This window comes from Salarias fasciatus, chromosome 11 (assembly GCF_902148845.1).
Source record: "Salarias fasciatus chromosome 11, fSalaFa1.1, whole genome shotgun sequence".
Lineage (NCBI taxonomy): Eukaryota > Metazoa > Chordata > Actinopteri > Blenniiformes > Blenniidae > Salarias > Salarias fasciatus.
Genome location: NC_043755.1, coordinates 28,900,266 through 28,972,354, shown reverse-complemented (window position 1 = coordinate 28,972,354; position 72,089 = coordinate 28,900,266). Strand labels below are relative to the sequence as shown.

Genomic DNA, 72,089 nt, shown 5'->3' with positions numbered 1-72,089 from the left:
AATCCACCTAAAAACTTGAAATTTGGAATCACAAGTGAGCCTCAAGTCCTACTTTTTGAGTTGATTTTTTTTGTTCTAGAAGTCTGTCATGACTCTGATTGGTAATCAACACACACATTGATGCTTTCTTCCAAGTCACAACCAGTTGGATCATTATATAGATTATTTATATTGTGTATTCATTGTGGAGATCAACAGTAATGTTGTTGTATTGTGAACAATGTCATGACAATAAAAGTGTTTGTCTTTTGGCGACTGGGAACATTATTTGCATATTCTTAGCTGTAAGGCCCAAAAGCTGTAATTTAAATATGAAAATAAGAAGTGACATGAGCCAGTCTAATTTTGAATAATTTTCTTAATGGGGTCATGACCTAGAAAAATATTCAAAGACTATTGCCTTTTCAATATTTACTACTTAAAGAAACCATGCTTATGAAAGTCCTGCTCACTTCATTTATTTGGTCTTTCCAGAATGAACCAAGACAAAGCGCTTCTGTCATGTCCCACACATCAGCATCCTCTTAGGAATGCTGTGTGTCCGTTAGAGTAGCGCTTGTCTGTTCCGCATTTTTGTGCCCACATTAGCCTTCATTATATCTGTTTTTAGTCTGAAGACCCGCTGAGCTCGCCGTCCCGACCTGTCGCTTCCTGCTTTTCCAGCCACCCGTCTGCCCCAGACTGACAGCCGGTTCTGATCCTGGACTGCTTTCGAGCCTCGCCTCAGACTACCTGTGTTCTGCGACCCTCTCAATCTGCCCGCCAAGACTCTCTGACTCCCGGACCTTTAATAAACCTGCTCTGATCTCCTCCATCTGTCTTCTCGTTCTGCCTGCATTTGAGCCTCCGTACCGCATCCTAACAGCTCCGACACAGAGACAATCAAAGTTACATTATGATCACGCTCAAATAACATGAAACAATTTGAACCACCAGAATTTACACAAAATCCACTGCAAAATAAACTGTGGGACAAAGTTTCACCTGAGGCTCTTCATGAAAGAGAAACTTTCTGGCTACAGATACAACACAGAAAGGCCAGCATTTCTGCAGAAACCATCAACATCAGTGGGCTTTCTTTGTTGTTGCCCTTCTTCTGAACAGTATATTGTGAAATTGACAAGCTCTGAAAATTCAGTTTTGATATTAATTCACAGGAAGAATGCAGCTGAAACATTTTAATGTTCTACTATCTCATTTCTTGTTTACGTGCAACTGATTGCTATTCGTAACATGCAAATATTTTGTTTCTTTGTACTTCTTTACTTTCAGAAACATCACATCAAGAGGATTTGTGTCAAGATTGGTATGTTTTTCTTTCTGTAAGATATTACATTTAGTGAACTCAATGTGCAGGATGGGATTGTCAGTTTGTGCATCTCAGCTCCGGCATGCCAAGTCGCCAGTGTTGGCATCAGCCAGTTTGTGGAATCCTGGAATGCCCACAGAGTGCCTGCTACTTTCATTTTGATGCTCCTTGTTTTAGTTTGTCTACATTCTTGACATTTTGAGGAAAATATGAGTGATTAGGTACTGCAAATCATGACTATGATATATTGTCAAAGGCTGTTTCAGTTGCTCGTGTGTGACTCTTGTTTCTTGTGCCCTTTTTGTAAGCCAATGCAGGAAGAGGGATCCCCAGTGTTCTTGACCTTAGGTGGCTGTCCAGTCAAAGTTCCTGAGAATCTGCTGCCTTGTGCCTCTGTTGTAGCTGAGTGGTAGGATGCAGAGAGAAGCTCTTCCCTGACCAGGTTCTCAGGTTTTGGACTCCACATTTTCATGACAGAAGGCTGGAAGACGATTTTCTGAGGCTTTTGGTGACAACACTCCTGTGTTTGGTGGCATCACCAAGGACAACCCTACGGCCTTTCTGGATGCTCTGCAGCACTTCATCTGTGTCAGCAGTGAATGGAAGGAGGACAGAAAAATAAGTACAGCATGTGATTTTAAGAAATTATTGATTTGTGATCAATTTATTCTGAGAAAGTATGTAAGTGAAATTTGTTACATAGTGCTTTTGCAGAACAACAGTCACAAAGTGCTTCACAGTAATGGAGAGTCATATAAAGATCAGAAGTACACAGGTAAGATAAAAGATCATATAAACAGTGAATAGTCCATAATACGTAAGATCAGAGATATAGGGGTGGATAAAAGGTCCCACTGTTACGGCTCGGCTCGGAGGCTCAGGGGCAGACGACACAGGAGATCAGATGGCGGGAGACAAAAATGATTTATTCCAGAAAAAAACAGAAAACGAGTCCAGGGGGTGAGTCGTGGACCAAGCTGGATCCGAGGCGGCTCTGGGGCAAAGTTCCAAAAGAAGAAGAGGATCCGAGTCAGAAGTCAGTTTGGAGCCGGCCGAGAGGCAGGAGCGACAGGAGGCGAGGCGTGTGGCAGGCAGAGCGGGATCCCAAACTGTGAGCAAGAGGAGAAAGAGAGTAAGTGCGAGTTTCACCGGAGCAGAACGAGGTGAGCACATCTGACACACTGTAGTTGGTGTTAAGATCCAGCGCCGAATTCCAGCCAGGACGCCGCTTAAATCGTAGCGGGGGAGAACAGCTGAAAACCATCCCGCTGATGAGCTGGAACCACGCCTCTGGCGTAAAGGTGTAATTAAAGGTGTAATTTAAATATGAAAATAAGAAGAGACATGTGCTAGCCCAACTTTAAATAATCTTTCCCATTTCTGTTCTCTGAAAAGTCCATCAGAACTGACGTTATAAAACATCAGATTGTCTTAAAGGGCACAAAACCTGTGGTGTGAAGTTGTTCACATTTCCAGAGAGGATTGTTGATCCCCCAAAAGAAGGAGGTCCAGATGATGCTGGACATGGGAGTGATTGAGCCTTTCAGAAGTGATCAAAACTAATCTCATAGTTTTGGGTCCTATAAAGGACTCTCCTCCATCACGGTTCTGCCCAGCCATGAGAATATTTCTGTTTTGATTCTTGATTCATAGAAATCAAATCTGATCTCGTTGTATTGTGTACAATGTAATGACAATAAAGCATTCATCCTTTGACCTCTGGGAACACATTTGCATCTTCTTAGCTGCAAATGTATTTAAAGAAATAATTTAAATATGAAAATAAGAAGTGACATGAGTCAATCTAACTTTAAATAATGGTCTCCAACATGAGAAGAATTTTGAACATAATTAATGAAAGACTCGAGTCTAAGGATACTGCAATGTTTTCTTTGGATGCCCGTCAAGCTTTTGATAGAATTGAATGACCATTCTTATTCAGTGTTCTTCCACGGTCTCGAGTTGGAACTAATTTTCTCAAATGGTTTAAGATTTTGTATACAAATATCATTGCTAGTATTGTTACAAACAATATTTCTTGAAAATCAATTGTTTTGGAACGATCTACACGACAGGGCTGTCCCCTTTCTCTAATGCTGTTTATATTAGCCTTAGAACCACTGGTTATGTCGATTTGCATGGATACGGACTTGGCTGGCATTCAAATCGGGGATCAAGACCAGAGAATTTCTCTTTATGCAGATGACATCATTCTTTTTTTGGAGTTGTCCACAAGTGTCCCACATTTACTGAAACACATTAAAATGTTTGGTAAGCTTTCTGGTTATGATAATAATGATGCAAAATCATTTTTGAATTTCAAAGAAAGACTTAATCCTGTAGATCACACTCCATTCTTAAACACAAAAGAGAGTTTCACCTATCTGGGAGTGAGGATTGCTCCTAATGTTGAGGATATGGTTTGAATGAACAGTGATTCTTTAATAGCTGAGGTGCGGCAATCACTTGACAGATGGATGACAATGCCAATTTCAATGATGGGGCGTATAAATATAGTTAAAAATGAGCATTTTGCCAAAATTCCTGTATTTTTTTCAAATCTCTTCCATTACCATTTTTTTTTTTTTTTTTTTTTTTTTGGGGACTCAATGAGTCAATCCTGAACTTTATTTGGAACAATAAGAAAGCCAGATTAAGATTGAAGGGTTAATTGCATCAATGGACCCATGACATCCCAGACACCTGTGGTAAATGCTCTCATGATAAGAGTACTCTGTTTCATTGTTGATGGATCTGTTGGTAAATTAAGAACGATTGAAAATCTGCTGTTCAAATTATGTCCACAATAGTCGGAATTGCTATTCATCTTTGAGCAATACTGTGCATTTTCGGGATTTACCTGAAAGACTGTGGTTAATGAAAGGACAGCCACCCTCATTGACTTTGGTCTCCTGCAGGCCAGGAGAACCATTGCACTATTCTGGAGAAGCGTGGACACCAGGGGCGGACTTACCATTAGGCGAAACTAGGCAGTTGCCTAGGGCCCCAAGTTCCTGGGGGCCCCATAAAACTCCTCATACACTTACGGTTAATACAGTTATTACTTATTTGTACACATTAATTATGTTTTGATTGAAATCCTGTCGCTAAAATGCCAGCAGAATGCTTATTGTATTATGTGTGTCTCGGGGTCCCCCCTTCATTCTCCACGACATTGGATCAGTCCATCTTACTGCACATGTGCAGAGAGGATCCAGGAAGACAGCAGCAAAACATACGAAAACAAACGGCGTGAAGACAAGAGAAGAGCAGAGAAAAGAACAGAAAAGAAAAAGACGATGAAAAAAAGCTACCACAGCGGTGCTGAAAAAAGAAGGAAAAAGGAGGAAAGCAGAAAGCTGCTCTCAAAATGCCCCAAAGTGACGACATACTTCACCGCGGCAGCGGCTCCAGCAGCAACCCACCACGGCCCCAATCCAAGTTGTCCCTGACCTCGCCGGCCCCAATCCAAGTCGGCCCCCGATCAACTCGGCCCCGGCCAACTCGGTCCCAAGTAACTGTTCCAATGGAACAGAGCACATTTAACGCAGTCGCACGTTGTTTTTATTTTTTTAATTCTCGTGAACGTCTGTGCATCTCTGCAATCAGAGGATGGTGCGTTCAGGAGCGTCGGAATGTTAATTACTACTGAAAATAACCGGGGTTACAATGGCTACACATGAAGGATTTGTCTGAGGTGGAGAAAAAAATGCCCCTGTCAACAAGTGGCTGGGGGACACGTCCCCCCCATCCCCCCCTAAACTGACGCCTATGTGCAGATGGTTTTAATGAGACAGATGTTGCAACTGAGGCTTGACTGTTCATGGTATTTATCAAGTTCAAACTTAGTATGAATCAAAATAAAATACAATATCCAGAACAACCAGCAAGTGTAATGGCGACGTCAACACCTGTTTGGGAGGGTCAGTTGTCAACGTGTGGAGATGAGCAACTAGTGAGTATCAAAATGGCGTGTGTGTTGTCTTCTCATTTGAGAGGGCCCCATTCCTGCCTTTGCCTTGGGCCCCAAATTTGTTAAATCCGCCACTGGTGGACACACCTCCCATAAAAGTATGGATGTTGGAAATGATATCTTATCTTGCACTTAAAAGACTCACATATGTGACAAGAAAAAATGTTGAGGTTTTTGAGGAAATATGGAGGCTCTTATTAGAATTTTTGAAGAAGTAACTTGTGTTGTACTTGGTGAATTTTGTGTTCTTTTGGAATTCACAATTGGTATTTTTTTTCCTAATTTTTTTTTTCTTTAGCAATATGTGTGTTTGTTTTTGTAAAATTGTATAAAAATCTAATAAATACATTGTTAAAAAAATGTTCTCCATCACTGTTGTCATGTCCTCCGCCTCAGCCATCACGTAGGAGCAGCACTGCTCTGTTTCTCCTCCTTCCCCCTCCCTTTCTGTTCCTCAGGTGGGCGTGTGTCTTGGTGTGTGTGGGCAGGAGCGGTTGGGCCAGTGCAATCAGCTGATGAGCCTCACCTGTGGCAGAGTGGCCTGATCACCTACACCTGGTCTTCCCCCTATTTAACCTGGCGGGTGGTGCCACTCGATGCCGGACTGTCTTTTCGCCACATCTCAGCCAGCCTCTCCAGACTGCTTCCAAGACCCTCTCTGACCGCCCACCGCTCTGCTCGACGCCTTGTGGGGACCTTCCTCCCTTCTGCTGCTCCACTGCAAACTCTGAAGCTCCTCAGTTGGATTACTCCTGTTGGAGTGGAACTGCTACTCTCAAGATCTGTCAATAAACGTCATCCTAACCTGCAACCTGCCTCTGCTTGCTTTCCCGCACTTGAGCCTCAGATCCCTGCCCCGTAACAGTACAGTCCGGCCACGATGAGCTCAGCGGATCGCAAGCCCAGCCCTGATGACGTCCCTCCGATCCAGCAGGCCATCGTTAACCAGGAGGCCAGGTTGGAACAACACGAAAAACTCCTCCAGAACCTGATTGAGAGTAACCGGGCAATTTTTGACCAGGTTTCTAAGTTAACTTCCCAGGTCACCAGCCTCTCCCCTCAGCAACCTGGAGCTGCCCCCATTCCTGACCAAGCTCCACCCAGCGGTCATGCTAATGTTCCTCTGGCCATGGCAATCCGAGAACCCCACTGCCTGGAGCGACTTTTTGCCATGGGTTGAGTATGCCCACAACTCCCTTCTCAACTCATCCTCTGGATTGTCTCCCTTCCAGTGTTCCCTGGGGTACCAACCCCCGCTATTCCCGTCCCAGGAACTGGAGTTGGCGGTACCTTCAGTTCAGCGCTTCATCGGGAGATGCAAGCGGATCTGGAGACGGGCTCGGGCTGCGCTTCACCGGTCTTCATGCAGGATGCAGAGGCAGGCCAATGTGAGACGCTCGGTGGCTCCCAGCTATGTGCCCGGACAGAAGGTTTGGCTTAAGGCTAGGGACCTTCCCCTGAAGGTGGAATCACGGAAGCTCGCGCCTCGTTTTGTTGGACCCTTCGAGATTGAACGCATCATCAACCCCAGTGCTGTGCGTCTCAAACTGCCTGCCTCAATGCGGATTCATCCTACTTTTCATGTGTCGCAGCTGAAGCCTGTACGGGAGTGTGGACTGGCCCCCCCCGCCCGCCCCCCTCCGCCGCCCAGGATGGTGGATGGTGGCTTGGTCTACACTGTTCGACGCTTGATGGACGTACGTCGCCGTGGGCGGGGTCTCCAGTATCTGGTTGACTGGGAGGGCTATGGCCCTGAGGAGCGCTCTTGGGTTCCCCGCAGTCGCATTATGGATCCTGCCCTGATCCGTGACTTCCACCGCCAGAACCCGGGTTGCCTGGGTCGTGCGCCAGGTGGCGCACGTAGAGGAGGAGGTGCTGTCATGTCCTCCGCCTCAGCCATCACATAGGAGCAGCACTGCTCTGTTTCTCCTCCTTCCCCCTCCCTTTCTGTTCCTCAGGTGGGCGTGTGTCTTGGTGTGTGTGGGCAGGAGCGGTTGGGCCAGTGCAATCAGCTGATGAGCCTCACCTGTGGCAGAGTGGCCTGATCACCTACACCTGGTCTTCCCCCTATTTAACCTGGCGGGTGGTGCCACTCGATGCCGGACTGTCTTTTCGCCACATCTCAGCCAGCCTCTCCAGACTGCTTCCAAGACCCTCTCTGACCGCCCACCGCTCTGCTCGACGCCTTGTGGGGACCTTCCTCCCTTCTGCTGCTCCACTGCAAACTCTGAAGCTCCTCAGTTGGATTACTCCTGTTGGAGTGGAACTGCTACTCTCAAGATCTGTCAATAAACGTCATCCTAACCTGCAACCTGCCTCTGCTTGCTTTCCCGCACTTGAGCCTCAGATCCGTGCCCCGTAACAACTGTTCCCTGAAGTCTAATAGACCTGTTGTAAAACCTAAGATCACCTTATGTTAAAGACCAAAGCCTGTGGTGTAAAGCCCCCCTGACTCATGGTGGTTTCACAAGAAATTATTTTCAACTTTTACTGAATATTACAAAATTACAGCATCATTTTTTTTCTTACTTTTCAAAAAACGGACACACACACACACACACACTTATCCATCAATGAGGGAAGTCATTCACCAAACTGTGACCTTTGTTGGATTCCTTATTTGTTTATGCATGGATAAACAGCTGCCTCCACCAGTGTGTGTGTGAATGGGTGAATGTGATAATGCAGTGTAAAGTGCTTTGGGCTTTGTCAATGCAGTGCAAAAGCGCTATATAAGTGTGGTCCATTTACCATTTATGTAAACATTGTGTGGCTCTTCTCAAGGGCGTCAGTTTGTTTTGAAAAGTGGGGGGGACAACTAGCTACTGGCAAAAAGTGACTTTGGAGCTGTGTGTGCACGTGTGTGAGCGTGCGTGTGTGTGCGCGCACATATAAAAAGACTTACAATATATGCGTTCACTCACCAAAGCTGAGGACTCGCTTTAAAAGAAAGGCGCACCGTGGTTCTTCTTCTGGACAAACTTTTCAAGGACTTTCATTCATTTTGATTTTCGATTGTTAGCTTTAGCTTTAGCAGCGCCGAACTGTCACGTCTCCCTGTCAGTCTCTAATCAGGACCCGCCCACATCGGCAGCAGCCAATCAATAATAAATAAAAATTGCTCGGTCTCATTGAACGCAGCACAGATATTTCAGATCGTCTTAAAGAATTTATAACATTTTACCTGCAGTCCTTTATGTTGACTCCTGGTGGCGCTGTGCTCCACCTGCCTCTAATGACCAGTCACCACTGCTTTTGAGTAGTGCTTGAGATAGTGACTTTAACTGACTTTATTTTGGTATGGCTGCTGAGAATTATTTCACATTGTAGGCAATTGTCATGTTTTGAAAAAAAAGCCTCTGGCCTGAAACTTTAACCCAACTATGTTGAACTTCATGTTGAAATCAGCTCCATGTCAGATACATCAGCTACATGTCAACTGGATTTACAGCTCAGAGAGAACACAGAAACAAACCACTGAACTCTATCATCACTAATAGGAACAAGGTTAAAGCATTTCCAGAATAAAAGAATAAACCTCGGCTCACTGGAGGATAGCGGGAGTTACATTAGACCACAGGCTGTTACCAGAACATATGATATCTGTGACTGGATGAATTTTGACTTCAAGCCTCACCATCCATTCCCACTCAAATAGAACATTTTACTCAGAGTAAATGGAAAATTTACAAAAACAGTCAGGCAGCCACAACAGAAACACCACAATGATCAGTCTGATGACTCTTTGTCAACTTTGCCACAAAAACCTGGTGAATCAGCAGAAGATGAACAGCAACATGAAGTCTTACTGTCTTACCTTTGTTTTTGAGAGGTTGGAAACATTTATTGTCATTATTATTAGCTTTAATTATTGGAGCAAAACTCTGATGTAACCTCTTCCTCTCCTGCTCTCTGGTGTTTCATGGAAGGTTTGATTCTGCTGTGCTGCGTTCACTGCCTCCTGTACAACCTGCGTACGGCCAGTCACTCTGTTTCCTTCTCTCATTAATAAAATCTGAGGAAAGATCTGATCACAAATCAACATGTCAGAAAGAAAAAAGCAGCCGACATCAAAGGAGACAGTCTGTTAATCCACAGAATCACCATCAGACGTCCTCAGATAGCTTCAGACTGATCAAGCGAATGAACCAACTCTACACACACTGACATGTCTTCGTCCTGGTAAAGATGCTCCAGAACCATTAAAGAAATATATCAAAATATTAACTGAACCATCGACACAAGAACAAACACTACTGAACATCCAAGGTGTGTCAGACACAGAGAACCATCAGTCTCAGGAGGGTTTTCCATTATTTTATTTGTCCAGGAGCAGAGATCAACAGAAATAAACACAGAGCTGCAGAACAGGTGACTGAAGAGGCGACGTCTGTACAAAGAAAGAATAAAATCACAGTTAGTGAGGTTATCTCCCAGGTTACAGATTACTAGTTACAACGGAAGTGCAGTGTGTATTTATCTGACCAGGAGACCCTGGTTCTTGCTGGAGGTCCCAGTGCAGACCCTGGTCCGACCCTGGTCTGGCTCTAGCTGGTGGTCCAGTGTTCTCTTGTGAAGCAGAGAGACGCCTCAGGCTCTGCGGCGTCTGAAGACGAGGCTGTGCTCCACGAAGTCCCAGGAGAGGCTCAGCAGTGTGGCTGCCTGCCACGTCCACAGAGACAAGCTGGGAGGACGGACAAGGAGGACAGATGTCATGTCTTCATTAGTGCTTCAGAACGGCAGGACAATGTTTTTGGGCACTTTTAAAAATGCAGATGTTACCTTGTAGCCTAGAACTCTGGACCTGTAGGACCTGTACGACCTCCAGTCCTCACAGCTGCAGTTCTGTTGGGGACAAAAGACAGTGTCTGAGTCTGTTTAGCTCTGTTTTCTATGTTCAATATGAAATGTCCAGCGAGCTGTGAACCAAGGGGCAGTCATCTCTAAATATTAAAAAAAAAAAGTCTTCACTAAAGTGTGCACATTTAAACCTATCTTAAAATAACTTGTTTCCTTAATTAATTAAAGCATCTTCGATGCATTCTTCTTCATTACAGTTCAATATAAAAATATAAAATTCATCCCTATTCAAATCTTTCAATAAAACTCGCATTTCTTTTTAATCAAAAGCAGCAGGTTCTACAGGGACGATCAGTATATTCCTGATGATGAACACCAGCTGAGGTTCTATCAGAATGAGTCCAAACAGTCTCAAAATGTTGCTGTTAGCATGTTGAGAGTAAAGTTCTTCAGGACATATCCACTTTTCAAAACAAACTACCGCCTCTTGCGTTTCTAACCTGGGATAATCACAGGGTTAAACGAACAACCAAGTATTCAAACTCACCACAGGTGCTGCAGAAGAAAGAGCTGCTCTGGGTCGGAGCTTCCACTGGAACAGACGCACATTTAGAGCAGCGGCACTTTTTTTTTAATCGCCGTGAGTCTCTGCTGCCACCGGATGGTGCGTTCAGGAGCGTCGGAATGTTCTAAACTACTGAAAATAACCGGGGTTACAATGGCTACACGTGAAGGATTTGTGTGTGGTGGAGAAAAAAAATACCCCTGGCAAAAAGTTGGGGGGGACACGTCCCCCCCGCCCCCCCCTAAACTGACGCCTATGGCTCTTCTTCATCTGTACCAGCGATCTCATTTGCACTCATAAATTTCAGAGGAGATTTTCTGAATCAGTATAAACCAAACCATGTGTAAATATTTTTTGCCAAATTAATAAGTTCTAGTTAACTTTATCATGCGAAAAGTTTTTTCTTGAGTTCTGAACACCAGAGTCAGTCAGTCATGTGCAGGTTGCATTCATAAATGCATCAAGTTGTGTGCAAAATAAGAAAACTATTTCAACTGCAATTTCAGAGAGTGTATATTTAAAAGATCCATATTTTTATTGAAAAAGAATAAACTGGTTTTGTGATGAGGCTTTGGAGTTTGAGTTGATTGACTTTTGCAGAATTCATATGAGATCTGGGATATTTAATCTGCTCTCTGCTGAGATTGACAGGAATTACTGATTGCTTTGTCAAAGAACAAGGTTTTTTGTGAATTACTGCTAAAAGTGGGTTTGAGTTTGTAGGAGCTCAGACCATTACTATTGCAACAATACATCATCAGTAGAGTAAAACTAACCTGTCTCACGACGGTCTAATCCCAGGACAGCAGGTTGGAAAGAGGTTGTGTGCTGGTGGAGCTGCAGGGACACTGATTCCCATATGATAACATATATGGCAGTAGGTAGCAGCTCTGTCTGTCCAGGGGGCACCCATCAACACCGAACAGGTGTTTCCTTTCCCAGAAAGCATCAAAATTGTTAAAAAGTGTTATGAGACACGGTGTCAGGTGTTGAAAAGCCAAGTGTTGAAAAGTCAGCTAAAATGACAGATTCCTCTGCCAGTTGTGGGGGTGTGGCCAGAGATAAAACATTTGCATGGGAGTGCTTAAGTAAATTAAAAAGGTAGATGAAATCCCATTTGAGAAGTTCAGATTGCTGTCCAGCAGGGAGTAGCAGGATTACACAAAATTTCATGAGAAATTTTATAGTTATACAGATTCCACTTAACTAACTATGGAGCTCCACAGGGTTCTGTGAGAGGGCCCATACCTTTTACATTATGCCTGCTACCTCTCTGGAATATTACTCACAAATTCTACATGAAGTTTTGCCACGTAGATTATAAAACTATTAAAACTTCTTCATTCAGATCTAACAAGTTATAGTACTAAACCACAAACATCTGAGAGAGATTTTTGACCAGGACTTGCCCCCTGACTACAAAACTGAACAACTGTGTGGGACGGCTTTCTGTCACATGTATAATGTTTCTAAATGTGATGCATCATAGATTGAGTATACACACACATAACCAGATTCAAGCTCAAAGTAATGTTTATTTAGGATGATGGCTGCCAGAAAAGTACAGAGATCCAAAATATGGTAATATAACAGACAATCAAACATACTGGGTCACACTGATAGTGGGAAAAAATACTCTAGATAGAAAGCACAGCTGATGTTACTTGATCTTCATCAGAACTTAGAAACATGTTTCTGAATTACAAAATCCATGAGCTGTCATGTCTACATTTCAAATGCTCATTAATTATAGGCTTGACAGAAACGAATGACTTTTAGCTTTTCAAAAGATATTCTGGTATGAGTAACTGATGACACACTTTAATTCAACATTCTTTAAGTAAGCTGAGTTTATTCTAAGAAACTGGAGTCTGAACTCTTTATTGCCCTCCACCAATATCATAAACTATGTATGAATAAATAGATAAATAATTAAAACTTCTAAGTAATGTACCTTTTTGGCATACTGTATGTGAGAAATTTCATCTGATCATTTACTTCTCTTTGATATATATGTACAATGGTAGGAGGTGGACAGATGAGTAGGTTTTACTGTTTTTGTTTTCAACCAGTAAAGCATTAAAAATGTATATTTAAAACAAAAGTTTGATTTGACAGTCATTGCAGGAAATGTTCAACTCTCCATGTCCAGAATGGAAATGAACCGCTGATACCTTGATTGCTGACAATCAAAGGAGGCTTTGTCGTGCTGGGCATATAATAGTATTTTAAACTCATTTGTGTCCCTCTCATATAAATGCTCACTCCCAGAGCTTGCAATCTAATTCCATGGAAAAGGTCAATGATATGTGAATGTGAGAACATCACTCAACAATTTTTGACCAAAAAAGCCAATTTCAAAGAAGCTAGTTTCTGCTTGTTTCTGAGAAATAAGCAACACTGAGCCATATTGTAAATCTTCAGATCTCATATCATGTTCAGTGTCATATTGATTTTCAGTTTTTTCCCTGAAAGTCCGGACTATGCATGGGTGGCTGCTAAGTCTTTTGAGCTTTTGCATTACGTAACCAAAGTCACCGAGCTACATATACTATGTATGCATATGTGGCTTAATAAGCCATGTCAAGTTCAAATCAGTCGATGATATCTCGTTCCTCAGATGAGCCTCAATCTGTAAGAGAAAAAAGAGTAAGACACTCCATACACCTAGTTCAGACTTTATCATCTATCAAAACATCCTCATGTTACTTTCAAAATTAAACCTAAAGACGAGCACACATTAAAACTTTTATCTGGTCTGTACATTGAATATGGCAGGTTTCAAAATGATTTTCTTTGATTTCTAAAAAATACTTGACAGTGATGCAGCAGGCAACTTGACGAAAATACAAATAGTTTATGAACCTGACAGATCTTCTTCTTCCTCACTGCTTGTTCTGAAATTCAGTACAAAAACTATTGAGGAATCTTCTTTCTGTCACTTATAGCCAGTTCACACCTGGTATTAAAGTGTTTGAGGTGATCAGATCATATGTGACAAGTCTCAGGCCCTGTTGACACTTGACATTAACTTGCTTCTCAGGTGAAGTATTGAGTACTGAAGACAGGTGAGAGCAGGCACCAATGCGTCTTCACTCAGATCACTTGGCGAGGTGGTCTGGCATGCAAGTACTCTTGTGTGTTTAGTGGCGTGAACTATACACGTCTTGAAATGGTTCTGGATGGTGGGGCAGCGGAAAAATACATCACACACTTTAGAGCTGGTGGTAAGTTTCTCAATTCATCGTTCTTTAATTTCAGCTAATATTCTGAATGTTAACTTACAGTGTGTTAATAAACCAGACAGGGACAGATGGTAAACTTCTCCCCAAGCAGCAGCCATTAACCGAGCTGGCTGGTTTAATTTTATCTCATTCAGAATGTCAATCAGTGATTGCCTGAATCGCTTTTAAAACCCGCCTCCCTGGAGCAAGTTTTTTTGGTGCTTCAGGCTGTTTTTCTGCTCTTTCGTTGCAAATTATTTGCAGAAATTGAAGCACATGCATTTTTAGTTTAATATCATTTAGTATTAAAATTTAGTTATATATTTGTTTTGTTTCTGAGTCATGTGGGTGGGGGCGGAGCCAAGCATCACTTCACCCACCACTTCCTCTGTGCTGGGAAGTGACACTGTATTCACATCTAAACCAGCTCGCAGGCATTGCGTCTTGGCCCCCACCTGTGCTCATATTACCCCAGATAAAAGTTAATACCAAGTATGGACAAGGTCTAATAATGATGTGGTGATGAAGTGACGGAAGGAGTTCACGGCTCTGGTGGGAAACTGAGGTTGTTCTGTTTGTTGAAACAACAGAGTCTGGGTAGGGTGATCATTAAGATGCATCTGGATTGATTCCAAGGATGGATCAAAAATTTCCAGATAACGATTTGGAGTCAGGAACGAGGTCAACCCATGATGAAGGCAGCTGATGTTGGTTGAACACAGAGGGATGGACACAAAAAATATGCATGAAGATGTGACTTTGCAAAGGATATTTAAACTGCCCTCTGGAAATTTTACAGGACAAGTCAGGAGACAAAGTCCCCATGTAGTCTCCATCTCCATGTAGTCACGATTGCATGATAGCACATTAAATGTAAACTTTGATTTTTAATTGGTTCCTGTGTGTTTTCCATCCAAATAATTAAGTTCGGGGTAATATTTGAGGTTTCAGCTGAGACGTTCTAACAATATTTGACTGTAAATGTCCATTGCTTTGTCTCCGTGTCACTTGTCAGCTCAGTTTTGCAGTTTTAAACATTATAGATCAACTGAAATAGCCCAATGTGGACAGGGTGAAAGAGCACATTCTGATACTTCACGGTCACATGATTATTATTACAAGGATAATGGTTAACTTGCCTGTGTTGCTCCTGTTAATGTACCAACAGTTTTACTGGACGATCATCAGAGTCAATATCTAAGTCAATAAGTGTTGTTTTTCTGTACTAATGTCTGTACAATCCTAAAGTCTGAATCTTGTTCAGTAAATCCTCACTGCTTCAGTATGATGAGTATAGTTTGGTGGTGCCATGGGACTGTATGATCCTTTTGATTGAGAGAAAAGTGAAAGAGGTTTTTACCTGCTGCAGGAGCTGGACATGGGCTTTTGGATCTGAAAGCGTAGCCAACGTCTGAATTGTTAACTTCACAACAATTTTCTGCTTCCCTTTTGGAGCTGCTCAGCCAAACAAACAAATGAACACAATCCAGGAACAGACACAGAGGAATTTTTAACATATCCAAAGTCATTATCCTTTAATCCAGTTAAACTACACATCAACAATCAGAAAGATTTCTTAGAGAATTCAAGTTTGTTTTACCTCCCTGGCAGATAAAATGACCCTGCACGCTGCAGTCTTGATCATCCCATCTGTGGTCTGGATGATCCGTTACACAGTGCTGACGATTGTACTGATTGTCCAGTGCCCAGCTTATCCAATTCCTGAAGAAGCTGTTGCTCCCATCAGACCACATCCATGGTCCTCGGTACAAACCGATCCACGCTTCATGTCCCCTTCTCACTGTTGTCACATTTCTGTTTTCCTCTTCATTCTCAATCATGGCCAGGTCTTTGTGATTCGCTCTGCAGTAAGACTGTGCATCCTCCCATGTACGGTTTTGTTCAATTAAATAGTATTGTTTCTGGTCGTTGATGGCTGCAAGAAATAAATGAACACGTGTTAGCTGTGAGGAAAAGGAGGTCAGTGGTATGACTAAAAGTAAACATTTTGGAAAAGATTGACTTCATAAAGATGTCTTCATAGAATCTAAATGAGTGTCCCTGATGTTGTTGTTTGATTTGTAAATTGGTTTACTAATGTAACACTACTCTGGCAGAAAAAAAAATCTAACAGGAAAAAAATGTTTCCTTACCAGTGTAACAAATGAAATAATATATGTTACTGCAACCTGCATCTAGCCATTGTCCAGAAATGTCTGTGAACACACAGGTTTCTCTTGCAAACCGAAAATCCGTTACCAAGTTGTGGTAACCCGTTGTGCTTGTTGATCCAGTTGCCGACCATCTCCAGGAGTTTGAATCACTACCCATGACTCCCTTCCAGGATTTGGGATCATCCCACAGTCCGATCCATGCCCATTCCTCAATGAAACTTGGTCTATTTAACTGGTCGATGTCATCCATGCTTTCAAATGTTGCCAAGTCATTGTAAAACGTTCTGCAGTACCACTGAGCCTCAGTCCAGTTCCTTTTGTGGTTGGTATAGTGGTACTTTTGATGATAAATGTAGGAGCAGCTGATGAACCCAAATCCTGTTAAATGCAGATAAAGTTCATTTTTAGATGGGCACTTACAGCAAACCTAAAAACAAAATTCTGCTTCACAAGTGTGATTTCAATCAACCAACATTCAAGGAGTTGCACATTTTTGCCGCTATGACTGTGAAATAGGTTGTGAAATGGGCATTAAATTCTGTTCTAAATAGCCTTAAAAAGGTCTTAAAAAGTCTTAAAAGGATACTTCAACATTTTGGCAAATTGGCCCATTTAGCGCAATTCCTTCGTCATTTCGAACAGCATACCTACTTTTTTTGTGAGGGCGAGCTGTTGTTTATTCAGAGGTGAGTCTGGGAAGGGTTTCAGGACGGACACAATGGAAGTGGATGGTATTTTTGTTCCTCCTCGTCAAACTCATCAAATACACAATCCAACAACCCTAAAAGACTTTGGTGGACATGTTATAATCTCCACATTCACTACGCTGTGGAACACCAACAAATAATATTGTAGCATTACGACACTGAAGCAAATACTGGGAACTACTTTTTCTTTTGAAATCACTACGCCCTGATGCCATGTTTAGTAAGTAGTTCCATCTTAGCAATCTTCGGATAAACAACTCAACCTCGTAATTTTACATTAATATTTCACAGCGTAGGGAATGTGCGGATTAAAACGTGTACACCAAATTGTTTTGGGGTTGTTGGATTGTGTATTTGATGAGTTTGACGAGAGGGAACAAAAATACCGTTCACTTCCATTGTGTCCGTCCCGAAAACCTTCCCCGACTCACCTCTGAATAAACAACAGCTCGCCCTCACAAAAAAGTAAGTATGCTGTTCGAAATGACTAAGGAATTGCGCTAAATGGGCCAATTTGCCAAAATGTTGAAGTATCGCTTTAAATTTCACTCGTAGGAACCGTTGGAACCCTGCATGCAGGGACTTGGTTTTCAGGTTGGTTGAGAAGAATGTGTCATTTAGGATGCACAACGCTTCAACTGAAAATTCATAGTTTAGCATTGTCATTTCAGAGAAGTATTGGTTTTTCCACAATGTTGGATCATTTTGAAAATGTCTGTTTAGATGGAAGTGGCAGAAACACTGAAAATGATGTGGTTAGCATGCCAGGTCACAAGTTGGTGATGCTGGATGTTTTTCTGGTGAAACCCACAAGTGTGCAGAGAACAATATGCTCTAGACATTAACAATGGTGAGTACACTGACATTCATAGAGACAGACAGACAAGTTAGATCACGATTATGGGTGATTCTGATCGATGAAACTACCAAGAAAATATGGACTGGGAGTAATGCCACTCTGGAAGGTGTCACTGCTGTTATTGTACGTCTTCTGAGCATGTGCAGGTGAAAGATTTATGATGGCCACGGTGTACATGCACAATATAGCAGAACCTCAGAAAAATAACCCTGACTTTCAGGGAGATGCAGTAGCAGGGTCAATTGACCACGCATGCGACCCAGGTTCTAAAAGGCTCGACTCCGATCAGCTTCAGTGGGAAAAGGCAGACCCGGGTCGACACGGTAATTTACGTGATGACTTTGACGAAGTGTGCCTGCGTTAGCATGCTTGATGTTTTTGGACAAAGCGTGAGATATCCTTCATCAAAATGAACCAGCATTATCAAGACAGCGAGATCAGTGAGTTTTCCTTAATCCATGGGAAGGAGATTCGTCGACTCGTCTCCAATGTTTACTTCGCTGTGCTCCGTTGCGCTGATGTCATCAATGTAGGACATCATCAGCACAGGAAAATGCAACCATGCAGCTCGCCTGCAGGTAATTAGACCCGGGTCTGCAAGCAGTGGGAAAGGGGTCAATTGCCGACTTTTAGCGGGTCTGTTTAAAAAACACGGGTCGACCTGCTAGTTTCAGTGGGAAAGTAGTATAGGTGTGCCCAATCACAAGCTGAGCGTCGAAAATTTGCTCAGCTGCACGACACCTGCAGTCAGTGCCACAGCTGCATTTCATCGCTCTCTCGTCCAGTTGAGGCGGACTCTCTGGCAGGAGCGGCTTGTGGCTGGAGCCCCAGCAGTCCGATTCTCTGTTTCTGTTGTGGTCTGTAGTGCATTCTTCTGCCAATAAACCTTTTTACTTATCATCACTTTGTGGCAGTCTCCGTGTTTAGTTACAAGCTTCGGAATCTGAGCTTTGGAAGAAGCTTTGTTGCAACGGTGGTTGTTTTAAAGTGCTTTACAAATAACGTGTGTGTGTGTGTGTGTGTGTGTGTGTGTGTGTGTGTGTGTGTGTGTGTGTGTGTGTGTGTGTGTGTGTGTGTGCGCGCTAGCTTTTTGATCTCCAACTGTAAGTATGTTTTTGTTGTCGCTGCTGCAACGATGCTGTAGGGTGTAATCAACACTTCTGTCTCATAGACATTTGTGGGTTCCAACCCAGATCATAACCTGGATTAAAAACATAGTCTTTAATCAGGTGTCAGATTTATGCTCTATTATTTAAGAAACAAGAAAAAAAATGGCTCTCACCCAAAAGGATTGACACAGCTAACACTTTGAGATCCATGTATGAGTTTACTGAAACACAAAAGAACATTTAACTGCAAGTATCCAATTGACAAAAGGTTAGCTCACAACCATACAAAAGCATATTATTATTCTAGACTCCGTGTTTTCATGATTATCAGTGTTTGTGACTGAGACATAAAATAATAACATATGTTATGTCAAAACGTATTAAGAGAACAATAATATATTTAGCCAAACAAGTCACAAGCTTTAATCTCGTTTCTATTTTTGTCAGCAAATAATAGTTTAATCAATCAGTATATTCAAAGAGGTAAAACTAATTAATTGGCTTTAGTGAATTATTTTCCAGTTGCCAAGAGCATCAGAAATTGCACGGATGCTTTCTGTATGTATTCGAAATACTTCAAAAATAAAGCAAAGCATCTTATTCTTTACAAAGCAGTTATGTTGATTTAAAAAGCAAATGTACTCACAGGATGTCATCCAGATGTCAGAGTAATCAGAGATTATGTTTTACTATTGAGTGAAAAAATGCTTCGTTAGCTGAGATCCACAGGTAAATGTCTATAGACTCCAGGTAAATGTCTACAGGCATTTATCGATAGACAAATATCTATACGTCGTGCCTTTGGGTGTGGTGTTGAGGCTTTATATTTACATATTCAAATTACAGCTTTTACAAACGTTGGCGTGATGGGGATCAGTTTTCCTCTGATTAATGATCAGATCTTTATTGTGGTCAGGATAATTTCTTCATCTCGAGGACCCCTGGAGTGTCGACTGGAATATTAATACTCCTAGTAGAGCCAGGAATACTGAAACGGCACAGGGTAGAGGCCAGCTGAAGGGTGATCCAGTGGCCCTCCAGGTTGGGGATTGGGCAGTGTGGCTACCCCCCCCCCCCCCCCTCCTCCCACCACCACCAAAAAAAAAAAAAAAAAAAAAAAAAAAAAAAAAACACAAAAAACACAGTATTGAACTGAACTTAGTGTTTTAGCTTACACTGAGTTCGGCTGTGGGGAAGCAGAGGTCCACAACATAGGGCTGGAGTGCTAATGAAAGACATTCCATTAGCAATGAAGAGGAAAAAGTCAGAAGGCTTAATGAGGGATGTTAGCAATTAGTATCCAGATCGATCACAGTGAAACATAGTGAGCGATATTTGAGAGCGCATTGCGCATTGTGGGTTGAACAAAAATTAAACATATCCCCAAATCCATCCAGGAACCTGAAATGTGGAATCCCAAATGAGCCTCAAGTGCTACTTTTTGAGTTGCTTTTTCTTTTCTAGAAGTCTGTCATGACTGATTGGTGATCAACACACACTGATAGATTGATGCTTTCTTCCAAGTCAGAACCAGTTGGATTATTATTTGGATTATTTATATTGTGTATTCAATGTGGAGATCAACAGTAATCTTGTTGTATTGTGAACAATGTCATGACAATAAAAGTGTTTGTCTTTTGGCTACTGGGAACAGATTTGCATATTCTGTAATGCCCAAAAGCTGTAATTTAAATATGAAAATAAGAAGTGACATGAGCCAGTCTAATTTTGAATAATTTTCTTCATGGGGTCATGACCTAGAACAATATTTAAAGACCATTTGCCTTTTCAATATTTACTACTTAAAGAAACCATGCTTATGCAAGTCCTGCTCACTTCATTTATTTGGTCTTTCCAGAATGAACTAAGACAAAGCGCCCCTGTCACGTTCCGCACATCAGCATCCTCTTAGGAATGCTGTGCGGCTGCTTGTTTTGTCTTTTAGGTAGGCGGTGCTGGGAAGGCTGTTTTCAGAAGTGTGGGACCGGCTCATTACTGGGATGGGTTTCAGCTGCTTTTCTTCGTGGCCACTCTATGACTGGTGTCCTGGCTGGATGTTGGCCCTGGATTGTCCCTGGATTGTCCAGAGTGCATTTTTGTGCTCACAGTAACCTTCACTATCTCTGTTCTTAGTCTGGAGACCCGCTGAGCTCACTGTCCCGACCTGCCGCTTCCTGCCTTTCCAGCCGCCTGCCTGTGCCAGACTGACATCCGGTTCTGATCCTGGACTGCTTCCGAGCCTCGCCTCAACTACCTCTGTTCTGCGACCCTCTCGATCTGCCCACCAAGACTGTCTGACTCCCGGATCTTTAATAAACCTTCAATGATCTCTTCGATCTGTCTTCTCATTCTGCCTGCATTTGAGCCTCCGTACCGCATCCTAACAGCTCCGACACAGAGACAATCAAAGTTACATTATGATCACGCTCAAATAACATGAAAAAATTTGAACCACCAGAATTTACACAAAATCCACTGCAAAATAAACTGTGGGACAAAGTTTCACCTGAGGCTCTTCATGAAAGAGTAACTTTCTGGCTATAGATACAACACAGAAAGGTCACATTTCTGCAGAAACCATCAACATCAGTGGGCTTTCTTTGTTGTTGCCATTCTTATGAACAGTATATTGTGAAGTTGACAAGCTCTGATAATTCAGTTTTGATATTAATTCACAGGAAGAATGCAGCTGAAACATTTTAATGTTCTACTATCTCATTTCTTTTTTTTTTTTTCCCTTGTCCTGTTCGGCAGCTGGGGCGTGCAATGTTGTATGATTGTCGCCTTTTACGATCCGAACAGATTTTAATGTTAGCAGCAGGACGAGACTGAGTCTCATAGGCACAACCTATGTACAAAGTCACAATACAAAACAGTGTTGACGCACCACACGCAACCAAGAACAATCCCAAATCCCCAATCTAGACAACACCAAAACAGAGCCGACAACCAACACAGAAAATTACAGAACCTTACATACTTTTTTTTTTTTTCGAACCACATTAGTGAACAGACCAGGCCACAAAAATAAAAGGAGGTGTAGGGGAGGAAGGAAATGCAAGGACACCACAAACCCTTTTTTTTTTTTTTTTTTTTTTAATATAGCTAGTCGTAACTAGTAGTAAACTCGGGGCGTGCATCAAGAGAGGTCCACTACAGATCACCATTAGTCTAACCACCACAAGAAGACAAGGTAACCGAGTATGTGAAGAGTGATTAAAGATCAACGTGATCATGTGAATATGATGGTGATAGCAGTGGTGGGCCGTCAGGGCCTGCAAAGCCTTCTCTGCTGGCCTAAAAATTATCTGAATTACAGACTGATGTAAATTATATTTTGTCCATAAATAATTAATAAATGATTCCAAACGGTATGCTCCAGTTCCTTTCATAGTTTTCCCGTGGTTGCGCTTCTTCCAGACATGTTTTTTTCATATTAAATAATTTAACCAATCAGATTTCAGGCATCATCTGTTGCTAGGGTCAAAGAAATCTGCCCGAGGCCTTCGCTATCCATTCCCGATGGCGCAGTGAAGTAAAGTGAAGCGTCAAACAGACAGCTGCTTCAACCAATCAGACAGTTGCTTCAACCAATCAACAGTTGCTTCAACCAATCAGATTTCGAGTTGGTGACTCAGCGCCTTCTAGCTTCTAACAACCGCATATCCAGGCCCTCTGATTTACATTCACCAAGAGATACAGTAGGGGGCGGTATGCACCTAAGTTGTTGGTGCCTACCGCAATTATTCCAAAGAAGAAGAAGAAGAAGAAGCCCTGAAGAGAAATAAAACTCATGCCAGAAATACCACAGGGCAAGCTGGACTTTCAGCCCTGGCTTTATGGAACTGAAACGCACAGATAATCTATATGACAGAACAATTGAACTCTTTTTGAGGAAGGAAAGGAGGATGTATTTTGTTTTCAAATAATCGGGATTTTGGTGAGTAAAATGTTCCTCTTTTCCTAAATAATATTGCTGTTTTATTAAGTTGTTGATGCTCATTGTATGTGCACAGATGTAGTAGGAGACTAGTGCACTTCAGCAAAGGCATTTATTCTGGCTGCACAAGTATCTATCTGCTGTGCAACAACTCTTTATGTGCATATCTGCATAATAAGATTTTTTTTGTAGACAAAATAGTTATTGATAGGTGGATTGGTTCAGGCGGATCTGTTCTGAAGGCCTTAGTGTGAAATGCACGGTCCGCCACTGGGTGACAGTGATGGTGATAGTGATCATGCATATATGACCTCTGACCTCTGAGAAGGCCAGAAGCAGGCCAGAGAGGCCCTCAGAGCTTAGACAGCCGGCGGTCATCACAGAGCCCAGATCCAAGCCGCTCCCCCAGGCAGACGCCCACGCTCCGGTCCAGAAGCGGGGTAGAGGAAAGCCCCGGCCGGGGACACTGGCAGCCCCGGGGCCCGGGCCCCGCAGAGCCACGACCGGCAGGAGCCAGTCCACCCTGGGCGCCGGACGCCCGGGGCGGGCAGGGCCGAGAGCCCAAGGCCCAAGAGCCCAGAAGCCAACCCCCCACCCAGGCGGAGGGCCATGACCCACCCGGGAGAACCAGCCCACACGGGTGGCTACCCACCCCAGGCCAGTACACCCCCCAGCGCTCCGGCCACGCACCCCGAGATCCAGGGCATCACCCCCCCCCCACGACCCCCACCCGGCCCACCCCTCCCACCCCCTGTCCTCTCCCGCCTCACTCCCCCCGCCCCAATCCAACACTCATACCCACTCACTCATACTGACACACACACATGCACACACGCACACACACAACCACTCATCCCTAAACCAAACGCACACACACACTCACATTCCAACACACTCACACACTCTCACGCACACGCTAACAAGCACGTGCGCGCACACACAAACACAAACACACACACACACACACACAGTCAACCCTAACCCAAACACACTCACATTCCCGCGTCATCCAACTGTCATATCCTGTGGGAGACACCCCCGGAAGGCAAGGGAACACTGAACCCCATATCCAGGACCCCCCGCAACCCACAACTGCCGCCCCCACCCCCCCACCCCACCTCCGCAGCCAGGTATGCACCCCCCAGAGCCAGCAGCCCCCCAAACCACAGCCGCTCCAAACCCCAGGCCTGTGGGGAAAACAACAGCCCCCCCCGCCCCACCCCCCACCAGAAGGAATCCGGAAACAGGGGCGCAGAAGACCCCATTGCCCCCCCCCCCCCCCCCCCCCCGTCTCTTGAGTGTTGATGGAGTATATGTTGTTTGCGATTAAAATTTGAGGGGCAGTAACCACACCGTGCCGCGAGTGAGGCCAAACGAGCAGTCTCATCCACCTGAACAGCCCCACCCCCGACACAGCGCGCCAAGACCCCCCGACGTGTGTGTTTGTATGTATTTGGTCGTGTTAGATGACTAAGTGCAATTAAGACTGAGAGGCGAGCCACCGAAGCGTGCAGTGATTGGGGCCACTTAGATGGCCCCCTCCACCACTCCCAACTTGATAAGCCCACCTCCCAAAGCCCTACGTGTGTGTGCATGAGAGCGGGGGGAGAGAGGGGTCCGGGGATGCCGCAGCACCCCCGTCACCCAGGAGCCTCCCGATGAAGGACAGGGCCAGGAGCGCCACCCCCCCCCCCCCCCCAAGGACCAGGGCGGACAGCGACCATGGCCAGAGAGCCACCGACCCAAGAAGCACACACCCATCATGCATCAGGAGGAGTGAAGGTGAGGACAGACAGGGGGCAGCAGAAGGACCCAGACCCAGGGCCCACCGCCCCCAGGCCCACCGGGGCCACCCCCCACAGGACACCGCACTCTCTCATACATAGCTCCAATCGCCCACACATATACACCCATGCGTACAGACATACATACATACTTACAGATACACACCCACACACACATACATACACGCTCACAGATACATACCCACACACACATACACACTTACACATACATAGTCACACACATACACATACATATCCAGATACACACCCACACACTCACATACACATACATAAATACCCACACATACAAAAACATACATGCATACTCACACATACACACCCACACACATATACACATACACGTACACGCACCTTCCCCAACCCCCTAACCCCCACAGCCCACCACCCCCCTATCTACCCCCCCATCCACCCCGCCCCGTCCCCCGTCCCCCGACGACTGCTTTTTGTTGTCAAAGATGAAATTGGAGCGGCAGCGGAAAGGTTAGACAGGCATACAGGCGGGGGAGGGAAAATCGAAGTTCTATCTTTCCGGCACAGTTACACACGGTCATGGCGACTTTTCTGAACAGTGAAAATCTCGGGTGCAGCGTTGTATTCAAGCCAAAGGAGAGTATTTTGAAGGTGACAGTTTCAAATAATTGCGAAGATTAAAAAATAAAAAGTTATAACTACAGTCCGGGAACTTTTGGGTCCACCCTCGTATTTACCCAAGCCCTGTTAAACTTGAAAATATTAAATAAAAATGTATTAATAGAGTTGCAGTAGCTAACTAGCTGGTAAGTTAGGTGCTAAATGAAAGCTATTTTTCATTTCATTGACCATTTAAGAGGCTAGCTAATTACGGTGGTAACTACCTCAAATTTGATGCTGTTTCTTCTGCAGATTGGGTGGGGGAGGGGGTGAGTGTTTATTCAACATTCATGTTTTGGTTGTTCATTAAAGTAATTGTTCATACAAGAATAAAAACTAAAGTTCCACTGAAATAAATCTGTTGAAATGTCATGTTTTTGTATTATTATTATGCATGGATGTCTGCTTACGACAAAAAATATTTACATTTATGTTTGGATATGATACAGTTTGTTTAAATTACCCCCAATTTCCAGTTAATTCCCATAAATTCCCAATAATTCCCATAAATTCCTATAATTCCCATAATTCCCATGGAAAGTTTCTAATTTGGAATATTTCCAAAATTCCCCAGCTACTTCCCACGGAAAGTTTCTGGAAATTTACTGGAAATTTTCTGCCCCTTTGCAACCCTATTCGCGATCAATTTATTTGAGAAAGTATCCATCAATTCATCCATTTTTCACCGCTTATCAGGGACCGGGTCGCGGGGCAGCAGTCTAAGCAGAGATGCCCAGACTTCTGTCCCCAGACACTTCCTCCAGCTCTTCCGCGGGATCCCAAGGCTTTCCCAGGCCAGCCGAGAGTCTCTCCAGTGTGTCCTGGGCAGGGCCGGCCCGGGCTTCAGAGGCGCCCTCGGCGAACCCAAGACGAGCCATGAGGAGCGATGCCGAACAATACCGATCAGTGCCGGGCAGCGCCGAGGACAAGGATCGCGGTGAGTCGGACCGCTGCACAGCGGGGCACACGGAACACAGAGCGTCGTGGCGCCCCTTGTACGACCGCGGCGCCCCCCTCGGGACGTGGCGCCCGAGGCGGCCGCCTAGTTCGCCTATGCCTTGAGCCGGCCCTGGTCCTAGGTCTTCCCCGGGGTCTCCTCCCGGTGGGACATGCCTGTATTGCTAAACAGCCAGGATCGGTACCAACAAGGCGAAGGAAGAGAACAGCAGGAGTAGATCGGACTCACTGCAAGAGTTGACCAGCCCCGGTGCTACATCAAGCTACCAGTCCATCAGCACAAAAGTGGGAGCAACGCTGCCATTGCAGTCATGCTAATGAGCCAAGTGCTCCAGGGGAGAGAGTCCACCCAACATGTTCATAAAAGAACAGAATGAAAGACTCAATAACCTTAGGGATGAAGTAGGGATGAATTCGAAGTAATTTTTTAGAATCAGTTGTCTGAGTAACAGAATATTTGAGGAACATTTTGCACTGTGAACATGTATAGCAGCAAAATCCAAAGCGAGATAGTGTCATTTCCAACACCACCACCTGAACAAAAGCCAGAGAGTGCTGCCATGAAAACTTTTACTGTACATGACATGTTAAGTCGCCAGACCATTCAAGATTAAACAATCAAATATTACAGAAAAAAAAAAAATGTAATGATGAAGATACAATCGAGACATCAGCAAACACCAACCGAAAAGAAACATTCATTGAAATAAATTTGCGTTGCGGCTGATTTTAAAAAAAATTAGCAGATTGATTCCGTATTTTGTAATCATTTACAGTCCCGATTAATCACATTTTAGACATGCAGTAGTGACCAAAGAAAAAAAAAATTATGGTTGTCATAATCATTTTCTCTTTTTTTTTTTTTAATTGAAATGACATTTTATTGATAACTGATGGACACAGGCATGAATAATCTTAATTTAAGGTCTTTTAATGTCTAGAAAATTGCATTTCAATTGAAAGTGGATGAAAAAAAAGGAATGACTTTAATTGATCCAAAAAAATATTGCTCACTCACCAGCAGTTGACAAAAATGTATTTTCTTTTAAACTGCAAAATATACAATGCCACACCCCCCACCCCAAACCCCACCCCCGTGAATTAACTGAGTGGCCCCCTACCGAGAGTTACCTGTGAATGGTTCCACCACCCGATGAATGGAACCAAGTATGTTGAGGAAACGATCACAACACCTTTTCTAATTTCTGTATTTGTGTATTCAAATAAAAACCGAGCACATTTCACAATGGCTTTATTTGCCTGAGGAAGTAAGGACATTCACCTGCAGTTCTCTGGTAAATCTTTCAGGAAACCACTGCTTTTTTCACTTGAGAATAAATAATGTAATTGTTGACTATGCTTTGAATATCCATCACCAAGCTTCTCAATATCTGGATGAAAACCTGTGAGTACAGAGTTTTATTTTAAATTACTTTAACTAGTCGCTACAGAAAATCAAAATGAAAAAACTGAAAAACACAGAAGGCATCAATGGAAAAATTGTAGCTCGAGCCCACTTGAATATTCCATTTAAAAAATTGTTTGCTTCTTTTCTTGAGGAAAATTAATCTGAATAGCAACACTCGTGCACTTAACAATTTTTCACAAAGAGTGATTTGCACTTTCCCCATATTGGTGTTGAGAATTCCAAATAACCCAAAAATATGATATCCTTTGTTCAAATAACCGCTCCAGTCACCATGTTCCAGGTATCTTTGAAAACAACAGACCGAATAATACATTTCTGCATGAATGGAAGAAGCACTTCACTGAATCACTTCAAAAAATATTCTGAGGCTAATTTCAAGGAACATTTTTCAAAATGAGCTCATTTGAAAGCCTGTGCAAATCATAATGCTTGAAGTTCTGAGTTGAAGGAAATGAGTGTGTCAGCAGTTCTCACTTCTTCAGGAGACCTCAGAAGTCTGAATGTTTCATATTCGAAAAGTAATTCTGAGATGTATTTAGGGCAAACATCATTCAAAGCTTTTTAGAGCAGAAGTAAGATTTTGAAGTCCATCCTTTGACATACAAGCAGCCAGAGCAGAGAAGGAAGCTCAGGTGTAATGTGCTCCACTCTCTTTGTGTTGCTGAGGACTCCGGCTGCAGCGTTCTGGATGAGCTGCAGCTGTCTGACAGATTTTTACTTAGACCTATCAACGCACCATTACAATAATTCATCCTGCTGAAAATAAATACATGAATAAGGTTTTCTGAATCTGGTTCAGCCAGAAATCCTGTAATTCTTGATTTTTTCTAGATGACAGTAGGCTGATTTTGTTATTGTCTTAAATGTGGTTGTTAAATTTCAGGTCAAAGTCCATAGGTACACCCTGAAATCTTCCTTGATTTGATGTTCTGAATGACATGGACTCTTAAGATAACCACATTGAATTATAAGCTGTTGGAGGCAAATGTTTCACTTGTTTGGGTGAAAATATCATTGGTGATCTGACAGGTCACAAAGTTCCTCGTTCATGATATAGTCTAAAAACTTGACCACAAGAGACAAAAAGTGATGCTTACAGTTAATTTAAACACATACAGTCTGTTGATTCCTTTCTGAATTATTATCTTTTTCTGTCTAGTATAAGTCAATCTTTTATTGGATAAGTGCAGTTGAAATGTGTTTTTCTTTGTGTTTCAGTAAAGGAACACATGGATTTCAAAGTGCTGACTGTTCTTATGGTTTATGGTGAGAGCCAATTATTTTTCCTTTTTCCTTTTGTGGTGTTAACAATGATGAAGTTGTGGATTTGTTTGACTCTCGTACCTCACAGTGTGAGTTTAGCGCCACTTTGGGAGTCGAACGTTGGTGCAGGTACTTGGTACTGTCTCAGGGTGGGGAAAAAAATTGTTGAGCCATGATGTGCACGTGGTCATAATTTGGGACATGATTAAATGAACTTTGAGGTCATTTTTTGTCTTTTTTTTTCTTTTCATTTTTTCATGTTTTGTTCATTTTGAGCCGTTGTCTCCTGAACCATTTGATTTGTAAACTGTATGTATTTGTTGTTGTAACTGCCAGCTGCTGCCTTGTCAGCAAGGCAAGCTTCTCAATGAGGCTTTACCTAGTTAAATAGAGGACATAGTAACACACAAAGCACAAAGTACAGTTGTGTCAATCAAAAGACATTGTCCATAAACAGTGTTATTTGCTTCATTTTAACATTTAGAAAGTTTGTGTAAATCTATGCTTAATTTTTCTTTCACTTCAATGCTTTTCTGTCTTTTAACTCTGATATTTTTTTTGTAATTGATATTGTGCTTTTAGGAATTTCTCTTCAAAAATTAACTTTGTCTGGATTCAATAGGATTTGGGCTCATCAGCTGCTCTGACATATATCGACAGTACCACTATGTCAACCACAAGAAGACATGGACTGCTGCTCAGCGGTATTGCAGAGAGTTTTACAATGATTTAGCAACATTTGAAAGCATGGATGACATAAACCAGCTAAACAGACCAAGTTTCATTGAGGAATGGGCATGGATCGGGCTGTGGGATGATCCCACATCCTGGAAGGGAGCCATGAGCCATGAGCCAAACTCCTGGAGATGGTCGGCAACTGGATCAACAAGCACAACTGGTTACCACAACATGTCACCTCGAATTAATTTTCATGCAGGAAGACAAACCTGCGTGATAATGAAGAGTGATGGCAATTGGGATGATGAGTCATGCAGTTTGGACTTTCACTTCATTTGTTACACTGGTAAGAGAACATATTTGATTATAAATGTTTTGTTTTTTGGTTTTTTGTTTATTCCTGTCAGAATAAACAGACCAATTTACAGATGAAATAACTGTGCCACATAATACAGTAAACTGATTTAGACACTCTGAGCACACGCATCGTTTCAAAGTAAATCTTTTCATTCTAAGTCATACTTCTGGTCTCCTCTACTCAACGCTTTTGTTTTCTTTTGCAGCCATCAATGACCACAAACAATACATTCTGATTGAACAAAACAGCACATGGGAGGATGCACGGTCTTACTGCAGGGTGAATCACACAGACCTGGCTGTGATTGAGAAAGATGAGGAAAACAGAAACGTGACATCAGTGACAAGAGGACATACAGTGTGGATCGGTTTGTACCGAGAACCATGGATGTGGTCTGATGGGAGCAACAGCTCCTTCAGAAGATGGCAAACAGCTGAACCGAGCAACTCGTTTGGGATTGAGCACTGTGCAGTGAATAATTTAGACCACCAATGGGGTGACAGAGATTGTGGCGTTTTGCTTCCTTTTATCTGCCAGGGAGGTAAAAGAAACTCTCCAAGACATTTTTCTGCACGTTGATGTGTCGTCTAACTGGATTAAAGGAAAATTACCCTGTTTAGGTGTATTAATAATTGTCTTCTGTTTCTGTGCCTGGGTTGTGTCCATGTGTTTGTTGGACTGAGCAGCTCCAAACGGGAAGCAGAGGATTGTTGTGAAGTTAACAATTAAGACGTTTGCTGACCTTTCAGACCCAGCAACTCACGCCCAGTTCCTGCAGCAGGTAAAAATAAAAAAAATCTTTCACTTTTCTCTCATTAAAAAAAGACTATATGGCACCATGTACATCAAGCTGTATTTATCACACTGAAACAAGAGGTTTGTTAACCGGCTTGTTAACCGACTGAGGATCTAATATTGACTCTGATAATCATCTGTCAGGTAAAACTATCTCTGCATGTACATGCACAGCTTCGTCAAGCAAACTGTTGTCCTTGGACAATCATGTGCTTTTCAGTTGATCTTCAATAGGAAACGCCACAATAATTGTCTATAGGGAGCTCACAAGTAACACAGAGACAAGACAATGCATAATATTTAGTTAGTTGGTTTCTTCAGTTTTAACTCATGTTAACTTTTTCAAATACTGGTGAACTCCTGGATCAGGATGCCTTTAGAATGTCCCCCAGTCAGTGGAGGAGGTGGAAACTGATGGTTTGAACAATGGCCTCAACACAGAAGGTGTACAACACATAGGGTTTTGGGAGGCGTGCTTGTCTAGTTGGATGTGGTGGAGGGCGCCATCTAAAGCCCAAATTCCACTGCATGCGTATTTGGTCCATCTCTGCTCCGTTGCGGCAGCAGAGCCGATCTGTTTCAATTATAAGCAATGTGTGTACTTCCACCAGCTGCGGCACGGCTCCGGCACGGCTGTGTATCTGCTTCGCCGGCCTCCGGCAGATGGAGCAGATACGCAGAGTTTTTTATTTTTGCCGGATGCCGGACCACGGCGCAGCAATTTAGCACACAGAATATCGCGTGGGACAGGAAGTTGAGCACAAACACAAAAGAAAACATCCGTAGATGTTTCAAAATAAAATAAACCGTCTCAACAACGGAAAAGTACTGTACCTGGAAAACATCATTTTGGGCGGAATAATTTAGTCAGTCAATAACCCAACATACTGACTTGGTTCATCTTATATTATTTTATACAGTAGCCTATGTCACAAAAGTAAGTAGAACCATCACATTTTTCCAACTGTTTTATTAAAACTTTTAAGGGGTGAGATATTTTCAGAGGACAGAAAAGATATAACAAAATATTTTTAAAAAATGTGAAGTGTGTGCTCTCTTTTATGAGAAAGTGTATTAAACAATTTCTGAGATAAAGCTGTACTATATTTGACATTATATTATTTCACCACCACCACAACCCAAACAAAAAGATAGCACATTCATATAATTTCAAAGGCTTTTGTAAAAACAAAAACATGATTTAAATGAACAAGCTGGCCTAAATAATTAACAAAGTTGTACCTACCCATGCTTGAAGCTGAATTACAATTATCTCCAGTGCAGGGAAGATCAACAGGTCAGCACCAGGTCTTTGTTTGCTACTACTAAATATTTGAATGGATGTAGTTATCTATGAATAGTGAACTTCCGCGTCTGTATATCGGGCAAATATACATTAAATCGCAAGAGCTCGTTGACCTGCTGCAAGACGGAGCCGTACTGCAGATGGATCCAGTGGTAGTTGACGCTCGTCAGATGACGGAGCAGAGCGGCAAATGACCGGATATGCATCCAGTGGAATCCCGGCGTAAGTGGCCTCAATCACTACACCAGGGGTTTCAAACTGAATCCTTAAAGGGCCAGCACCCTGCATGTTTTTGCTCTCTTCCTACTGCAGTGCGCCTGAATCTCATGTTGATGTCGTCCTCAGGCTTGTAGAAAAGCCCAGTCACTGCAATCAGCTGTGTTACAACTCGGAGAGATCTAAAACATGTAGGGTCACCGGCCCCCGAGGACTGGAGTTTGACACGTGTGCACTCCACCCTTCGGTGGCTCACCTCTCAGTCTTAACTGCACTTAGTCATTTAACATGACCAAATACAACACACACATCTGGGGGACTTGGCGCGCTGTGTCGGGGGTGGGGCTGCTCGGGTAGGCTGGACTGCTTGTTTGGCCTTGCTCACGGCACGGTGTGGTTACTGCCCCTCAATTTTGATTGCAAACAACATATACTTTGTGAACACTCATGAGCTGGGGAGGAGCGTGCAATGGGGCCTTCTACAACCCTGTTTCCGGGTCCCTTCTGGTGAGGGGGAAAGGGGGCTGTTGTTTCCCCATGGGCCTGGGGTCTGGACCGCCTGTGGTTTGGGGAGCAGCTGGGGCTACATACCTGTCTGCAGCGGGGTGGGGAGGTGTGTGTGTGTGTGTGTGTGTTGGCGGGGGGGGGGGGGGGGGGGGGGGGGGGGGGTGTTGGAGATACCCTAGATCTCGGGGTACGTGGCTGGAGCACTTGGGGGGCACTGGCCTGGGGTGGGTAGCTGCTTGTGTGGGCTGGTTCTCTTGGGTATGGTCATGGCCCTCTGTCTGAGTGGGGGAGGGGGTGCTGGCCCTTTGGCTCTTGGGCTCTTGGGCTCTTGGGCCCTGGGCCCTGGGCTCTCGGCTCTGCCCGCCCCAGGCATCTGGTGCCCGTGGGTACCCCCGGGGCCACTGGGGGTCCTGGCCGGGGCTTTCCTCTGCCCTCTTCTGGACCGGCGCGTGGGTGTCTGCCTGGGGGAGTGGCTCGGATCTGGGCTCTGGGGTGGTCACAGGTAATCTGGGCCCTGAAGGCCTCTCTGACGTGCTTCTGGTCTTCTCAGGGGTCAGGGGTCATATTTGCATGATCACACTGATCTTAATAACTCTTCACATTCTACCTGTGGACTCAGTTACCTCGTTTTCTTTTGGTAGGTTAGACAAATGGTGATCTGTAGTAGGCCTCTCTTGATGCTCCGGTGTAATTTCATACTTGAATCCTCAGTTTGCATGCCCCAATTCACTACCAGTTATATTTTACAACAAAACGTCCGTAAGATGCCCTCTGTCATATCTTTATGTAGGTGCAATAGCCAATTGTCTGGAGTAAAAAAAAAAAAAAAAGATTATCTGTCCCCACAATCCCCATTGTCACACCCCACAACACTACCCAGGGTAAAGCAGTATGATATATAGATGGATGTATTGGAAATCAATATGAAACCTAACATGTGTTAATAGGTGTTCTCCCTTTGGTCACATTTTTAAATGTTGTAATGGATGATGAAACCACCTGAATGGAGATTCTTCTTTTCCTTTATTTTCTTACAGATGGAGGCACATGTGAGGAACAAGATGTCACTGACTGACCTTAAGTTGAGATGGCATGTTCGTCCACATGTCGAAGAAAGACAGAAGGGGCTCCATGATAAATGTGGCTCCATGCTTTCATAACATAAAGCAAAAGCTCATGGTGGTGCAGTGATGAGCACTCTTGCCTCTCAGCAAGAAAGTCCTCAGTTCAAATACTGGCCGGGGTCTGAGGCCTTTTTGTGTGGAGTTTGCATGTTCTGCCTGTGTGTGCATAGGTTCCCTCCTGGTACTCTAGCTTCCTTCCACGGTCCAGAGACATGCATGTCAGGTTAATTGGTGACTTTAAATTGCTCCCAGGGGTGAATGGTTGTCTGTCTATATGTGTTTTGGCCTTGCGACAGTGATTGATGTGTTTGTTTCATAATAGTTCATACATATTTTCGGGGGTAGTTTAGCACATTTAGATATTCGGGTGCATGTACCCATAGCAATCATTTGGACAAAGTAACAAAAAAGGGGAATAGATATTAAACATGTGTCCATGCTTATTGACGCATTCACGCATATATGCATGTAGGTAAATTAGGAAGTAAGTTTTTATGTGGATAGAAATATTCCCTCTCTAAACTCATATCATACATCACACTACATGTATAACTTATCATTCTGAAACACAAGAAAATGAATTTCTGTTGTGAATAGTAAGTAACTTTTCTCATGAATTAATGTCACAGTCAATCCAGACAGTTAAAACAAACAGAGTTGGGAATTTATTTCTTCATCAGTATATTTCGACATTTCCTTTGTCTTCTGTTAATTCCAATTTTTTGTAATTGCTATTTTAGGATTTTATTTCAATCAGTACAACCTATCAAAGTACTCAATGTTGACAACATTTCAATCAGAGAGAGATCATTGCAATGTATTGATATTAGTATCTAAACGTGATTTTAACCATACAATGAATTATTTTTTTCTCATTTCAAACTTGCTGTTTGTCAGTTCGGTGTGCAGTAAACATCACTTCAGCTTCTTTCATCTAATGATTTGAACAAACAAGCCAATTAGCTAAAATACATAGGTTGTCTAGATGACTATGAAAGATGAATTTTGGAAAGATGTGAAATCATAAATTCATGTCTGACGTATTCATGGTGACAATCAAATACTTTACACACTGGCCCAGACAATTCAGAGGTCTTGTTTTTTCGATATCCACCAAAGGGTCAAATCCTAATATTTTGCTGCAGTTTTGTCAAAGAAGAGTCCAAATCTGTGAGTAGCCAACTGCAGAGTCCTATTAAATGGAGTAAGGGGTCAGACACCGCATGATCATATTTAAATATACAAATGAGGAACTGAGCAAAGGTCATATTGTAGAGTTTTGAATAAAAGCCCCAAAAATAACTTGAACTTTTAGTCATGGAGTTCAGAGAAATCAAATAATTCATAAAAACCTGATGTGAGTTTTATAGATTCCACACACTTGTTCCAAGTTGAGGTCAAATTGGATAAAAGATGGACCGGGGGGGGTGTAGCTTGTGGGGAATTTGAAGCTTGCCGTTTTTTTGTTTTTTGTTTTTGTTTTTTTTTTTTTACCTCAGAGATTCTTCCATGTTCACTGACTTGAGTCCATCATGAAGACATTAAATACATCAAAATAAATTTGATTGACTGATGTTTTGGGGAAGGAAGTTAAAAGCCGAAGGGTTCATTGGCTGTCTGTCTCTTTTGAAGTTATTTTTTAACAGGCATTCACACTGTCATGATAATTTCAATAAAATGAAAAATGTTGTCTTTTTTTAAGCTTTTGATTATATAATTAAAGTATGTCTTACATGGATCATTTTCATCCCATCAAGTGTACATCTATAGTATATTACTGGTTTTGTGCCTCTTTAGAATAAAGTTTGGGTGGTGAGATTTTTAGTGCTTTGGTATTTTATACCATTAAAATGATGGAGTTGTTTTTTTTTATCATCTGTCTCACCCTAACAGCGCCATGATGTCCCTCCAAGTGTCTGATTGCTTCTCCTTGCCCTGATGTGCTTCACCTGTTCCTAAGAGTGTGATTGTCTTCACCTGGTGACAGCACTATATGTTGGGCTTCAGTTCCATGTTACATTGCCAGTTTGTCTGCACTCAAAAAATAAATTTGGTCATTTTCATCAGTTTTATGTATTTCAATTACATGACAAATTTCCATGCAATTGATTTAAGTAATTCGAACATAAACTGATAAATAGCCCCAATGTAATTATATTAAACAGAGATGAAAACACTATGATGATTTATGCAATTGAGGCTCATTGTATTTATCTAATTTACTTAAAATCGATTTGTGTTTTCTTAAATAAATTCTATTTACCTAAAATATGTTGATGCACCCATTCTAGTTTATTAAACTCAGCTCATTAAAATCACATTAAATTACATTAAACACATCACACATTTTCAATTTATATTCATTTATTGAAATCTAGGTATTAAAACTGACATTCAACTGCAAAGTGAGCCAGCGAAAAAGCTGTCCAAGTAAACATGAAGTGCAACAATAACAATTCTTTAGTCTCCATTTCTTTGAAGAGCATCTGAATGACAAAATGCACAATAAGGTTCACTGCAGCATCTTGATTTTTAATGACTGAACTGTGGGTGACAGCTTCTGTCACTCCAGATTCATCAGAGCCTTTTGGAACACTTTGGATGTGCATTTCCATACCTGTGGGTAGCTTAAGTTCAGTTCATCCAAATAGTATAGCACATCCATGAGTGATGCTTCTCAGGCCAACAAGGACTTCCACTCCCTCAATCAAAACACCCACGTCCTCAGGATCCTCCTCTGGCTCTGCATTTTCTTTTCTGATCACACAGATCCCCATGGTGGTCTCAGGAAAGCCTCTCTCCATTTCTTCAAGGTCCACATTCTGACCAACACAGAGGAGATCAGGTTGAAAAAGATTTGACAAAAATTCCAAACAAAGCACTAACATCCCTCCAGAAAAACAAATATTCTACAAAAGATGATAAGTGTTACATCTGACATACTTTGGATAGTCTGGCTTATTTAATTAATCAGTGTGGCTAATTGCACACAAAACAAACACAAATTGTTGCCCATGTTTATATATTTTAATCAATCAGGCAAAAAATTCAATCAATTTTATAACACCAAGACAACTGGAAGATAGATGAAAATGTTATATTACATTAACACAACATAATATTTTCCTCTCAAAAAACAGAATATACTTCTGCAAATTGACATATTTACTGACCTTGTGTTCCTTGACAAGATCCTTGCTGTCCTCACTGAGGTAGACACACAGACATTTCAAAATGCAGTCTGGTTTGAAGCCAATTTCATCACTCTGCAAAAAAAAAAAAAAAAAAAAAAAAAAAAAGATAGCTTTCAGTGCTAAATATGATTAATGTATTTAAATTTTAACAGACAAACCTCCACAGCATGTAACTTAGCTGTCAATGCCAATATCTGGCAGATCTTGTGTCCTGCAACTCCACCCTTTCTATGAAAGACCTTCATCATGTATTTGTCCAGCTGGGAGATGAACTTGATTCAAGGGGCATCACGTTAATCCACATAAACTAAGCATTTATCTAAAAATAGAAATTGACAATCACACATAAGATGTCCAGAAGTAACCACACCAGCTTTAAAATCTGTTAAACTGTAAGGCTTATGCTTTCTGTTCTTATGACAATTTAATGTACTGTAAATATTAGTTTGAAATGTACATTTTTCAAACACACATTTAACTGTTTCATGCCTCCTTATGTGTTCATTAATATGAATAAAGTAATCCCTCTTGGATGAGATATTCTTACATGCACAATTCTGACAAGAAAATGTTACAAATTTGAATGCCTTCTGAATTGTTTGTGAATGTCTCTGATAAACATGATTCAAATGTTTTTTGTTTTTTTTTCACAAAGTGAAAGCACATGGGCAACCTCTACACACACACAGGTATCTGAAGTTGTGACCATGATGGTAATGTCTGATTTGAAAACATTTCAATAACTCATACCTACTTGATAACAATATGTCACACACCTTACACTGCCACATACACCTGCAGGCAGAAGAGAGAGAAAAATACCACTTAAACAGAAAAAGGTTTATCCTATCAGCAGTTGTAATTCTACTAGTTTGCTACGACTTGTCCAAAAAATTAAAAATATTTCCTGTTGACCATATTCTAAAACAAATATTTGTAATGTGCTCTGTGATGTTGTTTTTCTATTTGTGCCCTAAAACCTGACATGGAAAAACAATCCTTGAAAATAATATATACAAGAATTATTTAAAGCTACGGCATGACACTTACCGATGTAAATACGTTGTCAGGTGCAGTATTGTCAAATTTCCAAACAAGATGCCACTATGTTGATCAGGGAGGTTGGGTATCTACAAGAGAACATATTTGCATTAGAAATCAAACAAAATCAATTCACTAAAACGTGCATATCTGTTGTCACAATGAAACTGCAAAAGCCATAGTTTAATGTTCTTGAGATGAATATAGCACTTCCGGGCCACAGATTTAACACAGGCAAGAGATTATACAGTGTGGACCCACAGCCTGCAATTAAAGATGCTCAACACCACTGGCTGCCTCACTTACTTAAATTAGATGGCTTTTCAACATCACCATGGTGTTTGTATCCACCGCATCTTATAAATAATGATAATGAGCCAAAGGTAAAGAAATTAAAACTCTTACCAACTTCAAGTATGATAACAGAGCCGACGATGGCAGACGGGTGTGGTGTGGTGAAAGTGCCGCGTTTTGAAGAGGAAGTTTGTCTTCTTCTTTGGTCTTACCTGCAGACAACGACACTACGGTACAAACACTGCCCCCTACTGACCGAACCATTATGTAAATAGATCTCATTTGTTTAATGTGTTTCATTTGAATTAACTTTAAATTAAAAAGAATCATGTAGATTGTATTAATTTATTACAAATAAAAGTGTGAAATAAGTGTAATTGGGTAAAATCAAGTAAATTTGTTCTTCTAATACCTATGACAGTGAAAAATCATTTTTTTGAGTGTGGGTTCTAAGTGCTAGTTGGTTATGTGTGTTTTGGGTCTATTTGAATTTGCTGCTCTGGCAGGGCTGCTTGCTTGTTTGTTATGTACAATCATACAGCTTATGTACTATTGATTATATTGAAAACACATCTGTTAGGTCCACTATTTAATTGACTCATTAAAGAAATGTAACCCCAGATTAAGCCTGATTTCACTTTATTCATGCGACTCTTGAGCTCAGTCTAATGTTAAACACAGAATTTAGAAGGGTTCTGTCTTAGGACCTTTATTCTTCACGTTGTGAATGTTTCCTGTGTTGAATACCATCAGGAAAAGTTAACTTGGCACTTTGAGATTTCTGTTTGAAATGGAAAGTGCATTATAAATGAAATGTATTATTATTATTATTATTATTATTATTATTATTATTATTAGCTTCCATTGCAATGCCAAAGAAATCTATTTATCGATGAAACCAGATGATACTTATCAAGAAGCTTGTCTTAAAGATATAAAAGGCTATATGAGCCTTAATTTTCTGCTCCTTGAATGCAGATAAAAATGAATTGACTGTTTTTAAACATCAGAAAAACTAATTATGTTAACACACAGTAAAACTTGATGGTGTTAGTTTGACAAAATAACTTCTCCTTAATCTTTCAACTTTCATGTGAAGTCTCTAGGACTCCTTTTTTTTCACCTGTAATGTCTCTTAATTGATACCGAGTGAGAATTTATTCTATGCATTTTTTTTTTTACATCTGGATTGGATTATCATAATTCCCAATTTCACTGTGTCAGATGCTGCAGTCACTGACAGGAACGAGCTGGAGAAATCACATCTCTCCAATATCGGCTGCTCTTGATTGGCTTCCTTTTAAATCTGTAATACAATTTTAAAATCTTCTTGTCACCTATGAATGGCTTCACAACCAGGTTCCCTGATATCAGAACTCCAGGCTCTTCGGTATCTTAAAGGTAGAATGGGAGACAAAGCTTTCAGCTGTCAGGCTCTTCTCATTGTGGAACCAGCTCTGTTTCCGTTATGGAGGCTGAGACAGTCTCTGCTTTTACCAATATTTTCAGTGCTTCATCTAACTTTGCTTCATCCACTTGTCAAGTCGATTTTCATATTCTATTCAAACCACCGACACACAATAGGGATCTTGAAACACTCCCAGGTCTTTTCATGACCTGTGTCTACTGATGAATTTGCAAGATCACATGTTCGCCAGAGAAACTGGATGTGTGTTGCTTGGGGGGAATGTGTGAATTGGCCACTCCTCTTTGTGTTTTGCTTAGTAATCCCTGATGTAAACTGCATTTAAAACACAAACACCTTTCAGAAATATTGGCACAAGGTTCAGCAGCATGCTATAATGAGGGGTGCATGGTGGCGTAATGTTTTGTGTGCAGCCTGTTGGTCCTGTGGTTCTTATGCTTTGCACTCTGTTCTCAAAAATGTGTAAAACTCAATGAAAATAAAGTGAGCAAAAGGAAAACTAATGCAATAGACATGAAAAGTTTCTAGGTGTCATCGGTCCTTTTATAGAGGAATACAGTCAACAAGTTTGCATGTTCTAATAGAAGAAGATCATAGAATGTTGACATGGGACAGTGGTCTGACACTGACATGAGTATGTTTTGAACATTTGGAACAAAAATTGAGTATTGTCATCCTATTATTAGTTGTTTCTTTGTGAATTATTTTCTCAAAGCACAAATGCAGAACATTTTTTCTCACGAAAAGTTAATAGTTTATTTCCAAATATCTATTGTAATTGTATAATGCAACCTCACCTGAGCAGGGAAATGGACTCAGTGTGGTCCAGGCAATGGAGTGCTCATTGATTTTGACTTTTAAAGCAACACTAAGGAACTTTCAGTTTTCGTTGATTTTGGCGGCCCAGGTAGACAAAAGGTAGTGTTTTGCCTGAACGAATACTACAGTTCCCATGAGGACTAGCGCGTGACATCGTAAAATGCTGCTCCCGGTGGCATGCTGTCGGACTGAACTTGACTTCATTTTTTTCCAGTGGCTGTGTGAAGGACGGATAACGACGAGGTAATGAATCTAATGGTGGCTAAACAATTTTATATCATGATGTGATGCATGCCGTAAAGCAGTTCGCACATTTGGAGTTTTTTAAGTGTGCAGGGCTCCTACCACCCTCCTCACAGCTGCTGAGTCCAAGTGAAGCAATACTGACGTCCTCAGGCCGTGACAGAGGGGTCATTCAACTAGTTGTAAGTCGATGTATCATCACAAAAGATTTTAAAATGTTTTATTAAGGTTGAAAAGTTCCTTAGTGTCGCTTTAAGAGCTTTTCAAAGCTATTTCTATTGTCAGCATGCATGCATGCATATTTGGCATGCTTTGTGTAAAGACTGCAATATTGTGGAACTTGTACACAGTGTGATTTATGATAAATGGGAGGGGGGGGGGGTGAAAACATGAGATAAAAAAATGAATAGTGTATTCAGTCAAGTGACAAAAGTTCAAAACTGCATCATTACTTCGCATATTAGAGAAGACTTCAGTGATAAATTGCAGGAAGTCAATTATTTGAATCTGAATTCCTTTGTTATTGTCATAGTACAGACGACAAAACTGTTCTTCAGAGGATTCATACATTGCATAGCAAACGATGTGATAAAGTGAAGGAAAAAAGTTCTTAGATGCTTATTTGAGTTCATCGATGCAATAATGCAAAGTCCAATTCACAGTGGTTGTAAAAGAGTCATATGGCGAGTATCTCTGGATGAGGCAGAGAGAGGAGGGGGGCTTCACTGCAGAAGCCACAGTTGTAAAAAGTTCACCATTCAATTCAATTCAGCTTTATTTACAGAGTGCTAAATACAGCAGTCACTTCTTGGCTCTTTTACAGAGAAAACCCAACAGTTCCACAAGAGCAAGCAAAAGTGACTGTAGAAAGAAAAAATGCCCTTTAAAAGGAAGAAACTTTTGCAAAACCAGCCTCAGAATAGCTTTGAGTGAGGGGATAGAAAGAGAGAAAAGGAAAGGACAGACAGATTGATTCTATGATCCGGCTCAGCAATGCTCTGCTCGCTGACACCAACAGTCGTATAACAAGATGGTTTCTGGCACTTCAGCTGTACAAGTTCAACATCTGCTATGTTCCTGGGAAGCACAACATCGTCGTGGACTTCCTGTCCCACAGCCAGGGGGTTGCACCTTCCGAAGGGGGAGGAAATGTGAGGAAGCTGACAGCCAGTCCTCACTAATCAGATGTTTTCTGCCACCCACATTCTATTTTGTACATTTTCATTTAGTTTCTGTCTCTCACACATTAATTTAGGTGTTCATTTAGGTTCATACATTGCATTTCTTTTACAGATGGTTTTGTGTTAACTGAAGATTGGATCCTTATTTAGTTTCCACACCCATTTGTTTGTTTAACTTCTCATCAGTTCTCTCTTTCTTTGAGGTGATTGGCTGGGGCACTGACATGGAGGCGTGCCCATGTGAGTGAAGGCCAGCTGCACATCATCACCCTCATTGGACTGACCCAAGTGGAACCCAAGGGAGGGGAGGTTTCACTGGGGGATTTGCAGTGTGTGGTTTAAAGGGAACTACATGTATAACTTAAGATGGAGAAGATAGAACTGATTGTTATTGTACATTGAATGACGAAAATAGGCTATCTTAATTGTAAATAGCACTAATTCAATAACTGCTGATGTAATTCAGCATAACCCTCTGAATTCCACATGGGTGGTTTGGTCCCAGCTATGTAAGAGGTTTGAGCACACACACCTGGGTTGCCTGTTGTCGGTGGAGGGGAGATGCTGCCACTGTGTCCTGGTGTTAAGAATAAATGGAAGAGCTCTGAAAGACTTTGGGCTGTTCATTTCTTGTTCTCAGATGTGCTGGCTGTCCTGGGCTTGTAAGAGCCATCACAACAACTGAAAGTTTTACATTTTAAACTTGTAGCCAGGAAGGTATTTACAGGGTGTGTGAGTTTCATATCACAGAACTTATATAAAACTGAGCTTGGTCTGAGCAGACATGGCACTTCATTTATGCATTTGCCGCAAGTAAACTTGTAGCAATGGTCACATCGAACAGTAGCAGGGTTCTTGCTGCATCGGTGCTGGACTTGGCACTTCTTCCATCTGGTGTGGCGGCCTGTCTGTGAAGACAGTTTTCCTTTTCAATCTTCTTTGTCATCACATGAGACTCGGCCAACTCACTGGCAAGCCACATCAGAAAACCTGGCCGCCTTTCCTTCCTTCTCATGAAGGCTTGATACAGCACAGGGGCGTTGAGGGCTGCCATGTCAACGGTGTTATAGGACACAGTGACTGGCCATCTTCGTGTTCCTGTCCGTACGCTATATTCCCGTGAGTGATGTGAAAAAATTGTCCATTGTGACAGTTCTACCCTGGTCCAGAAATGGTCCCATCAACTTCATTATCACACTCTCACACAGTCTCTCCTCTTTGGAACGACCAGGTTCTATGTCAACATATGGAAAGACGTTGCATATATGCTAGCTCCTGACGAATCTTACTCATTGTGCCAAGGAGAGTGGTCTTCCATCGAAGGAGTTGTTGGTTGAGTGCCAGAGACATGAAGAAATTTTCTGTGGTTACCATTCTCCCTTTGCCCAGAAATGGCTCCATCAGCTTCATCGCCACATCTTCTCCCACTCTCACTCCCTTGGCACGGCTAGGGTCTTAGTTACAGAGTTACATCACAATTTGTGATGACAAAGAATTAATTGTGTTTGGAAAGAATCTTCTCTGCCATACTTAGGAGGAAAGCCCAAAGTAGTTCCTCGCTCCTTTCAAGCCTCCCCCTCCCCCAAAGAGGTATGCATGAACCAACAAGATGGAAGGTATCGGCTGCAGTTTCAGAGATTCTTTGGTGATATTCAGTTAAAAAAAAAATAAAATAAAAAATCAATGAAAAATATATAGACAAATGAAAAAAACTGCCAACATCAACTGAGGAAAAGATTGCTGCAGAAAAGAGAATCTTAGAAGATACCATCACAAGACGAAATGCTGTTTTGGAGCATACTGACAAACTCCCTGCTTCCAGTGACCTCCTGCCTGAGGAGAACTATTCCTGGCCTTGGGAATGCAAGTACATAAAACATGTAAAAAATGGTCTTCATATCTTGCTTGCTTACCCAAGTTCCAGCAAAAGCATGCAGTCACCCACATTTGTCTGTTGGAGTTGCAATGATATGTGATTTTGCTCATATTGGATCACACATGCCAAGGAAACAAATAGCTCCTTATTTTCAATTGATTAGTGATTTAACTTATGGGGTGGGGTTGTTGATACATGCCTCTGTCCTATTGCTATAAAATTATAGTCCCTCTGAAGAACTACGATAGCATCATGGAAGAAAAGATCAGTGTATTTCAAACCCCAAATTCCTCTGAAAATACACAAGTTGAAAGACAATGTAGAAAAATTGACAAAGCTGTGTAGAAATGTAAGATAACCGATGTTACTGTGATGAATTGCAGGTCATCAGGTCACTTGGGCTTTTGATCACGATTTGGGGACAGATGAAGCATGAGATTGAAAGGCGAATCGGTGCAGCGGCTGGAGTGATGCAGTCGTCATTTTTGTCCGTCGCGGTGAAGAGGGAGCTGAGCTGAAATGCAAAGCTATCGTGAGATTTGTGTCATGAACAAAAGGACAAGATCCCGGATACAAGCGGCTGAAATGAGCTTCCTTCGTAACTGGCATGGGAACGCCTCGGGATCTTCCCAGAAGAGCTGGAAGAAACGTCTGGGGACAGGGATGTCTGGGCATCCCTGCTTGGACTGCTCCCCTGGAAATCTGACTCTGTCACAGATTAAAGTAATTAGAGACAAAAGCAATGCATTTGAGAATGCAGTTTAACTGTCTCTGAACGTAATTTCGTTGAAACAGAGTTGCACACCCCCGCCCCCAAAATAAAATCTAATGAGCCGCCACTGGTGGAGAGCAACACGAACCTTGTTGTCATGTGTACAATGTAATGACAATAAAGGTGTTTATCATTTGGCTACTGGGAACAGATTTGCATCTTCTTAGCTGTACTATCCACAAAAGTTGTAATTTAAATATGAAACTAAGACGTGACATGGGCACGCCCAACTTTGAATAATCTTTCCCATTTCTCTGAAAAGTCCACCAGAACTGACATAGTAAAACATAAGATAATCTTAAATGAAACAAAATCGGTGGTGTGAAGGTGTACATGTTTCCAGAGAGAATGGTGGATCCCCTAAAGAAGGGGGTCAAGATGATGCCGGATATGGGAGTGGATGAGTGATCAAATCTCATAGCCTTGGTTCCAAAAAAGGACTCTACTCAATCACAGTTCTGTCCAGACATAAGACTAACTACGTGTTTTTATTCTCGAGTCATAGAGGAGAGCAACACTGATGTTGTTGTATCGTATACAACGTAATGACATTAAAGGTGTCTTTTCTTTGACTCATTGGGACACATCTTCTTAGCTTCTTAACTTTCAGTCATTTTCTTAATTTGCTCATGATACACACACACACACACACACACACACACACACACACACACACACACACACACCACATGCATCCACCTACAAGGGAAATCAATACCCAAACTGTGACCTTCATTTCTTCATTTGTATATGTAAACATTTTGCAAAAGTGGTTCTGTTTGATCTGTGCCAGTTGATCTTATTTGCACTCACAAATTTCAGTGGAGATTTGTTGAATCAGTACAAACCAAACGATGTGAAACCATGTTGTAAATTCAGTAAGTTATGATTAACTTAATCAATCCAAATTCTTCTTCCTCAGTAGCAGTGAATACTGGAGTCAGTCAGTCAGGTGATTACTGATAAATCTTGGTTAAAATCCATGCCTCAGTGAGAGACCTGCACCCCGCCAAGTGTCTTCTTCCAAGTTGGAAACAGCTGAGTTTTTATATGGCTTATTTATGTTGTATATTCATAGTGGAGTTAATACTAATCTTGTTGTATTGTGGATAATGTAATGTAAATAAAAGTGTAGCTTCGCTGGACTATCCACAAAGGCTGTAATTTAAATATGAAAATAAGAAGTGACACAAGCCGACCTACTTTATGTAATTTTCTTAATTCAGTCATGACCTAGAAACTTATTCCAAGACCATTTGCCTTTTCAAAATGGACTACTTGAAGAAAGCACATGCGTCATGCTCACTTCATTTATTTGGTTGTTCCAAAATAAAACAAGACAAAGTGCTCCTATAGAAAGAATATTAAAGTTACATTATAGTCACCTCCCCCCAAAAAAAATATTCAGAGTGGAGTTAACACTAATCTTGTTGTATTGTGGACAGTGTAATGTAAATAAAAGTGTAGCTTAGCTGGACTATCCACAAAGGCTGTAATTTAAATATGAAAATAAGAAGTGACATAAGCCAATCTACTTTAAGTAATTTTCTTAATTTATTCATGACCTAAAAATTATTCAGAGACCATTTGCCTTTTCAAAATATACGACTTAAAGAAAGCACATGAGTCGTGCTCACTTCCTTTATTTGGTTGTTCCAGAATGAAACAGGACAAAGTGCTCCTACACAATGAATATTAAGATTACATTATAATCATGCCCCCCTCCAAAAAAAATCTGAACCATACAGAACTTTACAAAAATGTATAAATATATTTCCAGATCAATTCTCTGAGTGTTATTGAACAGTCACAAAACAATACAGGTGCATTTTGTGCACAGGTATAATGAGGGGACATCCAAAAATTTAAGTGATAGTGTCCCCTGGAGACAGGTGTCTCTTTGGATGGGCAGGCTATGTGGACAAAATGGAGGACATGTTGATCATTTTATTAACTTTGGGAAATACCTGTATCATATTTGGTAAATAAAATAGAAAAAAAACGTTTTGACTGAATAAAAGTAGCTTTGAGCTTAAACTTGCTTGGCACAGGAATAATTTCGGGGTTAAGTGTGTCTACATCCACAGGACACCATGAGAGTGACTTAAAACAATGTGGTTCATATGCCAGGCCTTTAGGGGGAGCTGTAACTCTGCCAGAAACACACCGGAGAAGAAGACAGCAGGAGCTTCACAGTCCGCTGCACTCTGTAAACAAACGCAACACAAGAAGATGGAGCTTTATTAAACCAAGTTACATCAGTAGCTTCTGCAGGACACTGGGAAGATGGGCTTAAAAACTGTATTTTGACCGCATTTTGGCCGTTTTCCCATCTGGTCCACTCTGTTCAGTGTGTGCTCACAGTCTGATAGGTTTCTGACTTTTGCCCATGAGACATCTTTTCAGTTAAAGAGAAATCTTGTCATGATTTAATCCCACGAGATCTCGTCACAGCCCTATCAGTTAACAAACAAAATTAAGACTTTACTGATTCTAGAGGGGAAATTGTGTAATGTTACTGTGCTCTCATTAAATGATAGAGCAAACAAAAATAGAACAAAAGATGTTAAGTATATATACAACATATATACAAATATACAACTGTCGGGGCGACAGTAGCTCAGTTGGTAGAGCTGGTCGTCTTATAACCGGAAGGTTGGTGGTTCGATCCCTGCTCCTGCAGGCGTAAAACTGGCGTTGTGTCCTTGGGCAAGACACTTCACCCACCTTGCCCAGTATGAAAGTTGTGAGAGTGAATGGTTGGTGGTGGTCGGAGGGGCCGATGGCACAGATTGGCAGCCTCACTTCCGTCAGTCTGCCCCAGGGCAGCTGTGGCTACAGTAGTAGCTTACCACCTTCTGGTTATAAGACGACCTGCTCTACCAACTGAGCTACTGTCGCCCCGTGAGCTGCTGTCGCCCCGTACTCATGTAAACTGGGCCAATGACTGTCAGCTAACCGCTTCACTGGGGAAGACCAAACCTGGCACAGTTATGCATGAGGTTATCCTGTCGCGACATCAAGCGGCCAAAGTCGGAACTTCATTGTATTTTTTTTATTAACAGAATTAGTCCGGAAACTTTTGGGTCCCCCCTCGTACAACGGTAGGAGGTGGACAGATGAGTAGGTTTTATTGTTTTTGTTTTCAACCAGTATAAAACAAAAACATCCATCCATCCATCCATCCATCTTCAGCCGCTTATCCGGGGCCGGGTCGCGGGGGCAGCAGTCTCAGCAGGGATGCCCAGACTTCCCTGTCCCCAGACACTTCCTCCAGCTCTTCCGGGAGGATCCCAAGGCGTTCCCAGGCCAGCCGAGAGACATAGTCTCTCCAGCGTGTCCTGGGTCTTCCCCGGGGTCTCCTCCCGGTGGGACATGCCCGGAAAACCTCCCCAAAATATAAAACAAAAAGTTTGATTTCACAGTCATTGTGGGAAATGTTCAACTCTCCTTGTCCAGAATGTGAATGAACCACTGATAACTTCATTGTTGACAATCAAAGGAGGAGTTGTAATGCTGGGCATACAATAGTCTTTAAAACTCATTTGTGTCCCTCTCATATAAATGCTCATTCCCAAAGGTTGCAATCCAATTCCATGGGAAAGATCAATGATATGAATTCTGTGAGAACATCACTGAACAACTTTTAACCAAAAAAGCCAATTTCAAAGAAGTTAGTTTCTGAGAAATAAACAACACTGAGCCATATTGCAAATCTTCAGATCTCATATCATGTTCAGTGTCATATTGATTTTCAGTTTTTTCCCTGAAAGTCCGGACTATGCATGGGTAGCTGTTAAGTCTTTTGAGCTTTTGCATTACGTAACCAAAGTCATCGAGCTACATATATTATGGATGTATATGTGGATTAACAAGCCATGTCAAGTTCAAATCAGTCGATGATATCTCATTCCTCAGATGAGCCTCAATCTGTAAGAGAAAAAAGAATAAGAAACTCCATACACCCAGTTCAGACTTTATCATCTATCAATACATCCTCATGTTACTTTCAAAATTAAACTAAAAGACGAGCACACGTTGAAACTATTATCTGGTCTGTACATTCAATATGTCAAGTTTCATACTAGTTTTCTTTTATTTACAAAAAAAACTTGATAGTGATGCAGCAGGGAACTTGACGAAAATACAAATAGTTAATGAACCTAACAGATCTTTTGCCTCCTCACTGCTTGTTCTGAAATGCAGTACAAAAACTATTGCGGGATCTTCCTTCTGTCACTTACAGCCAGTTCACACCTGGTATTAAAGAGTTTGAGGTCATCAGATCATATGTGGCAAGCCCTGTTGACACTTGACATTAACTTGCATCTCAGGTTAAGTATTGAGTACTGAAGACAGGTGAGAGCAGGCACCAATGCATCTTTATGTCTTCACTCAGATCACTTGGCGAGGTGGTCTGGCACGCAAGTGCTCGTGTGTGTTTTGTGGTGTGAACTATACATGTCTTGAAATGTACCTTTTATAGTTCTTATCGCCATCATTTTTATTTTTTTTTTTTTCATTTTTTTTTTTCTTATCCTATTTATTCATTCTATTTTTATAATGTACTTCTAACTTATTTTACTTTTTTACTCCATTTTATAATCTTATCTACTTATTTTTTATTAACTTTGTATCATGTCTTTTTATGTTTTTAGCTGCTTAACTCCAGTGTTTCCTGAGGGGGGTCCTTCACACTGGGAGTTGGTTCCGGTCCTCTGCTGGGGTTACTGCACTCGAGTCCTTTGGTCCCGGCGGGCCTGGGGGTCTCCACACTTCGGTGTGCGGGTTCCCCTTGTCAAGTCAAGTCAAGTCAAAGTTTATTTATATAGTACATTTGCAAACAGCATAGCCGTGCAAAAGTGCTTCACACAAGTGCAGAGAATAAAAGCAGTCATAAAAGGTGAAAAGACAAAAATTACACAAACATTAAAACACATCTCAAACTCGAACACAAGGTAAGACCGAGCTGAAAGCCAAGGCAAAGAGGTGGGTCTTCAGCAGCGATTTAAAAATTCCCACAGGCTCGGCTGCACAGGTGTGGGGGGGAAGGGAGTTCACAGGGCTACCTGAGTCCGCAGCTAGGAGCAGGTCGTGAAGGACTCTCAGGAGGGCAGTCTCTGTGCTGTGGCCAAATCTGAAACCGGACTGGAATTTTTCAAAGACGGACTGACGGGGTCGGGGGTCGAGCGCTGGGGCCCCAGTATTAATGACCTTCGCCTTCTCCTGGTGTGGACGGCCCCACTGGTAGTGTTTTCTCATGATGCTGAGTGCCATGCCATGTCTCCTCTGCTTTGCTGTGCGCAAAAAAATGGGAGTATGTCTGTGTGTGTGTGTGTGTGTGTGTGTGTGTGTGTGTGTGTGTGTGTGTGTGTGTGTCTGTGTGTGTGTGTGTGTGTCTGTGTCTGTGTGTGTGTGTGCGTGTGTGTCTGTGTGTGTGGTGTAAACTTATTGATGGTGCGATTTTTATTCTTTTGTTTTTATTACTGTTTTTTACTGTTCAGCACTTTGCATTGTTTTTATTAATATGAAAAAGTGCTCTAAAAATAAAGTTTGATTGACTGATTGATTGAAATTGTTCCGGACAGTGGGGCAGTGGAAAAATACATCACACACAGTGGAGTTGATGATAAGTTTCTCAATTCATCGTTCTTTAATTTCAGCTAATATTCTGAATGTTAACTTACAGTGTGTTTATAAACCAGACAGGGACAGATGCTAAACTTCTCCCCGAGTAGCAGCCATTATCCGAGCTGGTTGGTTTAATTTCATCTCATTCAGAATGTCAATCAGTGATTGGTTGAATCACTCCTAAAACCCGCCTCCCCGGAGCAAGTTTTCTGGAGCTTCAGGCTGTTTTCTCTTTCATTGCATATTATTTACAGAAATTGGTGCACACGCATTGGTAGTTTAATATTATTCAGTATCAGAATGTAGTTATATTTATCTTTTGTTTCTGAGTCATGTGGGTGGGGGCGGAGTCAAGCATCACTTCACCCACTGCTTCCTCTGCGCTGGGAAGTGACTCTGTATTCAGATCTAAACCGGCTCGCAGGCATTGCGTCTTGGCCCCCACCTGTGCTCATATTACCCCAGATGCAAGTTAATACCAAGTATGGGCAAGGCCTAATAATAATGTGGTGATGAAGTGACGGAAGGAGGTCGCCCCTCCTGGTGGGAAACTGAGGTTGTTCTGTTTGTTGAAGCTAGATAGAGTCGAGGTGGGGTTATCATTAAGATGCATCTGGATTGATTCCAAGGATGGATCAAAAAATTTCTAGATGACCATTTGGAGTCAGGAACAATGAGGTCAACCCACGATGAAGGCAGCTGATGTCGGTTGAACACAGAGGGATGGACACAAAAAATATGTATGAAGATGTGACTTTGCAAAGGATATTTAAACTGCCCTCTGGAAATTTTACAGGATAAGTCAGGAGACAAAGTCCCCATGTAGTCTACATCTCCATGTAGTCACGATTGCATGATAGCACATTAAATGTAAACTTTGATTTTTAAATGGTTCGTGTTTGTTTTCCATCCAAATAATTAAATTCAGAGAATATTTGAGGTTTCAGCTGAGAAGTTCTCACAATATTTAACTGTAAATGTCCATGGCTTTGTCTCTGTGTCACTTGTCAGCTCACTTTTGAAGTTTCAAACATTATAGATCAACTGAAATGGCCCAATGTGGACAAGGTGAAAAAGCACATTCTGACACTTAACGGTCACACTGTTGTGTAATGGAGTGTTAAAGAGGCTGTGTCATGCAAAATTCACTTTTTGTATGTTTTAACCTTGTTATATAGTTATGTACTCACCAAAAACACCCTCAAAGGGTTTTTTTCCTTCGTGCCTGTGTGTTTGAGCTTTCCTCGTTGTTGTGCTGCTCAGAGAGGCAACCCCTCCCGCACCTGTGAAAATGCTCTGCTTTCCCATGTTGATGTCGCACGTAGAAGATGGCTTCCTGAGCCCCCCCCACCACCACGCTGTCAGCGTTGCCGCTTTTTGTATCTCCGATTACTGAGATTAAAGCAACAATCAAGCAAGAGCAAGAGTCTGAAGGGTCTGCGCTTGGTGAGTTTCTCACAGGAAAAGACGTTTTTGCGTGCAGAGAAGCCAGAGCTAAAGCGCGAAAGCTAGCCAGCGTATTTGTTTTGAAGCGCTGATTGGTTGAAGTACGCTGTCAGTCAAAGTCCACAGGGGGAGAGGCGAGATTTTCAGTGAAACAGAGCGTTTTTCCTTCCGGGTTTCAGAATTAGCCCCAGAAAATCTTTTATTTCACACAAAATGACTTTTACTTAGCGCCAAAAATAAACTATTACCATGTTAATGCCATTTCTAGGGTTTGGACTAGCTAAAAAAGCATGATACAGCCCCTTTAATGAAGATTGTGATGTATTGCACCACGGACCCATTTGAAGGGTGCACAGTTTCGTTCCTGGCTTCTGATAAACAGTTAACAAAGTTCCAGCTCTGCCGTTCTTTTAGTTATTAAACCCACAGTAAGTTCTAGACATAACATAACACACATGATTATTATTACAAGGATAATGGTTAACTTACCTGAGTTGCACGTGTTCATGTACCAACAGTTTTACTGGATGATCATCAGAGTCAATAAGTGTTGTCTCTCTGTACTAATGTCTGTACAATCCTTAAGTCTGAATCTTGTTCAGTAAATCGTCACTGCTTCAGTATGATAATTACAGTTTGATGGTGTCATGGTGCTGTATGAGCTTTTTGATTGAGAGAAAAGTGAAAGAGGTTTCTACCTGCTGCAGGAGCTGGACATGGGCTTTTGCATCTGAAAGCTTAGCCAACGTCTGAATTGTTAACTTCACAACAATCTTCTGCTTCCCTTTTGGAGCTGCTCAGCCAAACAAACACATGGACACAATCCAGGAACAGACACAGAGGAATTTTTAACATATCTGAACAAAGTCATTATCCTTTAATCCAGTTAAACTAAACATCAACAATCAGAAAGATTTCTTAGAGAATTCAAGTTTGTTTTACCTCCCTGGCAGATAAAATGACCCTGCAAGCTACAGTCTTGATCATCCCAGCTGTGGTCTGGGTGTTCCACTGCACAGTGCTGACGATTGTACTGATTGTCCGGAGCCCGGCGCATCCAATTCTTGAAGGAGCTTTTCCTCCCATCAGACCACATCCATGGTTCTCGGTACAAACCGATCCACGCTTCATGTCCTCTTCTCGCTGATGTCACATTTCTGTTTTCCTCTTCGTTCTCAATCATGGCCAGGTCTGTGTGATTCGCTCTGCAGTAAGACTGTGCATCCTCCCATGTGCGGTTTTGTTCAATTAAATAGTATTGTTTCTGGTCATTGATGGCTGCAAGAGATAAATGAACACATGTTAGCTGTGAGGAAGAGGAGATCAGTGGTATGACTAAAAATTAACTTTTTGGAAAAGATTGACTTCATAAAGATGTTTTCATAGAATCTAAATAAGTGTCCCTGATGTTGTTGTTTGATTTGTAAATTGGTTTACTAATGTAACACTACTCTGACCAAAAAAAAAATCTAACTGAAAAAAGTGTTTCCTTACCAGTGTAACAAATGAAATAAAATATGGCTCCGCAATACTTATCATGCCATAGTCCAGAAATGTCTGAGAACATACAGGTTTCCCTTGCAAACCAAAAATTTGCTACTAAGTTGTGGTAACCCGTTGTGCTTGTTGATCCAGTTGCCGACCATCTCCAGGAGTTTGAATCACTACTCATGGCTCCCTTCCAGGATTTGGGATCATCCCACAGCCCGATCCATGCCCATTCCTCAATGAAACTTGGTCTGTTTAACTGGTCGATGTCATCCATGCTTTCAAATGTTGCCAAGTCATTGTAAAACTTTCTGCAGTACCACTGAGCCTCAATCCAGGTCCTCTTGTGGTTGGTATAGTGGTACTTTTGATGATAAATGTTGGAGCAGCTGATGAACCCAAATCCTATTAAATGCAGATAAAGTTCATTTTTAGATGGGCACCTACAGCGAACCTAAAAACAAAATTCTGCTTCACAAGTGTGATTTCAACCAACCTACATTCAAGGAGTTGCACATTTTTGCCGCTATGGCTGTGAAATAGGTTGTGAAATGGGCATTAAATTCTGTTCTAAATAGCCTTAAAAAGGTAGTAAAAAATCTTAAATTTGACTCGTAGGAACCTGTAGGAACCCTGCATGCAGGGACTTGGTTTTCAGGTTTGTTGAGAAGAATGTGTCATTTAGGGTACACAACGATACAACTGAAAATTCATAGTTTAGCATTGTCATTTCAGAGAAGTATTGGTTTTTCAACAATGTTGGATCATTTTGAAAATGTCTGTTTAGATGGAAGTGGCAGAAACACTGAAAATGATGTGGTTAGCATGCCAGGTCACAAGTTGGTGATGCTGGTTGCTTTTCTGGTGAAACCCACAAGTGTGCAGAGAACAATATGCTCTAGACATTAACAATGGTGAGTACACAGACATTCATAGAGACAGACAGACAAGTTAGATCACTATTATGGGTGATTCTCATCGATGAAACTACCAAGAAAATATGGACTGGGAGTAATGTCACTCTGGAAGCTGTCACTGCTGTTATTGTACGTCTTCTGAGCATGTGCAGGTGAAAGATCTATGACAGCCATGGTGTGCATGCACAATACAGCAAAGCCTCAGAAAAATCTCCCTGACTTTCACGGAGACGGAGTAGCAGGGTCAGTTGACCACGGAAGTGACCCAGGTTCTAAAAGGCTCGCCTCTGATCAGCTTCAGTGGGAAAAGGCAGACCTGGGTCGACACGGATTCAGATTCAGATTCAGAAAACTTTACTGATCCCGTAGGGCAATTCATTTGCAGCACATCTCGAGTCGTTTCACACGTAAATACAACATGAGACAGTCCAGTTTAACCACAAGTGGAACTCAGGTTGAAAAATATTAAAACAAGCAATACAATAAACAATTTAGGAGCTGGAATTCAATAATTTGATTGCAGATGGCACAAAAGAGTTTGAAAAACGATTAGTTTTCCTAGCTGGAGCATAATACCGGCGTCCAGAAGGCATCAAGATAAACTCTGGAGTCAGAGGATGAAGAGGCTGAGCCAAGATGCTGTGTGCTTTACTCAGCACCTGCTGCTCCCACAGAGAGTGCAAGTCTCTCAGTTTAACACCTGTGATTTTAGAACAGGTCTTGACAATGTTCTGCAGTTTGTTTTTGTCCCTCACAGACAAGGTAATTTACATGATGACGTTGACGAAGCGTGCCTACGTTAGCACGCTTGATGTTTTTGGACAAAGCACGAGATATCCTTCATCAAGATGACCCAGCATTATCAAGATAGCGAGATCAGTGAGCTTCCCTTAATCTGTGGGGAAGAGATTTGTTGACTCTCTTCCATTGTTTACCTCACTGTGCTCCGTTGCGCTGATGTCATCAATGTGGGACATCATCAGCGCAGGAAAATGCAACCATGCAGCTCGCCTGCCGGTGATTAGACCCGGGTCTGCAGGCAGTGGGGAAGGAGTCAATTGCCGATTGTTAGCAGGTCTGTTTAAAAAACACGGGTCGACCTGCTAGTTTCAGTGGGAAAGGGGTATAGGTGTGCCCAATCAGGAGCTGAGCGTCAACAATTTGCTCAGCTGCACGACACCTGCAGTCAGTGCCACAGCTGCATTTCTTCACTCTCTCTTCCAGTTGAGGCGGACTCTCTGGCAGGAGCTGCTTGTGGCGGGAGTCCCAGCAGTCCGATTCTCTGTTTCTGTTGTGGTCTGCAGTGCATACTTCTGCCAATAAACTTTTTTACTCATCACCTCTTTGCGGCAGTCTCAATGTTTAGTTACAAGCTTTGGAATCTCAGCTTTGGAAGAAGCTTTGTTGCAACGGTGGTTGTTTTAAAGCGCTTTACAAATAACAGTTGCAGGTCTGTGTGTGTGCGTTAGCTTTTTGATCTCCAACTGTAAGTATGTTTTTGTTGTCGCTGCTGCAACTTCAAACTTCAAACTTTATTTATTTGTATAGCACTTTTCATGATAATAAAAACAACGCAAAGTGCTTAACAGTAAAAAAAAAAAACAGTCATAAAAAAAAAAACAAAAGCTGCACCATCAATAAGTGTACACCACACGCACACGCACATACACACAAACACACACACACACACACACACACACACACACACACACACAATTTATGCCCATAGCAAGGCAGAGGAGACATGGCATGGCACTAAGCATCATGGGAAAACACTACCAGTGGGGCCGTTCACACCAGGAGAAGGCGAAGGTCATTAGTACTGGGGCACCAGCGCTCAACCCCCGACCCCGTCAGACCAACGGGATCCCGCACACCAAGGTGTGGAGACCCCAGGCCAGCCAGGACCAGAGAACTCGAGCGCAGTGACCCCAGCAGAGGACCGGGACCAACTCCCGGTGTGAAGGACCCCCCTGAGGAAACACTGGAGTTAAACAGATGTTAAAAAGACATGATACAAAGCTAATAAAAAAAAATTTAAATAAATAAATAAATAAAAAGTAAGATAAGATTATAAAATAGAAAATAAAATAAATTTAAAGTACATAGTAAAAATAGAATGAATAAATAGGATAAGTATATTAACGATCAGTATGTAAGGTGTAATCAACACTTCTGTCTCATAGACATTTGTGGGTTTTCAACCCAGATCAGGTTAATCTGGATTAAAAACATTGTCTTTAATCAGGTGTCAGAGTTATACTTTATTATTTAAGAAACAAGAAAAAAATGGCTCTCACCCAAAAGTATTGACACAGCTAACACTTTGAGATCCATGTATGAGTTTACTGAAACACAAAAGAACATTTTAACTGCAAGTATCCAATTGACAAAAGGTTAGCTCACAACCATACAAAAGCATATTATTATTCCAGACTCCATGTTTTCATGATTATCAGTGTTTGTGACTGAGACATAAAATAATAACATATGTTATGTCAAAAACTTATTAAGAGAACAATAATATATTTAGCCAAACAAGTCACAAGCTTTAATCTCGTTTCTATTTTTGTCAGCAAAGAATAGTTTAATCAATCAGTATATTCAAAGAGGTAAAACTAATTAATTGGCTTTAGTGAATTATTTTCCAGTTGCCAAGAGCATCAGAAATTGCACTAATGCTTTCTGTATGTATTCGAAATACTTCAAAAATAAAGCAAAACATCTTATTCTTTACAAAGCAGTTATGTTGATTTAAAAAAAATGTACTCACAGGATGTCATCCAGATTTCAGAGTAAGCAAATATTATGTTTTACTATTGAGTGAAAAAATGCTTCGTTAGCTGAGATCCACAGGTAAATGTCTATAGACTCCAGGTAAATGTCTACAGGCATTTATCGATAGACAAATATCTATACGTCGTGCCTTTGGGTGTGGTGTTGAGGCTTTATATTTACATATTCAAATTACAGCTTTTACAAACGTTGGCGTGATGGGGATCAGTTTTCCTCTGATTAATGATCAGATCTTTATTGTGGTCAGGATAATTTCTTCATCTCTAGGACCCCTGGAGTGTCGACTGGAATATTAATACTCCTAGTACAGCCAGAAATACTGAAACGTCACAGGGTAGAGTGTGACAGCGATAAAAAACTGGATGGCTAGTAACTTTCTGCAGCTAAACTCTGATAAAACTGAATTTCTTATCTCTGCTCCTCCCAGTCTTGTGCCTCGGATCAAAGATGGTTTATGTCTCCATACCTCCATGATTAAACCCTCCGTTAAAATTCTAGGTGTCACTGTAGACCACGCTCTGACTCTGGATCAACATGTGAAAGTTCTGATCCGTTCTTGCTTTTTCCAGTTGAGGAACATAGCCAAACTGAGGCCCATTGTGTCTCAAGCTGAGATGGAGATCCTTATCCATGCGTTTGTATCATCACGCCTGGATTACTGCAACTCGCTGTTTACCTGTGTCAGCAAAACATCTTTGGATCGCCTGCAAGTGGTCCAAAACGCTGCTGCCAGACTGCTGACCAGGACTCCCAGGAGGTCCCACATAACTCCAATCTTATCTGCTCTTCACTGGCTCCCCATTAAGTCTCGAATACAATATAAAATCCTTGTGGTTACATACAGAGCTCTGCACGGCCAGGCACCGCTCTACATCACAGATCTGTTACAGCCTTATGTTACCAGCAGGTCCCTGAGGTCCTCCGACCAGGGCCTGCTGGTAGTCCCTCGCTCAAGACTAAAAACTAAAGGTGACCGCGCGTTTGAGGTAGTGGCTCCCACTCTCTGGAACTCCCTCCCAGTTAATCTAAGATCAGCGGACACTGTCGACTCCTTTAAAAAGCAGCTCAAGACGCATCTCTACAGTCTGGCTTTTCTGTGATTCTGTTGTTTCTTTTCCCGTTTTGTGTTGTTTTTGTTCTGTTTTTTATCCTTTGTTGTTTATAATGTGTAAAGCACTTTGTGACTCAGTGATCTTGAAAGGTGCTATACAAATAAAGTTTATTATTATTATTATTATTATTATAGAGGCCAGCTGCTGAAGGGTGATCCAGTGGCCCTCCAGGTTGGGGATTGGGCAGTGTGGCTACTACTACCCCCCCCCCCCCCCCCCCCCCCAGCCCCCCCCCCCCCCCCCCCCCCCCCCCCCCCCCCCCCAAAAAAAAAAACAAAAAAAAAACACAGCATTGAACTGAACTTAGTGTTTCCGCTTCTGCTGAGTTCGGCTGTGGGGAAGCAGAGGTCCACAACATAGGGCTGGAGTGCTAATGAAAGACATTCCATTAGGAATGAAGAGGAAAAAGTCAGGATTAATGAGGGATGTTAGCAATTAGTATCCAGATCGATCACAGTGAAACATAGTGAGCGATATTTGAGAGCGCATTGCGCATTGTAGGTTGAACAAAAATTAAACATATCCCCAAATCCATCTAGGAACCTGAAATGTGGAATCCCAAATGAGCCTCAAGTGCTACTTTTTGAGTTGCTTTTTCTTTTCTAGAAGTCTGTCATGACTGATTGGTGATCAACACACACTGATAGATTGATGCTTTCTTCCACGTCAGAACCAGTTGGATCATTATATGGATTATTTATATTGTGTATTCATTGTGGAGATCAACAGTAATCTTGTTGTATTGTGAACAATGTCATGACAATAAAAGTGTTTGTCTTTTGGCTACTGGGAACAGATTTGCATATTCTGTAATGCCCAAAAGCTGTAATTTAAATATGAAAATAAGAAGTGACATGAGCCAGTCTAATTTTGAATAATTTTCTTCATGGGGTCATGACCTAGAACAATATTCAAAGACCATTTGCCTTTTCAATATTTACTACTTAAAGAAACCATGCTTATGCAAGTCCTGCTCACTTCATTTATTTGGTCTTTCCAGAATGAACTAAGACAAAGCGCCCCTGTCACGTTCCGCACATCAGCATCCTCTTAGGAATGCTGTGCGGCTGCTTGTTTTGTCTTTCAGGTAGGCGGTGCTGGGAAGGCTGTTTTCAGAAGTGTGGGACCGGCTCATCACTGGGATGGGTTTCAGCTGCTTTTCTTCGTGGCCACTGTATGACTGGTGTCCTGGCTGGATGTCGGCCCTGGATTGTCCCTGGATTGTCCAGAGTAGCATTTGTACTTTCAGCATTTTTGTGCCCACATTAACCTTCACTATCTCTGTTCTTAGTCTGGAGACCCGCTGAGCTCACCGTCCCGACCTGCCGCTTCCTGCCTTTCCAGCCGCCTGCCTGTCCCAGACTGACATCCGGTTCTGATCCTGGACTGCTTCCGAGCCTCGCCTCAACTACCTCTGTTCTGCAACCCTCTGGATCTGCCCACCAAGACTCTCTGACTCCCGGATCTTTAAATAACCTTCAATGATCTCTTCGATCTGTCTTCTCGTACTGTTTGCATTTGAGCCTCAGTCATAGGTGAAAGTAAGCCGGAACGCACCGGAACGCCGTGCCGGTAAGAAATATACTGGCCTCTTCTACAGGAACGCCCCGGAACGCCTCTGAAAAGCAACTTTCACTCATGCATACAAAGCGAGCCCTTTTTTTTTCCAAGCAAATTTTACCGAAATAAGTGTAAAATTGATGAATACATAAAACTCATCTCCAGACTACATCTTCTGTGACGTGTTGAACAAGGTTAATGCACCTGATGAGCACTGGAGTACTCGCTTACCGTGACAGGTTGCAGCTTGTAGCGGCAGTCACTCGCTGTAGCGTAACGTTAATCCAATGTCCATTGTTGTGTGTTTTTTGCAGACAACAGGGTAGTCATTTTTGCAAAATAAAAAAAACATAAATCCACAAGTAATAAATTGTGAGGGTTCACGCGTCGTCTCTCTGTCATGCGAGCAGCATCACTCCTTCCGCAAACAAGCACACGTGGAAGTGAGGTAAACTCAATGCGTTCTTTTCATTGGATGGCTGGTTGCCTTGGTAATGTAAGGACACTCCCCCCCGTCCCCATCTCAAGAGACAGCCAGGACAGGTCAAAAATGCAAAGAAAAAAAAATGTAACTAAAAACAACATATATATATATATATATATATATATATATATATATATATATATATATATATATATATATATATATAATATATATATATATATATATATATATATATATGTATATATATATATTGTTGCAGCGGCAGGCGTCGCTGGGGGCCGCCATACTGTTTGGTGCCGCAAAGCATCATGGGAGGGGATTGTTTGGGCCGTTTCAAGATGTATTTTGTGTTAAAATTTGTTAAAATGTAATGTACTTCGTTTTGTTGTAGGTGTGTTAAGTTATTGTTTTTCTATGTGTTGATGCAGTTTTTCCGGTCTTTTTATGTTAAGTTTCATTTATGTTATGTTGGACCAACAGTGAGAAGAGTCGGTGTGAGAGTGACGTGGCCTCTGTGCAGACATTGTTTGGTGTGAGTAACATGCTCCCAGTATATATTTGTTGTTACAACAACAAAAGTGTTGAGCAACAGGGTAGCAGTCCTCGTCAATTGTTGCCTCCATCATGAAGAGGCCGCCATCAAAATATGTATTATATTTACACATTCAAAATAAAATTAAAGTAGTTCAAAAAAAACATTATGCTTTCAAGGATGTCAAAAAAGCAGGCTTGATCAATATCTGTTATGTACGACGCTCGCACGCTTTGCGCACAAACTAAAACATTTTTTTGAGTTGCACAGTTCCTGCAAGAATCTTATCTTACTTTCACCCCTGGCCTCAGTACCGCATCCTAACAGCTCCGACACAGAGACAATCAAAGTTACATTATGATCACGCTCAAATAACATGAAACAATTTGAACCACCAGAATTTACACAAAATTCACTGCAAAATAAACTGTGGGACAAAGTTTCACCTGAGGCTCTTCATGAAAGAGAAACTTTCTGGCTACAGATACAACACAGGAAAGTCAGCATTTCTGCAGAAAGCATCAACATCAGTGGGTTTTCTTTGTTGCTGCCCTTCTTCTGAACAGTATATTGTGAAATTGACAAGCTCTGATAACTCAGTTTTGATATTAATTCACAGGAAGAATGCAGCTGAAACATTTTAATGTTCTACTATCTCATTTCTTGTTTACGTGCAACTGATTGCTATTCATAACATGCAAATATTTTGTTTCTTTGAACTTCTTTACTTTCAGGAACATCACATCAAGAGCATTTGTGTCAAGATTGGTATGTTTTTCTTTCTGTAAGACATTACATTTGGTGAACTATAAAACAAAGGTCAACCTTGACCTATCTGCAAGGTCAAAACATCCTCAATGTGCAGTATGGGATTGTCAGTTTCTGCATCTCAGCTCCGGCATGCCAAGTCGCCAATGTTGGCATCAGCCAGTTTGTGGAATCCTGGAATGCCCACAGAGTGCCTGCTACTGTCATTTTGATGCTCCTTGTTTTAGTTTGTCTACATTCTTGACAGTTTGAGGAAAATATGAGTGATTAGTTACTGCAAATCATGACTATGATATATTGCTAATAGGTTGCTTCAGTTGCTCGTGTGTGACTCTTTTCTGTCACGAGCCTTTTTTTTAAACCAATGCAGAAAGAGGGATCCCCACTGTTCTCGGTCTTAGACGGCTGTCCAGTCAAAGTTCCTGAGAATCTGGTGACAACACGCCTGTGTTTGGTGGCATCATCAATGACAACCCGGCAGCCTTTCTGGATGCTCTGCACAACGGGAATAAATTGAAAGACATTGAAGGTTGGTTCTTAAAGCGATACTTCAACATTTTGGCAAATTGGCCCGTTTAGCACAATTCATTAGTCATTTTGAACAGTATACTTACTTTTTTTGTGAGGGCGAGCTGTTGTTTATTCAGAGTTGAGTCGGGGAAGGTTTTCAGGACGGACACAATGGAAGTGGATGGTATTTTGGTTCCCCCTCGTCAAACTCATCAAATACACAATATAACAACCCCAAAACACTTTGGTGGGCAAATTATAATCCTCACATTCACTACGCTGTGAAGTATTAACGCAAAATTACGAGACTGAGTTGTTTATGCGAAGATTGCTAAGACGGAACTACTTGTCTGGGCGTAGTGATTTCAAAAGAAAAAGTAGTTCCCAGTATTTGCTTCAGTGTCATAACGCTACAATATTATTTGTTGGCGTTCCACAGCGTAGTGAATGTGCGGATTATAATTTGCCCACCAAAGTGTTTTGGGGTTGTTGGATTGTGTGTTTGATGAGTTTGACGAGGGGGAACCAAAATACCATCCACTTCCATTGTGTCCGTCCCGAAAACCTTCCCCGACTCACCTCTGAATAAACAACAGCTCGCCCTCACAAAAAAAGTAAGTATACTGTTCGAAATGACTAAATGGGCCAATTTGCCAAAATGTTGAAGTATCGCTTTAAAGCTGGGGTAGGCGATGTTGTCAAAAAGCACTTTTTGTCATACTGAGTGAAATGCTCCTTGCCCCCTGGGAGAAGTTAATACATTATGTGTACGGAAAAAGGTGCAGAAAAAATCTGACAACTGTAGTGGCCAAAGGACAGTAAAAACTCCGACCAATCATAAGGCGCGGACCACTCTTAAGAAACCAATCAGATGCCGTGCTCCGCTGTCTGAACAGCCCCGTCTGCTCCACTCCGTCTGTGTGTGTGTGTGTGTGTGTGTGTGTGTGTGTGTGAGCGCACGCCGCAGATCAGCTCACAAGACCGCCTCTCGGTAATTACGTCGTGCAACAAAGTATCATAGTATCAGCGTGCAAAGCGCTGGTAAATTTACGTTTATGTGCTATGAGAAACAGTGAACCCCAGACATTTCTTTGAATTTAAAAAACCCGCCTGGATGCCCCGGACAAGACGTAAAAAGTGGACATGTCCGGGTAAAAGTGGATGTTGAGATGCGCGGTCACGTTCGTGGGGGTGTGGCGTTGGGCCAAGCACTGATTGGAGTAGGAGGAGCTTAGGGGGGAGGGCTTGAGGTGTGCGACTTTCAAATCTTGCAGGCTCTTCAACATCGTCTACCCAAGTTTTAACAGGGAACTTAAATAAAGTTGGGGGGAATATATTGTAGCATAGTCTTGGTTAAAACAACCCATTTAATGCAAGTACACTCCTCAATCACATGCACACAGCACACTGCTTGCTACAGGGCGATTGAGGCCATGCCCTCTACATGCACTGTGCATTCCTCCATCACATGCACAGGTGATTTCTTGAAGCCTGTTGAGCTCAAAGCACAAGACTATTGAAGCCACACATTTGAGCCCGCAGACTATACAAAGTCAAGTAAGTTTTGATAATATCATGGGGTCAATATATTTACCCAAGCCCTGTTAAACTTCAAAATATTAAATAAAAATGTATTAATAGAGTTGCAGTAGCTAACTAGCTGGTAAGTTAGGTGCTAAATGAAAGTTATTTTTCATTTCATTGACCATTTAAGAGGCTAGATAATTACGGTGGTAACTACCTCAAATTTGATGCTGTTTCTTCTGCAGATTGGGTGGGGGAGGGGGTGAGTGTTTACTCAACATTCATGTTTTGGTTGTTCATTAAAGTAATTGTTCATACAAGAATAAAAACTAAAGTTCCACTGGAATAAATCTGTTGAAATGTCATGTTTTTGTATTATTATTATGCATGGATGTCTGCTTACGACAAAAAATATTTACATTTATGTTTGGATATGATACAGTTTCTTTAAATTACCCCCAATTTCCAGTTAATTCCCATAAATTCCCAATAATTCCCATAAATTCCTATAATTCCCATAATTCCCATGGAAAGTTTCTAATTTGGAATATTTCCAAAATTCCCCAGCTACTTCCCACGGAAAGTTTCTGGAAATTTACCGGAAATTTTCTGCCCCTTTGCAACCCTATTCACCATCAATTTATGGTTTGGATTCATATACACAGGCCAGTGGTTATTTTGCCTACCTTGACATGTTTCGGCTGCCAAGCTGCAGCCTTCCTCAGAAGTGTCACGATGTTGTCTGGTCAGCTGATTTATACAGGTTTTGGCACCAGCTTCCTACTGGGTGCAGTAGGATGACAGCGCCATCTGCAGTCCGACTTCTTCAGTACTGTGTCCCAGGTATGGGAAAGTTGATATGCCCCCTCTGCCCGGTTCACAGTCTGGGGGGCCGCGTTTCCGGATCTCGATGGCCTCCCTGATCCAGCGGTGGTACTTGTTGCTTTCCGTGCCGATGATCTGGGCATGATCCCAGTCCATAAGGTGGTTTTCCCTCTTGCAGTGCTCGGAAATGGCAGACTTTAGCTGTTCCTGCTCTGCCTGTCATTTGGAGGAGCGTGTGCATGCTTTAGATGTTTCTTTTTCGCATTCAGTGCGATGTTCTTTTGTCCTGATGTTGAAGGCTCTGCCAGTCTCCCCGACGTAGGATTTGTTGCACGACAAACAAGGTATTTCGTAAATGATATTGCATTTGTGTTGTGGCTCTATTTTGTCCTTGGGATGTACTAGTAACTGCCGTAGTTTTATGTGTGGTTTTACTGGGGTGCTGATGTTGTGCTTATTCATGGCCCGTTGTATTCTCTCTGTGATCCCTCTGATGTATGGAAGTGTCACCATGGCCCTGTTTTGTTTCTCAGTTTGTTTAGTTGTTGTTCTCTTTTTTGTGTCTTTGTTTTGTTTTGTTTGTTGGCGGCCTTTGTTTATGGCCCACATCGGATAATTGCACTTTCGTAGTGCTTTTATGATGTGTTGTTCCTCCTGTTTTCTGTCTTCTTCCTGTGTGATTAGTTTTGTGCGTTCGAAAAGGGTTCTTACGACTGAAAGTTTGTGGTTAATGGGATGTTCTGACATCCAAAGGAGGTATTGATCTGTGTGAGTGGGTTTCCGATATATGTGAATTTTAATGCTGCCATCTTCCAGGTGCTTTATGTCCAGGTCCAGGAAATGTATGGTGCTGTCTGTTTCCTCTTCGTGGGTGAACTTGATGTTGTTTGTGTCATCCAGTGTGTTGAGATGATCCGTGAGTTCTTGTGTATGTCCTTTCCTTGTTATTTCCAAAATGTCATTCACGTACCTCTTCCAGAGGGAAAGGCCGCAGTGTGGTGGTATTGTTTTGAGGGCCCGGGCTTCACGGTCTTCCATGAAGAAGCCGCTCATTATGGCAGACAGTGGATCCCCCATTGCACCCAGTAGGAAGCTGGCGCCAAAACCTGTATAAATCAGCTGACCAGACAACATCACGTGACACTTCTGAGGAAGGCTGCAGCTTGGCAGCCGAAACATGTCAAGGTAGGCAAAATAACCACTGGCCTGTGTATATGAATCCAAACCATGAATACAAAAAAAGGCCTAATGAACCTGATCGGACCGCGATCAATTTATTTGAGAAGGTATCCATCAATTCATTCATTTTTCACCGCTTATCAGGGACCGGGTCGCGGGGCAGCAGTCTAAGCAGAGATGCCCAGACTTCTGTCCCCAGACACTTCCTGCAGCTCTTCCGCGGGATCCCAAGGCTTTCCCAGGCCAGCCGAGAGTCTCTCCAGTGTGTCCTAGGTCTTCCCCGGGGTCTCCTCCCGGTGGGACATGCCTGTATTGCTAAACAGCCAGGATCGGTACCAACAAGGCGAAGGAAGAGAACAGCAGGAGTAGATCGGACTCACTGCAAGAGTTGACCAGCCCCGGTGCTTCATCAAGCTACCAGTCCATCAGCACAAAAGTGGGAGCAACGCTGCCATTACAGTCATGCTAATGAGCCAAGTGCTCTCGGGGAGAGAGCCCACCCAACATGTTCATAAAAGAACAGAATGAAAGACTCAGTAACCTTAGGGATGAAGTAGGGATGAATTCGAAGTAATTTTTTAGAATCAATTGTCTGAGTAACAGAATATTTGAGGAACATTTTGCACTGTGAACATGTATAGCAGCAAAATCCAAAGCGAGATAGTGTCATTTCTAACACCACCACCTGAACAAAAGCCAGAGAGTGCTGCCATGAAAACTTTTACTGTACATGACATGTTAAGTCGCCAGACCATTCAAGATTAAACAATGAAATATTACAGACAAAAAAAAAATGTAATGATGAAGATACATTCGAGACATCAGCAAACACCCACCCAAAAGAAAAATTCATTGAAATAAATTTGCGTTGGGGCTGATTTTTAAAAAAATTAGCAGATTGATTCCGTATTTTGTAATCATTTACAGTCCCGATTAATCACATTTTAGACATGCAGTAGTGACCAAAGAAAATTTTTTTTTATGGTTGTTATAATCATTTTCTCTTTTTTTTTAATTGAAATGACATTTTCTTGATAACTGATGGACACAGGCGTTAATAATCTTAATTTAAGGTCTTTTAATGTCTAGAAAATTGCATTTCAATTGAAAGTGGATGAAAAAAAAGTAATGACTTTAATTGATCCAAAAAAATATTGCTCACTCACTAGCAGTTGACAAAAATGTATTTTCTTTTAAAGTGCAAAATATACAATACCACGTCCCCCACCCCAACCCCCACCCCCGTGAATTAACTGAGTGGCCCCCTACCGAGAGTTACCTGTGAATGGTTCCACCACCCGATGAATGGAAACAAGTATGTTGAGGAAACGATCACAACACCTTTTCTAAATTCTGTATTTGTGTATTCAAATAAAAACCGAGCACATCTCACAATGACTTTATTTACCTGAGGAGTAAGGACATTCACCTGCAGATCTCTGGTAAATCTTTCAGGAAACCACTGCTTCTTTCACTTGAGAATAAATAATGTAATTGTTGACAATGCTTTGAATATCCATCATCAAGCTTCTCAATATCTGGATGAAAACCTGTGAGTACAGAGTTTTATTTTAAATTCCTTTAACTAGTCGCTACAGAAAATCAAAATGAAAAAACTGAAAAACACAGAAGGCATCAATGGAAAAATTGTAGCTCGAGCCCACTTGAATATTCCATTTAAAACATTGTTTGCTTCTTTTCTTGAGGAAAATTAATCTGAATAGCAACACTCGTGCACTTAACAATTTTTCACAAAGAGTGATTTGCACTTTCCCCATATTGGTGTTGAGAATTCCAAATAACCCAAAAATATGATATCCTTTGTTCAAATAACCGCTCCAGTCACCATGTTCCAGGTATCTTTGAAAACAACAGACCGAATAATACATTTCTACATGAATGGAAGAAGCACTTCACTGAATCACTTCAAAAAATATTCTGAGGCTAATTTCAAGGAACATTTTTCAAAATGAGCTCATTTGAAAGCCTGTGCAAATCATAATGCTTGAAGTTCTGAGTTGAAGGAAATGAGTGTGTCAGCAGTCCTCGCTTCTTCAGGAGACCTCAGAAGTCTGAATGTTTCATATTCGAAAAGTAATTCTGAGATGTATTTAGGGCAAACATCATTCAAAGCTTTTTAGAGCAGAAGCAAGATTTGAAGTCCATCCTTTGACATACAGGCAGCCAGAGCAGAGAAGGAAGCTCAGGTGTAATGTGCTCCACTCTCTTTGTGTTGCTGAGGACTCCGGCTGCAGCGTTCTGGATGAGCTGCAGCTGTCTGACAGATTTTTACTTAGACCTGTCAACGCACCATTACAATAATTCATCCTGCTGAAAATAAACACATGAATAAGGTTTTCTGAATGTGGTTCAGCCAGAAATCCTGTAATTCTTGATTTTTTTCCAGATGACAGTAGGCTGATTTTGTTATTGTCTTAAATGTGGTTGTTAAATTTCAAGTCGAAGTCCATAGGTACACCCTGATATCTTCCTTGATTTGATGTTCTGAATGACATGGACTCTTAAGATAACCACATTGAATTATAAGCTGTTGGAGGCAAATGTTTAACTTGTTTGGGTGAAAATATCATTGGTGATCTGACAGGTCACAAAGTTCCTCGTTCATGATATAGTCTAAAAACTTGACCACAAGAGACAAAAAGTGATGCTTACAGTTAATTTAAACACATACAGTCTGTTGATTCCTTTCTGAATTATCTTTTTCTGTCTAGTATAAGTCAATCTTTTATTGGATAACTGCAGTTGAAATGTGTTTTTCTTTGTGTTTCAGTAAAGGAACACATGGATTTCAAAGTGCTGACTGTTCTTATGGTTTATGGTAAGAGCCAATTATTTTTCCTTTTTCCTTTTGTGGTGTTAACAATGATGAAGTTGTGGATTTGTTTGACTCTCGTACCTCACAGTGTGAGTTTAGCGCCACTTCGGGAGTCGAACGTTGGTGGAGGTACTTGGTACTGTCTCAGGGTGGGGAAAAAAAAAATTGTTGAGCCGTGATGTGTACGTGGTCATAATTTGGGACATGATTAAATGAACATTGTGGTCATTTTTTGTCTTTTTTTTCATGTTTTGTTCATTCTGAGCCGTTGTCTCCTGAACCATTTGATTTGTCAAGTGTACGTATTTGTTGTAACTGCCAGCTGCTGCCTTGTCAGCAGAGATGTCAAGAAAGTACTTTCCCATGCCATGTTTTCCATGTACGCAGTCAGTTCTCGAAGAGCTGGGCTGATTGTGATCACCTGGGCCCAGAACTGTTTGTTGCAGGTGATTCAAATCAGCCCAGCCCTTTGTTAACTGACTGGGCACAACAAAAACATGGCATGGGAAAGTACTTTCTTGACACCTCTGCTTGTCAGCAAGGCAAGCTTCTCAATGAGGCTTTACCTAGTTAAATAGAGGACATAGTAACACACAAAGCACAAAGTACAGTTGTGTCAATCAAAAGACATTGTCCATAAACAGTGTTATTTGCTTCATTTTAACATTTAGAAAGTTTGTGTAAATCTATGCTTAATTTTTCTTTCACTTCAATGCTTTTTTGTCTTTTAACTCTGATATTTTTTGTAATTGATATTGTGTTTTTAGGAATTTCTCTTCAAAAATTAACTTTGTCTGGATTCAATAGGATTTGGGCTCATCAGCTGCTCCGACATATATCATCGACAGTACCACTATGTCAACCACAAGAAGACATGGACTGCTGCTCAGCGGTATTGCAGAGAGTTTTACAATGATTTGGCGACATTTGAAAGCATGGATGACATAAACCAGCTAAACAGACCAAGTTTCATGATCTCTCTTGCGTGGATTGGGCTGTGGGATGATCCCAAATCCTGGAAGGGAGCCATGAGCCACGATCCAAACTCCTGGAGATGGTCGGCAACTGGATCAACAAGCACAACTGGTTACCACAACATGTCACCTCAAATAAATTTTTATGCAGGAAGACAAACCTGTGTGATAATGAAGAGTGAAGGAAATTGGGATGATGAGTCATGCAGTTTGGAATTTCACTTTATTTGTTACACTGGTAAGAGAACATGTTTGATTATAAATGTTTTGTTTTTTGGTTTTTTGTTTATTCCTGCCAGAATAAACAGACCAATTTACAGATGAAATAACTGTGCCACATAATACAGTAAACTGATTTAGACACTCTGAGCACACGCATCGTTTCAAAGTAAATCTTTTCATTCTAAGTCATACTTCCGGTCTCCTCTACTCAACGCTTTTGTTTTCTTTTGCAGCCATCAATGACCACAAACAATACATTCTGATTGAACAAAACAGCACATGGGAGGATGCACGGTCTTACTGCAGGGTGAATCACACAGACCTGGCTGTGATTGAGAAAGATGAGGAAAACAGAAACGTGACATCAGTGATTAGAGGACATACAGTGTGGATCGGGTTGTACCGAGAACCATGGATGTGGTCTGATGGGAGCAACAGCTCCTTCAGAAGATGGCAAACAATTGAACCGAGCAACTCGTTTGGGATTGAGCACTGTGCAGTGGATCATCTAGGCCACCAATGGGGTGACAGAGCTTGTGGCTCTTTGTATCCTTTTGTCTGCCAGGGAGGTAAAAGAAACTCTCCAAGACAGTTTTCTGCATGTTGATGTGTCGTCTAACTGGATTAAAAGAAAATTACCCTGTTTAGGTGCATTAATAATTGTCTTCTGTTTCTGTGCCTGGGTTATGTCCATGTGTTTGTTGGACTGAGCAGCTCCAAAAGGGAAGCAGGGGATTGTTGTGAAGTTAACAATTCAGATGTTTGCTGAGCTTTCAGACCCAGCAACTCACGCCCAGCTCCTGCAGCAGGTAAAAAAAAAAAAAAAAAAAAAAATCTTTAATTTTTCTCTCATTAAAAAAAGACTATATGGCACCATGTACTGTACATCAAGCTGTATTTATCACACTGAAACAGGAGGTTTTTTAACCGTCTTATTAACCGACTGAGGATCTAATATTGACTCTGATAATCATCTGTCAGGTAAAACTATCTCTACATGTACATGCACAGCTTAGTCAAGCAAACTGTTGTCCTTGGACAATCATGTGCTTTTCAGTTGATCTTCAATAGGAAACGCCACGATAATTGTCTATAGGGAGCTCTCAAGTAACACAGAGACAAGGCAATGCACAATATTTAGTTAGTTGGTTTCTTCAGTTTTAACTCATGTTAACCTTTTCAAATACTGGTGAACTCCTGGATCAGGATGCCTTCAGAATGTCCCCCAGTCAGTGGAGGAGGTGGAAACTGATGGTTTGAACAATGGCCTCAACACAGAAGGTGTACGACACATAGGGTTTCGGGAGGTGTGCTTGTCTAGTTGGATGTGGTGGAGGGCGCCATCTGAAGCCCAAATTCCACTGCATGCGTATTTGGTCCGTCTCTGCTCCGTTGCGGCAGCAGAGCCGATCTGTTTCAATTATAAGCAATGTGTGTACTTCCACCAGCTCCAGCACGGCTCCGGCACGGCTGCGTATCTGCTTCGCCGGCCTCCGGCAGATGGAGCAGATACGCAGAGTTTTTTATTTTTGCCGGATGCCGGACCACGGCGCAGCAATTTAGCACACAGAATATCGCGTGGGACAGGAAGTTGAGCACAAACACAAAAGAAAACATCCGTAGATGTTTCAAAATAAAATAAACCGTCTCAACAACGGAAAAGTACTGTACCTGGAAAACATCATTTTGGGCAGAATAATTTAGTCAGTCAATAACCCAACATACTGACTTGGTTCATCTTATATTATTTTATACAGTAGCCTATGTCACAAAAGTAAGTAGAACCATCACATTTTTCCAACTGTTTTATTAAAACTTCTAAGGGGTGAGATATTTTCAGAGGACCGAAAAGATATAACAAAATATTTTTAAAAAATGTGAAGTGTGTGCTCTCTTTTATGAGAAAGTGTATTAAACAATTTCTGAGATAAAGCTGTACTATATTTGACATTATATTATTTCACCACCACCACAACCCAAACAAAAAGATAGCACATTCATATAATTTCAAAGGCTTTTGTAAAAACAAAAACATGATTTAAATGAACAAGCTGGCCTAAATAATTAACAAAGTTGTACCTACCCATGCTTGAAGCTGAATTACAATTATCTCCAATGCAGGGAAGATCAACAGGTCAGCACCAGGTCTTTGTTTGCTACTACTAAATATTTGAATGGATGTAGTTATCTATGAATAGTGAACTTCCGCGTCTGTATATCGGGCAAATATACATTAAATCGCAAGAGTTCGTTGACCTGCTGCAAGACGGAGCCGTACTGCAGACGGATCCAGTGGTAGTTGATGCTAGTCAGATGACGGAGCAGAGCGGCAACGGACCGGATACGCATCCGGTGGAATCCCGGCGTAAGTGGCCTCAATCACTACACCAGGGGTTTCAAACTGAATCCTTAAAGGGCCAGCACCCTGCATGTTTTTGCTCTCTTCCTACTGCAGCGCGCCTGAATCTCATGTTGATGTCGTCCTCAGGCTTGTAGAAAAGCTCAGTCACTGCAATCAGCTGTGTTACAACTCGGAGAGATCTAAAACATGTAGGGTCACCGGCCCCCGAGGACTGGAGTTTGACACGTGTGCACTGCACCCTTCGGTGGCTCACCTCTCAGTCTTAACTGCACTTAGTCATTTAACATGACCAAATACATACAACACACACATCTGGGGGACTTGGCGCGCTGTGTCGGGGGTGGGGCTGCTCGAGTAGGCTGGACTGCTTGTTTGGCCTCGCTCACGG

At 41.8% G+C, this 72,089-nt stretch overlaps 1 long non-coding RNA gene across 1 annotated transcript; it reads right to left on the bottom strand.

Moving 5' to 3' along the window:
- Nucleotides 1-35,768: 35,768 nt before the first annotated feature.
- On the bottom strand, nt 35,769-38,691 carry LOC115397316 (uncharacterized). Its single transcript, XR_003932453.1, has 3 exons — nt 37,973-38,691; nt 36,902-37,717; nt 35,769-36,550 (listed from the first exon to the last, which is right to left on the bottom strand). It is a non-coding gene; the product is annotated as an uncharacterized LOC115397316 (long non-coding RNA).
- Between the last annotated feature and the right edge of the window lie 33,398 nt (nt 38,692-72,089).